Source organism: Sorex fumeus, unplaced genomic scaffold, assembly GCF_029834395.1.
Source record: "Sorex fumeus unplaced genomic scaffold, SorFum_2.1 ptg000009l, whole genome shotgun sequence".
In the NCBI taxonomy this organism is placed as follows: Eukaryota; Metazoa; Chordata; class Mammalia; order Eulipotyphla; family Soricidae; genus Sorex; species Sorex fumeus.
The window spans coordinates 7,406,329-7,478,417 of NW_026606066.1; positions in this window are offsets into that span (position 1 = coordinate 7,406,329).

The following is a 72,089-nucleotide window of genomic DNA, read 5'->3' on the forward strand; positions in this document are numbered from 1 at the left end:
GTGGCAGGGCATTTCCTTTTGTTCTCTTTATCCACTTGGGTGTTGTGGTATGCAATAGAGGTATTGAGTGACCATTGTTTTAGATCCATAGTCTACTTTCAGCACGCATCTCCCATCCCGAGCAGGTCCTCCAACCACCCTTTACTTGGTGTTCCCTTCCTCTGTCTGAGCTGTCCTTTCCCCCAGCATGTGGGGCCAGCTTCCAAGCCATGGAGTAAATCTCCTGATACTTATCTCTGCTATTCTTGGGTATTAGTCTTCCATTCTGTTACTTTATATTCCACAGATGAGTGCAATCTTTCTATGTCTTTCTCTGTCTTTCTGACGCATTTCACTTAGCATGATACTTTCCATGATGATCCACTTATATGTGAAGTTCATGACTTCACCTTTTCTAACAGCTGCATTGTATTCCATTGTGTAGATGTACGAGAGTTTCTTTAACTAGTCATCTGTTCTCAGGCATTCGAATTTTTTTCCAGATTCTGGCTATTGTAAACAGTGCTGCAATGAACATACAAGTGCAGATGTCATTTCAGTTATACTTTTTTGCCTCTCCAGGATATATTCCCAGAAGTCGTATTGCTGGGTCAAATGGGAGCTCAATTTCTAATTTTTTGAGAATCGTCCATACTGTTTTCCAAAAGGGCTGAACCAGTCGTCATCCCCACTAGCAGTGAAGTAGTGTCCCTTTCTCACCACATCCACGCCAGCATTGGTTGCTTTTGTTCTTTTGGATGTGGGCCAGTCTCTGAGGTGTGAGATGGTATCTTATTGTGGTTTTGATCTGCATCTCCCTGATGATTAATGATGTAGAGCATTTTCTCCTGTGCCTTTTAGCCATTTGGACTTCTTCTTTGAGAAAGTTTCTGTTCACTTCTTCGCCCCATTTTCTGATGGGATAAGTGGTTGATACAAGGATATATAAAGCATTGGTTAAACTCTACATGAAAAGAATTCTTAATAGAAGTTTTAAATTATTATATTTTAGATTGTATATGTTTATACTACTGTTGATATTTATGGTTTTAGTGTCTGCAGTTACCACAGCTCACTATCACCAAAGTTCCCATACTATCTACCAATGTCCTTGTATAGTTACCAAAAGGTCACGAAATCACAATCACGATCATCCTGTTGTTCATCGATTGCCTTGAGTAGGCACCAGTAACATCTCCTTCTTCCTAGCCCTGAGATTTTAAAAGAGCCATATTCAATGCTCTTTCAGGGCTAGGAGAATGAGACCTATCATTGTTACTGGTATTTGGCATATTGAGTATGACACGGGAAGTTTGCCGGACTCTGCCATGTGGGAAGGATAGTTTTGGTAGCCTGCCGGGTTCTCCAAAGTAAAAATAAGATAATAAGATGTCACTCGGGTACAAATGCGGCTGGGTGCTTCCAGGAGCTGGGTTTTATAGTCTCTGGGTTTTGGCCGTTGATGGGACCATCTGGCGCCGGCAGCAGCTGGTGGATATAACACCTACCTACTGGAAGATGGGGGATCTGGGTGGAGAAGGCCCAGTCCCTATCCAAGCAGGCTTGGAGATCTCCACCCTGGGACCCGCATGCCTGTGTTCCTCTGCCGGTTCCTTCATGCATGAGGCAACTCAGGATGTGTGGAGAGTGGTCTCGTCATGGCTGTGGCTGGTTCTGGAGGTCTTCGGCTGCTCAGGGCGGGGAGGAAAACTCAACCCGCCTCCCCCCCCCCCCCCGGGGGGGCCCCAGTGAGGACAGCCAGGCACGGGGGCAGGAGACTCTGTACATTGTACAGTTCACCATATTGGTCACTGCCCATCCCCCCACCCCCCAGCATGCCTTTTCTTCCAACTTAGCATTCTCAGTTCCATAACTCAGTAGCTAGGGCTTATTATCAGGTAATATTTTCTATACCAGATGAAGGAGTAACATCTGATACTTTGGCAGTATTCATAACTTTATCCACAATTATAATGCCCACAATATATATAATAAACCATACAGTATAATGAATAATACCAGTTATTTATATCTACAGTTAGTGTGTACAAGTCTTCCCATGTTATTACAATTTTTATATCTAATTAAATGAAAACCATACCAGCTATTTCAAAATGACTTGATCCTAAGAACTTGCTCCAAATATGAAAAAAATGCAGCTAATAATTCTAACTACTTGACAATATTCTTATATCTGAAAAATGTATACATCATGGTTATGATGAATTTGTTATGTCATCAATTCTGTCTTTCATTAGTAAGAACCTTCTTCTAGTGTGTACATCAAGTATACCCTAACTGTGGATATAAAGAATTGAAAATACAAATTATTAGATGGTAACACAGATTGCACCTCAAATTTTGCTACACACAGGAAAGCATGCATATTAATTTCATTTAACCTCAAATTGGATGCAATAAGTACTTAAAAAGAATAAATTATTGAATTAAATTGAATTCTTTTTGTTAAATAAAAACGAGATACAAAAATGGATTGAAATGTAGTGGAAAATAGTTTCAGCAAAACTTTTTAATTTTAGAACTTTGTCATTGTAGTTAGAAAATAATCCTCACATGACGGTAATTGCTTAGAAATTATAGTGCAATAATGGAATTATATCAAGTAAATATTTTAAACTTGTGTTATGTAATTATAAAGGGTTTTAATTTTGATTTTTTAAATTTAAATTTTACTAAAATATCTTTATTTACTCATTTGTCTGAAATTGTAGACTCCTTTATATACTAGTAATAATATTTTACATAAAATATTCAAATATATATACATATGACACATGAAATATATGCTATGTGTATGTATACAAATTTTTGTCTTCATGACACCACTAGTCATCTAATTTTTCTCTCTATATCACACAGTTTTATCTCTAGATATAGTATAAAAAGTATATATTGAATGTATCTCGTATATCACAATTTGTCCTTAAAACACATCTTTTTTTATATACAAGTGGTACAATATGGAAAGTATCATGCTAAGCGAAATGAGTCAGAAAGAGAGGGATAGACATAGAAAGATTGCATTCATCTGGGGGATATAAAGTGACAAAGTATGAGATTAATACCCAAGAATAGCTGAGATCAGCACCAGGAGGATTACTCCATAGCTTAGTGGCCATTTGGGCATTCTAGAGGAAAGGGCAGCTCAGATAGAGAAGGGAGCACCAAATAAAGGATGTTTGGAGGATCCTCCCAGGAGGGGAGATGCATGTCGAAAGTAGACTATGGACTGAACATGTTTGCCACTCAATGCCTCTTTTGCAGACCACAACACCCAAAAGGAGAGAGAGAACACAGGGGATTGCCCTGCCACAGAGACAAGGGGGATGGGGGATGGGGGTGGGAGGGATATTATCCATGGTGGTGGAAAATGGGCACTGGTGGAGGGATGGGGATCTGATCATTGTATAATTGAAACCAAAGCACAAAAAATTGTAAATCTACAACTGTAAAAAAAAATAAAATAAAATAAAGGGAAAAAAAAACACATCTTTTATGAGTACCTGTAACTTATGTGGACAGTATTTGATTGTTTAAATTGCCTTTTGTTTAAATCTATAGATATCACTAAGCAATTGGAAAAAATAGCTTCTCACAAACCTAGTCATGTAGTGTAAGATGTCCTCACCACTTACTTTTTTACTAAGGCATGGGATTACATGATGCAGAATTCATATAGACGGCCAGGGCATAAGTCTAACATTAAAAACGTCGTAAGAATCAAGAGGTGAAGAAAACATGCAAAAAAGATTTTGGATACTTAGAAAAGTGTTGATAATGATCTTGAATTGTAGAAAGAATTTAAGGCATAACAAGATAATTTTTAGCTTCATACAATCACTTGATCACTTGACATCTCATTACTCACTGACTTGCTCAAGTGGGCGCCAATAACATCTCCATTTGTTCCTGTCATGTGCTAGTGTACCCCATTGGCATCTGCTAGTTCTAGGAACATGAAGAGCCTCAAACCAATCGTTCAGGGTCTTAATGAAGAAGTCTGACCATCTCATAGGTGGGTGCCCATGCCATCTTTTGACGTCTCATGGAATCCAGTCAGTAATGGCTCTAGTCCAGCAGTTGTCTCCAAATCTCATTATGTGTTCAGCCCATGTGATCTTCGATGCCTTGGCAAATGGGACAGCGTCCCTGATTCTCGATCGTTGACAGAGGTCGGGACTCCGGATTCTTTCTCTCATTTGAGTAAAGCGTGATACTCCAAGCATAGCTCTTTTGATTCCTCTGTGGGAGACCTGAATAGCGTTCTCATACTGTTTTCATAGGGCCCAGGTCTCTGAGGCGTATGCTAATGCAGGAAGAACAGTGGGCTTGAAGAGATGTGCCTGGAGCCAGAGGTTCTTCATTCTCTTAGTTATTTCTTCGAAGCTCTTGAAGGCGTTCCAAGCTGCTCTCTTCCTCCTGCACAACTCAGGTGCCAGGTCATTTGTCATGTTGACTTCTCAACTTAGGCACACATAACTGTTGCATTTGGAGATGTTTGTTCCGTTAAGAGTGAATGGAATATCAGGAAAGAGACTGTTTCTCAGAAACTTTGTCTTCATGAGATTTAGCTGTAGTCTGACCTTCCTACACTCACTGTCTAAATTGGCCAGCATTTGTGCTGCTGGGCTGATGTTTGGTGTTATTAGAACAATGTCATCAGCAAAGTGGAGGTGGTGTAATTGCTGACCACCTTGCTTCACTCCCATTTCTTCCCATTTTCGTCTTTGCATTGTGTTCTCGAGGGTGGCACTGAAGAGTTTCGGTGAAATGGTATCACCCTGCCGAACCCCTCCGTTGACGTCAATGATCACCTCCCTGTAGAATGGTGAGATCCTAGTATTGCATCTGCAGTACAGCTCACAAAGGATCCTGATGTATTGAGTTTGAATGCCCTGTTTGGCTAGGACTTTGATGACCGCTTTCGTCTCAACAGAATCAAAGGCCTTCTTTAAATCAATGAATGTTAGACAGAGTGGCATCTTGAAATCCTGAGAAACCTCAATGAGCTTGTTTATCGTGTGGATATGGTCAATTGTGCTGAATTCTTTTCAGAACCAGGCTTGCTCGCATGGTTGTCCTTCATCTAGTGTTCTGCCAATCCTATTTAGGATGACTCGAGTGAACAGCTTGTAGACGACAGACAACAGGCAGATGGGGTGATAATTGCCAATGTTGTGGATATCTCCCTTTTTGTACAGTAGTACAGTCCTGCTGGTTTTCCATTGGGATGGGACTTGCATTCAGATAGGCAGCATGTGAAGAGCCGAGCCAGTATATCGATGAGTACTGACGGTAGGGTCTTCAGGTGTTCGGGTCTGACCTTTTCTGGGCCGGGTGTTGTTCGCTTCATTACTGATGAAATGGCGTGTCGGATTTTGAAAGGGAGGACATTGGGAATGACATATCCGTCCTCCGGAATTTGGTATGTGGGCAGGTGGATGTGGCTATCGAAGAGATCCGAATAGAAGTCGTGGATAATCTTCTCCATTGCCCTTCTAGAACATGATAGATCCATCAGGATGTCGAAGGGTAGTCATCTTGTTCTTGTAGTTGGTGAAGAACAGGCTAGTTTTGTAAATACTTTTCCCAGCTTCTGCCACATCGGTCAACACTGCTGCTCTTCTCTCTTTGAAATCTCCCTTTATCGCTTCTCTGCACTGCTTTGCGAGCTCGGACGTAAGTTTGTGATTGCCTGAGGCTGTGCCAAACTACATTGGTGAATGAGCTCTAGAGTTTTCGAAAACAGGGATTTGTTTGTGGGTTTCCCACTCTCTGTATTCCTCATGCAGTCATGGAAGTGCTGAACTAGTTGCTTGTATTCCACGTCGATGTTGTCAAGGATGCCATCTTCCCACTTTGCTGCAATAGTGCCAAAGAGCTCCCAGTTGGTGGTCATTCTGGGAGTTCTCTTCTTAAACCTTGCAGTCCTTTCTCCCTGCTCCTTGAAGTAGAATTTTGCACAAAGGAGATGGTGGTCTGATCCCGTTTGGAATTTTGGGACAACAGCAACATTGGTCAGGCGAAACCGTTGATTGAATATGATGTGGTCAATTTCATCATGGAACCATCCACCGGGAGACTCCCATTTCCAACTTTTAGATAGAAGATTATTCTGGAATTGTGAGTTACCATGGATGGTCTTGGTCAACATGATGAATTCACACAGTCTCTCACCCTGTTTGTTCCATTCTAGGCCACTGATCCCAATGTGTATTTCTTTGGGTGACCTTCTCAGTCCTATCTTGGCATTAAAATCACCTACAATGATCTTGTAGATGGTGTGGTCTTCTTTATAGAAATTCTCCAGCTCCATGTAGAGCTTCTCAGTTTCTTCTTCATTGTAGTTGGACGTTGGTGCGTAGACAACGAAGATAGAAACTTCTGGAAGTGAGCCATATCTATTCAAATGTAATCATCTGATTCGTGTTGTTAGGCATTCAAATGAATCAGTGTTCATGGCCAAGTTCGTATTGACAAGGACATGGACACCACTAACGCCTCTATTGTTGCAGGTCGAAGTCCTTTACATCTAAGTAATTAAAAAATTCTGCTAACTGAAATAATTCTGCAAAATAAATGTGATTTTATGACCCCTGAGGATCTTTTACTTAGATGTCTTAGGATAGAGCACAATTCCATTTAAAACTGCTGTAAAGATTACAGTTCAGGGTGAGGTTATTACTAAAGCTGCTGTGTGTGACCATGTTCCTCTTATACCTTTAAAGTTTAATCAACTCATGAGAAACAACCCTGCCAAAGCTGTCACAGCTGAATATTACCACCATCACAGAACTGTTTGAACTTAAGAAAAAAAATCAAACAGTCAAGGATTTTGGTACTAGAGCATTGAAGTAGATAGTATGAAAGGACTTCCCACGTTCCTCATATTTAAAATGTCATGTCATTGCTATAGTGTCAATCCCGCTAAATTGTCAGAAAAGAAAAATTTAAGCTCAGAAAATAATATCGTCTTGTCTAAGGTCACCAAGGTGGTGTTAGAGTTGAGACTTCGACCTGTTTTTAGTGTTTCCAAATTTCACTAACTATGCATCATAAGTGCATTCTCGTATATCACAATCTGTCCAACATAATTGGTTTGACTGAGATGAGAAGGCATTGATCACATCACGCCATTTTCGACACTGGAGAAGAACTGTTCCTTGGAACATGCTCTGATGATTCTAATGTTGTTCCTCTTGGAATCATCCCCTAGTTCTCTGATTCACCTTAGAGCTATTTTGAGGCCTTTTCCCATTGTTTGTTGTTGCTTGTATGATTTCTATTGCTCTTCTTCAAGGCCACTAATTCTGTCTTCAGCTGTAGTCATTCTACTTGAGGACACCCACTGAGTTTTTAATTTCATCTACCGAGACCTTTATTGGTGACACTTCTTTTTGTAGCTTTCTTATTTCTGCTCTCATTTCTTCCTGTATTTTCTCAACTATCTGTTCCACTGTTTCCTTCATTTCTTCCTTTAATTTTCTGGATGTTTGCTCCATTGATTCTTTGAGTAGTTTCTTGAACAACCTCAGAATTTCATCTCGGAATTCTCATTCGGAGAGATTGTATTTGTGGGTAAGCCCTGTTGAGGATTGGGAACTCTTTTCTTCGTCCTCTCCTCGAAGTGGAGATTTGTGCTGTTTCCTCATGCTGTTGTGGTTATGTAGAGGTAAAACCTTCAAGTTCACTAGCACTGTAACCTCTTATTGTAGGAAAGGATTCTGAATAAGGTAGGTCGATGGTGGTCACCCTTCTCCACTTTTAGTATATGTCCTTCCTCCCAGACATTATTCTGTGGCTTATGATAGGCATCTAGTTAAGAGTTAAAGGAGGTCATCTTTTATATTGGACTTGTACAGCTTCTGGAATTGAAGTAGGCCAGTGGTTTTTGTTGTATTGTGTTTGAGGCAGCTAAGACTTTTTCCACAGAATTACGTGATAAAGGTAGGGATGTGAGTCGAGATTGATGAGAGTGGGAAATATAACTGTGGCTGCCTGCCTTACAGAAGACCATGCACCTTAAAGTGGAGGCCACATCTTTAGCCTGTCCAGATGCTATTCTACAGACCTGGGCCCAAGGGCCTGTGTAGAGGAAGGGCAGGAGCTGGGTGGGTGCGTGTGCGTAAATAGTGCTTTTGAAGAAAAGTTCTGTTTTATTTTGGGCCACATCTGGCTGACTCCTGGCTTTGTGCTTATGGGTCAGTCACAGTGGTGCTGGATAACCATATGTGTTGCTAGGAATAGAATCATATTTGATATTTTCTAGGCAAAAACCTTAACCCACTGTACTATCACTCCGGCCCCCAAATAAGAAATTTTGTGTAATAGCTTTCATTCTAATATGGTACAAAAGACATGTTGAAGCTGTGTTGAAAGATATTCAGACAGGAAAAGAGGAAACATCCTAGGGGTTTGAGTACAGTGGGCAGGGAGTTTGCCCTGCATGCAGCTGAGCCGGGTATGATCCCTAGAACCATATACGAAGTTCTGAGCCCCAATAGCAGTTATCTCTGCGTACAGAAGACATGCTCCTTATTTCAAACATAGGGGAATTTGGTATAAGGAATTGATCCTGTGCATTGTGGGGGAGTTGAAAAACTAGGGGAATTACATATAGAATTTGTAAATAGAAGGTGGGTACTAGGCCTATAGAGACTAGCGGGTGGAAACGATATTACAAGACTCTAGAAGCCAAGGTTATTCTGTAAATTTTACAACCATGCTGGTGACTGCCAGGTTTGTTCAGTGTACATGGGGAAAGAAACTGTTAAGAGCTGGGGGGTCACTGAAGAGAATGGGCATGTGTGATATTACTGGCAGCATAAGAAAGAAGATGCTCCTTGTTTTATTTTTTTTCCTCCTTTGCCTTAATATTTTGTCAAAATATTAAGAGATGAAGTCTGCATAGCCCTTGCAATACAGTTCAGAACAAATCAAAGACTAAAAATGATGTGAAATCAGTAGGTAAAGGGTTGACCCAGTCGTTGGAAAAGTTACTAAGGAACATGTCAGAAACGTCTCCAATTTTATATTGACTGATTTCAACTCATAACCACAGCTATTAACAAAGTGTCGTATTCTTCTGTCACTTTGAATATGATAAAACGCCAAGAGATTAAATCCAGTGATAGGTTTTAAATACCAATAATTCTGGGGAGAGTTTTTTCCTTGTAGAATTATTTACAAACACATTGTATGTATATTTACCTATGTATTGATAATTGCATATGTACATACAGGTGAACTGCTTACAGATACTTTAAGATTCTTCTTGTATTTTTAAAATCAGGCCAAAACACACCAAAGAAATGCTAAATGCTAGAGTTCTTGTAAAACAATGCGACCATAGAGAATTTAAACTTTCAGGGAAATCAATTAGGCTTGTTATTAAATATGAGACCTCATTTAGACAGCTAAGTTGGAGACAAAGAAGTGTGATTAAATTCAAGTGAAAAAGTCAATGTAAGATTCTCAAAAGAGTTAATACTTGAATTGAGATATAAGTTATAAGTGAGGTAAAATGAATATTTTTAGAGACCTCACAATGCAATTTTCACCTAGCATTTTATAGTTTTATTCATTTTTGCTTTACTTCTTATATAGAATTAATACTTATGATAAATATTTATATAAAACACATTAAAAGAGGGTGAAGGAGAAGTACCAATAACCGAAAACAAACATCACTAACATTTCAATGTATTTCTTTCAGATAGTTTATTCACATACAATTTTATAGAAAGATACAGAATAATTTGTTCAAACAAAAAGTTAATTATGCATTTATTATTGTGTATAGTTTCAAGAAAAATTGTTATAAATGCCTAAGTATGTTATAAATGTATCTGTCTAGCTTTACTGTAAGCTTTGTATTAGTTAAATTACATGCACAATTTTTCACAACACATTTTCTAAAGCCAACCATTTTTGTTAGCTATTTTTGTCACTTTTATGTATACACTATTATGAACAATGCTGAAATAAATTTTCTAATTTCTTTTAAGAGTGTATAATTAGCCACATATTTAGGCTAAATTTCTAGAAGGATAAAATATGTAATCACATTAAAAGTATTTCTTTCCTCTTATCTGAAATATTAAATTATCTAGCATTACAGAAAAGAGTAGCCATTAATATATGAAACCATGAAACTTAGATATGTTTTCTTATGCAAAAGTAATTTTCAATTTTTTAAATCAAATACTGTTACTTTTTTCTTTGTTTGGAACCAGTCAGTGCTCAAGAATCACTTTCAGTGGTGCTCCAGGGCGCCATGCAGTGCGAGGGATTTAATTCAGGGTTCCCACAAGCAAAGTACAAGCTCAGCACTTTTGGTGATCTTCTGGCTATCAAATTTCATTTCTAAAAGGGACCTTTGGTTGAAAACTGAAGTGATTTCTATTTATGGGCCATACCTGGCAGTACTTGGGGTTACTTCGTGCTCAGGGGTCACTCATGGTGGTACTTGGGGAACCACATGGAATTAGGGATGGAAACTCTCCCAATCTCTTTGGGCTATCTCCCCAGCCTGGGAACAAAATGACCTTATAAAATCTGCAGTATTCATGATCATTTAGACCTTCATTGAACCAAATCTGAATATATAATTGCAAAAGCCTTTTTAAAAAAATATTTGAATAAAAGATTTGAAAGACTTCCTGAAGTAGCTTTTTATAGAAAAAGGGCATTGTAAGATCATTAACTTCATGGTGAGAAATCACTCTAAGATTAAGCAAGTTTACATGAAATTATGGGAAGGGATAAAGAAAATTGAGGACAATGGTTCTATCCTATAGTAGATTAGTGAAGGCTACCAGTTACTTGGAAAATCTAAATTGCATTTGCCTCCACAGTTCTGTCCAGTACACACCAGATTAGGAAAAAATATCTTCATTTTCTTTGAAAGCATGCTTCTGTTTCTTCTTTCCTTTCTCTTTCCTCTTTTCCTCCTAGTTTTCTCACTTCTTGCTTGCCCCCTGCCTTGTTTTCTTTTTCAGTTAGAAATTTAATGTATATTTAAGTACAGAGAAGAACATTAAAATGGCCTATAATCTCACACCTAGATAATCTCAATGATTAACTGTAAGATTAAGACAATCATATGCCAAGAATGTCAATTGGTAAAAAATTGTATAAAATGACCAATGAGTATTTCTTTCCATTTCCTTGAGAGTAGTTTTGATTGTATGTTATCCACCATCACTTTTTATATTTCCAGAAAAGTAATATTTTTATAATAGCATATGTGTAAAAATAAGTTCTGTGTCTATACTTGCATATCACTTGATATGCAAATCCTTAGAAATGCATAATGAATTATATATGTTATATGAACTTCTCTGTGCATTAGAGAATACTGTATAAAACAGATCTATAATTTTGGGGAGGGCCACACTCAGGGTTTGTTTGTGGCTCTGCTCTCAGGGATCAGTCCTAGAGGGGTTCAGGGGATTATGTGACATGTTAGGGATAGGTCCTGCGAAAGGCAAGCACCCTATTTCCTGTACTCTCACTTTGGCCCCAGATTTACAATTTTATTCGATTTCTTCTCCCCTCTCAGAGAGCCCAGCAAGCTACTGAGAGTATCTTGCCAGCAAGGCAAAGCCTGGCAAGCTACCTATGACGTATTCAATATGCCAAACACAGTAAAAACAAGTTTCACAATGGAGATGTTACTGGGGCCACTCGAGCAAATCGATGAACAACTGGAGGACAGTGCTACAGTTCAGTGCAGACAAATTATTCTATTTTAAATATTTACCATAATTTATTCAATGATATCAAAGACTAAGGATGAATTCTGTTTTTTTTTTCCTTTTTGGGTCACACCTGGCGATGCACGGGGGGGTTACTCCTGGCTTAGCACTCAGGAATTACTTCTGGCGGTGCTCAGGGGACCATATGGGATTCTGGGAATCAAACCCAGTCGGCCTCGTGCAAGGCAAATGCCCTACCTGCTGTACTATCACTTCAACACTTAATTCTGTTTTACCTAACGATTAGTTAAGAACAACTTGCGTCTAGGGACTGGAGCAATAGTACAGAGGGTAGGGTGCTTGCTTTGCACATGACTAACCTGGGTTCTATCCCGGGCACCAAATATGGTCCCCTGAGCCTGCCAAGAATGATACCTGGGCACAGAGACAGGCATAAACCCTGAGCACCAGTGAGCACCCAAAACAAACCAAATTAAACCAAACCAAACCAAACCAAACCAAACCAAACCAAATAAAACCAAACCGAAAAAAACCCTTTATTCTAGTTAAGAAAATAAAAGCACATTTAAGGCAGTAAATGATGTAATTCTATGTTCTTCGAGAGTCACATTATTTTATTTAGGGATGGTAAGTCGAAGCTTTTTATCTCAAATTTCTCACTGATATGTTTATGCCTCAGATTCTGATGAATGATTTTCTTTGCATCATCTGGAACTCTAAATGATGATGGTAAAATATATCTTCAATGAATCTACAAACACCAAATCCCTCCCTCCCTCCCTCCCTCCCTCCCTCCCTCCCTCCCTCCCTCCCTCCCTCCCTCCCTTTCTTCCTTCCTTCCTTCCTTCCTTCCTTCCTTCCTTCCTTCCTTCCTTCCTTCCTTCCTTCCTTCCTTCCTTCCTTCCTTCCTTCCTTCCTTCCTTTTTGGACCACACCTGCCAATGCTCAAGTCTTATTCCTGGCTCTGTGCTTAAAGATCAGTCCCAGTGGCCTCTGGGGATGTTTTGGGATGCTCAGGATTGAATCTGTTTGGCTACGTGCAAGGCAAACACCCTGCCCAATGATGTACTATCTCTCCGGCCCCTAAACTTCTAATTTCTATGACTTAGATAGAACATAATTATTTCTATTATGTACAATATTGAGTACCGGAAGCTTTAATAGGACTCACTTTGTGGTATTAATAAATATTGTCTTCAAATAAAGTGAACTCCTTCCTCAGAGGGTTGTCTGAACAAGTAAGAAAGTAATAATTTTGAAAGTTGATCTAAAGTGGATATTTTTAATTATTTGGAACTGACATTAGACTCGGTTTTAGTATGGTGCCCAGGTAAATTTTTACCTTTTTCTCCAATGTTCCAAGATTAAAATTTAAATGCAATTCAGATTATGTACAGTGGAACTCTCTCTTTTCTAGCACTGTAAGTACCCTATACTTTGATTTTTTTTTTAAGATCAACTTCATTTGCTATTTCTTGGCATTAAGAGATACAGTAAAACAGCACCCCCAATCACATTACTTGTTCTGTTATGAATTCTGTTTGCTATTCCACTATTGCATTCAATATGTGCATTTACATTTAAGTTAACATCTAGAGTTGGATAAGATAATTTGGAACATTTTACATTTAGTGCTGAAGAGAAGACATTTGATATTTATTCGCACCCTGCTAACCACCAGAGATTTCCAGATTTAAAATCACTTTACATTCTGTTTCACATATAGTGGCATTTTCTAAGTGTCCTGCTATCATACTTTACTATTATTAAACCAATAGCACTGGGTTATAATCTTTCTAGGAGTTCAGAAGGGAGAATCTAAAAGAAATAAAAGACAGAATCTTAAAATATACATGGGAATTAAATTATTATTAATAACTTTGTATGGTTATTCCATGGTTTTTGAAAATTTGGAAGATTTGATCTTTAATACAAGGTTAGTGTCTTGACACAAACACACAAAATAAAATTCCATTTTTTTCTACATGACAACTTATATGCCTAAGGCCTATATTGTTCTGGAGCAGATGAAGTGGAATGAAGCATTTTCAGTGCATTTTTGTAGAGTTGATTAAAGGATTAGAACATGTTTTAAGGGTTCAAACCTTTCAAATAAGGTTATGAGAATAATGAAACAATGAATATCTAGTCCTAAGAACTGATTGTTAGTCCTTAAAAATGTCTTCTATACAAGATCAAATAAGAGGAAGGGAAAGTTATAAACAACAACAACAAAAAAGCAACTCTTCTACCTTAGTAGTAAAATCAAACTTGAGAGAAAGCAATAGTAGCTATCAGATAGACACTAGAATGTTCCAAGAATTGCATCTGCTTATCTTGTAATTATTTGCTTTAGAACACTATAACTTCCCAGTGCTCTGATTTAATTAGCACACTAGTTAATGCTTTAGTGTTGAAGTAAATTCTTATTATCTCCTTTTAAACGAGATTATTTTTTAATCCCCTTTATCTTCACCCTCTAAACACTTACACTTATCTTTCACAAAAGTCCTTTAATATGTAACCACCCATGTACATACACACTTCTTCATGTTTTGCTTTATTTTTTAGGAAAGTTGATTTTACTTTAGTTCTTTCAGTTTTCAATCTTATCTTGAACTTTCATTGAGGTAACAGTTCACAAGAACATATATTGGCGTACAATTTCAAAGCTCTTCAAAATGTATGTTACCACTCCACAGCAAACACTGAAGTATCAGTATCTTCTCCAAAGTTCATGGGTTCTCTCCCTTCCTCATTCCTTCTTCTTTGGTTTTCCTCTGTAATCACAATTATTTTATTTGATCTCACTCAACTGGAATATGGAGAAACAAGGCAATGACACAAAACTTCTTCATATTTTACACTTATATAAGTAAATTTCACTCATTCACTTTATGTATAGAGTTCTGTTTTTGAGGATCTAGCAACATTGCTTAATTTTTATCAGATGTATTCTAATAATTGCAGTTATTTTTTTGTGTAATTATGGCATGTATTTCTTTAATGATGAATGACCAAATTCCACAACTCTCCACTAACACACAACTTGATGAGTGTATTTATCAATATTCCCTTTTGGACATATGTCGAAATTTTTCTGGTTTATACACCAAAAAAGGTAGGGACCAAGAGTACATGGATACCGTATTATTAATTTTATTAATCAGGACTAGAAATATTCAAGACATAGAGCATATATTTGCTTTTTTAGTACATAGTACGTGTTCACTTAATTTTAAATTACCTACCACTAATTTTTGTTTTTCTAGCACAATTGTCGGTAGTCAGTGCTTACTCCTGGCTCTTCAGTGATCATTCCTGCAGTGCTTGGGGGCCCTTCTGGTGTGCTAGAGATTGGAACCTTAGTCAACTTGTTCAATATATGTATGCATATATATATTTACATATACATACATTTACAATAGGGAGGCACATACCTGGCTGTGCTCAGAGCTTACTCCTGATTCTATATTCAAGGATCACTTCTTGCAGTGCTGGAACAGTCAAATGGGGTACAAAGATTAAACCCAGACGGGCCACATTTATCCACTGTTCCATCACTCTGGCCCCAATATTTTACCATTAATTTTTAAACCTAAAGATTATTGTAGTAAATACATTATTAAAATTTTCTTTTGTTTGAAACATTTAAGAATTATTCTTTTTAGGGACCCATACTCTTCACATCCCCCCTTTTAAATCTGGTTTTGTGAGTGCTTTATTTTATAATTTTTTTGTAAAGTTGTTCATGATGATTTATTACATTCAATATTTTACACCAAACCCACCATCAGTGCACTTTCCTACTATCATTTCTAATTTATCCTCCCACCACCCATGCCTGCTCTAAATATATCCCCCTTTTGAGTTAATAATTAATGTGACTATATGTCTTTTATGGGTATAATTTCACTTCTTCATAGTTTCAGTCCCATGCCACAAAAAACACCGAAGTATCACAATCCAGAGCACACCTTTCTACCACAATCTGCTGAAATCCTTCCTTCTCTCAATCTTTGTTCCTCCTCCCAGTTCTTGTAACCTAAATTCTGTGAAATCCACATTGATCCAGGTTGTAGGAAAAAGGCAAAATTTATAGCATATAAGAAACTATATATTTCTAAATATGTATTCTCATTCCATTGTGTATATAGATACGTCTTATTCATCCATTTACCTGTCACTTGTCAATGTTAATGAAATGAACATTAGTGTATATTATTTATTTATATTGCACTAGTGTTATTGTGAGCTGGAGCAATAGCACAGCGGTAGGGTGTTTGCCTTGCATGCGGCCGACCTGGGCGACCTGGGTTCGATTCTTCCACCCCTTTCGGAGAGCCCGGCAAGCTACCGAGAGTATCTCACCCACATGGCAAAGCCTGGCAAGCTACCTGTGGCATATTCGATATGCCAAACACAGTAACAACAAGTCTCACAATGGAAACTTTACTGGGCCCACTCAAGCAAATTGATGAACAACAGGAGGACAGTGCAGTGCAGTGTTATTGTGTTCTTAGAAAAGATACTTAAGAGACGATTGCTGGCTCAGATTTTAAATATGTTTAAAGAATCCTCCATATTGTTTTTCACAAACGCTGAACCAATTTGCATTCCCAATGACAGTGCATGAGGGTTTCATATTTTTTCAAATGCCTAACAATGCCTTGCCATGATCTTTCTTGATGTAAGCCATTCTTCCAGGTGTGAGATGGTATCTCATTGTTGTTTTGACTCAAGCTTTTATGATAACAAATGATAATGGATAATTTTTCATGTGTCTGTTGGCCATCTCCATGACTGCATTAGTAAAAATTCTGTGTCCCAGTTAAATTTATTTATTTTATTTATTTATTTATAAGTTTATTTTATTTTATTTTATTTTATAAGTTTTATAAGTTAGTTCACAATATTTGATTACATTTAATATTCAAACACCAATCCCACCACCGTTAAACCTTCCCATCACCAAGTTTGGGATGTTTCCATCCTAAGCCCCATCCCTGTTCCAAAACACAACTGAAATAATATATTTTGTATTGTCTGTTATGAAGAACTGCTGAACATGCTTACAAAAAAGTTTTCATATAGGAAATAGTGTGAAGATCGTTCTATTTGGCAGGAGCCATTAAGACATTCTTGAGGATATCACTAACATGTTGTTAAAGTTTAAGTGATGTGAGCTTTGGTATATATGTCTGAAAATATGTATTATGCACATACATATTTCCCTCTATGATTTGTTGCCTACTGTCTGAACCCCATCAAATTTGGTGTGGTACTTATGGAGAATGGGTAGGGAGTGCACGGTCCAGGAATACCTTCACTCATATGTCAGGCTGTGCCCGAATGTGTGGGGAGCAGCCTTGAGCATGGTGGCAGTTGGGTTGTGGAGGTTTTTGGCTGCTGGGGCTGGGTTCCTTGGAGAGGGGAGGGCTCTCACCCGACTCCCCTTTGGGGCGCCCCGAGCGAAACAGCCTGGCGCAGAGTGCAGTGGCATGGCTATGGGGGCCTCATGTTATGCTCCCTTCTGAGAGAAGTAGCCATGTGATCTGGATGGTGGCTGATGATGAGACTATCTGGTACGGATAGGAGGTGGTTTATGGGTGTGACCCCTGGGTTTCTGGAGACTGGGAGAAACAGGCAGAGGATCTCCGTTCCTGGGTCCTGTTGAGCCCAGAGTCCAAGGTCACAAAGTTCTGCATTACCTTGGTTCCCTGACTCTTTGCATCATTTTCTGAGGGAATTGTTTGTTATCTTGTTGAGTTTTATGAGTTCTATATATCTTAGCTCTTGGGTTTTTGTCAGATGTGCAGTGTACCTACATCTTATCTTTTTTTAATTTTAGTGGTATAGTATATTTCATTATGTATATCTTTTTTGTTAATACAAACCCATTTGTTCAATTTTTGTTTTTTCTTCCCTTGCCTTTGGAGTTGAATTCCCAAATTTATCATGAAACCTGTATCTTGGATCTTGGAGTATTTTGCCTAACATTCTATAATGTATTTCATAGCTTCTTGTATAGTATCTTAATACTATACAAGTATCTTAATTATTAATTCATTTTCAGCTGACTCTTTTTTAATTTGACATAAAATGGTGATCACATTTTTTCTATTTTGTCCTTTGTTTTGTTTTTGGGCCACACCCAGAAGTCTTTAGGTCTACTCTTGGCTCTGAGCTCAGGTCTCACTTTTGGCAAACTTGGGGAACCACATAAGGTCCTGGGAATAGAATTTAGGTTGGTTTGCTGTATGGCAAACCAAGGCAAGGACATTGGCCACTGTACTCTGTCGAGTCCCCTAATTTTAGTATTTATTTTTCATGTAACATGTATTGAAAAAGTTTTTTTTTTCATTTTATGCTGTGGTTTTTCTCAATCTTAAATTAACTCCCATATATGAGAAAGTTAATTCCTGACTCATATTTCAATCCTTAAGTCTGTGTGTATATTTTGATTCAGCATCTAATATTGCTTTCATTGTCATAACTTTGTAGCACATTTTGAAATTGAAGAGTTTGATGCATTCATTTGTTTTATATCAGGATTGCTTTTATTATTTGGGGTCTGTTATGATTCCATATTGATCTCAGTAATGTTTGTTCTATCTCTTGAACAATATCACTTGGATTTTGAAAGGAAATATGTAGAATCTATGTAATTTTTGTATTGGGAAGGATGATAATTCAAAAATTGTTAAACCTTCCAATCCATGAACATATAGTACCTTTCCAGGTCCTTGTGTATTCTGCTATTTATTTTAACAGTAACTTATAGTATTCAACACAAGTTTTCCACTTTTTAAATTAAATTTATTTCTGTTTGTATGATTATTTCATATGTGATTGTAAGCAGAATTCAAAAAATATTTCTTCTGGGATGTAAAGTAGAAGGAAACTAATCTTGATTAAAAAATATGAGCACACAATGCTCAACCTGCAGCAATATGTTAGTAATACCTTATACAAAGGAGTAATGCATCAGGGTGGGATACAACAATCTTCACACACTTTCTTCTAAGGAAACTTTTTGGGATCATTTTTAATGAGTTATACATAACAAGTAGTACATAATAAATTATTTATAACCTGCTACTGGGGCCGATAGTTGGTAGTTGGAAAATTTGAAATAGTGGTGGTGGGAAGGTGTAATGGTGTTGGGATTGGTGTCGGAATATTGAATGTAAAAAGTTATTGTGAGCAACTTTTTAAAAATAAAATTAAATTAAAAAGTATTTCTTTCTTACTCTCATGTATGACCTAAAAATCTCATTTTTTTGGTGTTTGTTCAAAGGAGTTAAAATTCTTTATCTGTGCAAAAAAAAAATCTACTAACAGATGTTTACAGTAACTTAATTCAAATTGATAAATTTTAAAGTAACCATGATGCCTTTAGGTAAGTTAATGAATGAATAAACTGTTACAGATAAATAATAGAATATTTTTCAATACAAAAATAAATGAACTAACATCATGAAAAGACATGGAGAAAGCATAAATGCACATTAATATATAAAGATTGTGTAGACTATATGATTCAAATAAGGCAAAACTATAGCGACAGTATAAAGATCAGTGATTTCTGGGTATGGTTCTGGGAAAATATATGAGTAAATAAATGGTGGTGGTTAAATTGCAATCGGTAGCTTTGCATTTGTAGGGTTAGGGATTGCATAGGAAATCTGTGTGCCTTCTAAATTATGCAGTGAACCTTCAAGTGTTCTAAAAATAGTTTTAATGAACTGTTTGTCTGTCAGTCCCATTGTTCATTGATTTACTCAAGTGGTGCCAGTAACATCTCCATTGTGAGTCTTCTTGTTACTGTGTTTAGCATATCAAATATGTCACAGGGAGCTTGCCAGACTTTGGCATGTGGGAGAGGTACTCTCGGTAGTTTGCCGGGCTCTCTGAAAGGGGTGGAGGAATAGAACCTGGGTCGGCCAGATCTCCTGCAAGGCAAACGCCCTACCTGCTGTGCTATCACAAAACGAAAAAAGCTACTATGAAAAGCCCAGGTTTCTCCTTTATTACATTCAATGACATGATGAAGCAAACTAACAAAATTTCTAATATTCAGTCTTATTTATATTTTTAGAACAAAGCATTAGTTCATGGTTTATATATCAAGATGGCATGTTATTTTCATCAGATTTATCAAAACATAATTGACATAAAGAAACAGTGGGCCTATGGGATTCTTAGATTTGACCAAAAACCCCCAAACTTTTATAACTATCATATCAATAAACACATACAAAATTTCTGATGTAAACAATTTCCTTATGTATTGTATAAATTGTCCTCATTTTATACAGGTCTCAGGTCCTGCAGTCAGTAAGTTTTGTGTCCATTTGATTTTTGCCTTTTCAGGAAGGTAATAAAAATGGAATCAAAGTATGTAGCATTTTGAATTGGACTTCTTTCACTGAGCATGATGCATTTGCAATTCAGCCATGTTTCCATAGCTGTACAATTTTATTAATGAGTTGGGGTTCCATTGTATTGATGCAATAAATTTTGTTTATGCACTCACCAGTATATTGACATGTATTCAGTGTGTTGAGTTGTTTTCAGTTTGAGGTCATTATAAATAAAGCAACTATTAATGCTCACATAAAGATTTTCTTTCTTTTTTCTTTTTTTTGCTGCTCAGGTTTTCTTTTTTTTGTTAATAAAGTAGTTATAAAAATGATATGCATAGAATATGTTCATATATATTCAACTGATAATGTTGAATATCTTTGCATGATCTAATTTGTTATATATACATATGTTTATCTTTTGTAATTTTTTTATTTTATAAAGTAGTTCACAATATTTGATTACATTTAATATTCAAACACCAATTCCACCACCATGACTCCTTCCCACCACCATATTTCAGGTGTTTCCATCCCGAACTCCAATCCCTGCCCCAAAGCAGAACTGAAATAATATAGTATTTCCCTCTAAGGTTGGTTGCCTCCTACTTTGAATCGCATCAAATGTGGTGCAATACTCTTGGAGTATGGATAGAGTGTGTTCTTTGAAGTGTCACATGGCTGTAAATGTGGCTACGTGGTCCAGGGAAAGATTCACTCGTGGGTGAGGCTTGGCGGTTGAGGTATGGAGGTTTTCAGCTGCCAGGACTGGGTCCCTTGGGGTCGGGAGGGGTCTCATCCACCCCCCTCTGGGGCGCTCTGAGTGAAACAGACTAGTTTGGGGCCTGGCGGCTTCACATAAAGATTTTTATGTTGAACATGTTTCCTTTATTTTAGCTAATTACCGAAGAGTGTGATTACCATACTAAATGTTTTAATTTATAATACTGCCACAGTGTTTTATATATCAACTGTACCATTTTCTTAATTCCCACCAACAATGTTCAGAGTTTGATTTACTCTATCTTTCCAGTCACATCTGGTAATACTAGACTTAATTTTAATGTGTATGTAGTGATAACATTAGATTTATTTAGCATTTCAGTAAAAATCAATAATGTTGAAAATCTTTTCATGGCATTATTTTTTTTTGCTCTTTGAGTCACACCCCGTGTTGCACAGGGGTTACTCCTGGCTCATGCACTCAGGAATTACTCCTGGTGGTGCTCGAGGGACCAGATGGGATGTTGGAAATCGAACCCAGGTTGACTGAGTGCAAGGCAAATGCCCTACCCTCTGTGCTATTGCTCCAGCCCCATTATAATTTTTTATATTATACATGTATATGGATATAATAAATTAGATACACATATGTATATATAACAAATTAGATCATGAAAAGATGTTCAACATTATCAGTTGAATACATATAACAATATATATGAACATATTTTATGTATATAATTTGTTATACATAACAAATTTGATTATAAAAACATGTTTAATGTATACATAACAAAAAAGATTATGAAAAGATTTTCAATATATTCAACATATACACATTCCTTGGTAAGGCATACGCTCAACATTTATAAACATACTGGTTATTTTTATTAGTGAGCTTGAGCATTTTTGAATATATTCTAGATTTAAGACCTGTATAAAGGTAAAGGTAAAGGCCCTCCCGTTGATCGTCGATTTGCTCGAGCGGGCCCAGTAACGTCTCCATTGGAGACTTTGTTGTTACTGTGTCTGGCATATCGAATACTCTCGGTAGCTTGCCGGGCTCTCCGAGAGGGGCGGAGGAATCGAACTCGGGTCGGCCATGTTGGCCGCTTGTAAGGCGAACGCCCTACCACTGTGCTATCGCTCCAGCCCCCTGTGCTATCGCTCCAGCCCCTGTATAAAAAACTTTGAAAATATTTTTTATTACAAGTGTTCTGTCTTTAAAAGAGCAGATGCTTCTAGGTTTTTAAAAGTTCTATTATCACTTTTATTGTTATAATTTTTATGCACTGTTATATCTAAGAAATTCAGGTATAAGCGATTAGCGATATTTTCTGAGATTAAAAAAAATTAGCAAATATTTATGTCTTTTGAGCAAAGTAGCCTCTATAGTAACTATGCTGCAACTATGCTGTTACTGTATAAAAGTAGTCAATATAAGAAGTAGATGAATGTATGTGGCTGTGTTCCAATGAAATCTTATTGACAAAGCAGATGGTAGGTCTTATTTGTCTATAATGTCATTTCTTGTTCTAAGTCACTATTATTAAGAATTTCCTGTGCTATTTTTTTCCAGGCTTAAAAAATATCTTCAGGATTTTCACGTAAATCTTTGATACATTTGTAGATTAGTTTTGTAGTTAGTATAAAATATATCTTAAAATTTCCTTTTTTAAGATAATCTCCTCTCAACCCTTTCCCTTCCACCACCTTGTCCCCATACTTACTCAATTGCTCTAATACTATCAGCTGGGAAGACTTTCTTATCTTTTCTGAAGTTATTTTGCACCTTTGTTGAAATCATTTGCACCTTTGTTGAAATCAATTGACCATCTATGTGTCAATTTATTCTCCTGTTATGGCATGGAATGTTTTTAAAATGTCAATTAGATTAAGTTGCTTTATGTAGTTGTTCAGGTCTTCTATTTCCTAACTGATTTTCTGTCAAGTTGTTCAATTGATTAATGAAAGAAAGTTGTTGATGCCTTCAGCTCGAATTGTGGATGTTTCTATGGGTTCTATAGTTCTATCACTTAGACACTATGTATTTTGAATCTCTTGTCACTGAGTTTGCAAACATTTAGAATTTTTGTGTCTTTTTGGTAATTGATCTCTTTATTATTATGTAATGACTTCTTTACTCTTGATAAAATTCCTTGTTCTGAAGTCATTTTGTTTGTAATAATATAGTGTCATTTTAGGTTTCTTATGATATGAGTTCTCATGGTATATCTTTTTTTAGTTGTTTTCTTACAGGCAGTCTATACAAACATCATTTAAAAAAATCTAGTCTGATAATCTATGTATCTTAATGACCATGTTCAGACATTTGGGCTGGAGCGATAGCACAGCGGGTAGGGTGTTTGCCTTGCAAACAGCCAACATGGCCGACCCGAGTTCGATTCCTCTGCCCCTCTTGGAGAGCCCGGCAAGCTACTGAGAGTATCTCACTGGCACGGCAAAGCCTGGCAAGCTCCCCATGATGTATTCAATATGCCAAACACAGTAACAACAAAGTCTCACAATGGAGATGTTACTGGGCCCGCTCCAGCAAATTGATGAACAACGGGAGGACAGTGACAGTGACAGTTGAGACATTTAACATTTAGTGTGATTATTGATATGTTTAGATACCTTATGTTTTTTACTCTGCCATTTATTCTATTTACTTTTTTATAATTTTTACATTAATAATTTTAAAAATCCATTACATCTTAATAGTATATTCAACCTTGATTTGGCCATTATCTGTTTTGGTGTGACCCTAAATAAAAATGTATTTTTAAAGTTTAATAGTTTTTAGATTTTAAATCAAAGTGAATAAAAATATAAGTAAAGCAGAATATAAGATGGAGATCTTAAATTGGATACAAAGTGTAAAAGGTAAAGGTAAAGGCCCTCTCATTGATCGTCGATTTGCTCGAGCAGGCCCAGTAACGGCTCCATTGGAGACTTTGTTGTTACTGTGTCTGGCATATCGAATACTCTCGGTAGCTTGCCGGGCTCTCCAAGAGGGCTGGAGGAATTGAACTCGGGTCGGCCATGTTGGCCGCTTGTAAGGCGAACGCCCTACCCGCTGTGCTATCGCTCCAGCATAAAGTGTAAGCCAATTATTATTTTACCCTATATGGAACATACTTTTTGGCTCTTGGTTTAGAATATCCATCTTCAATTAGTCACAATATGTCTTCAAAAATTATGAGATCACTACCTGTATAATTAAAAAAACTTAGATAATTTATACCTGATTTCCTCTTGAACAGTTTTTGTATGTATGTGCCATTCATTATATTTTTAAAATACTAAACATAAAATTAATCATTACTAGTTTGCTTTGTTCAGTTAAAAGTTTTTTTAATAGCAAGCAAAAATGTGTTCAGATATCTTTTTATTTATTTTTATTTTGGGTCACACCCAACGAATCACAGGGGTTACTTCTGGCTCTGTACTCCAGAATAACTCCTGGCGGTGCACAGGGGACTATATGGGATGCTAGGAATTGAACCCGGGTTGGCTGTGTGCAAATATCTTTTTAGTGTAATATTCTTTATCTGTTTGTAGGTGTCTTCATTTCTTTGTGTCAATGAAATTTTTTGTCTGGTCTTCTGCTCCTCTGACCAGAGAACTTTAATAGTTTTCATATCATCAGATATTCTAAGAAGTTCTTTGAGTTTTTTTATGTCTTTAAAATTAAAATGAAAAAAATCCAAATAATTAAGATTCTTTAAAAAACATTTTGGTTGGGTTTTAAATTCTGGATAAATAGATTTCAATGAGACCCTGCAGGTTGGGAGGTGGTCTTATATGTGACTGACAGGATTTCAGTCACCAGCGCTGTATAAGCCTCCTCGAGCACCACTACGAGTAAACTCTCAGCACAATGGATGTGTCTGCGATAAATTTAGATAAAATTTGAGGCCAATCTATTTTTTAAATTTTATGAGAATTATGTGGCAATAGCAAACAGGGACATTATTCAAAAGGTAGAGAATAAGTAATCACATCTCACTATGCCAGCTTTAAGTCAGAAGCTCAGATTTAGCAATGTTCTTGAGCAGTCTTTGATGAAATTTTATTTCATAGTCAGGAGTTCTTCTAGTTATTCTGCACATAGTTAAAAGCATAAAATAATTCAAATGGGGCTCTGAGAAAAAGCAAGAAGTAAAATTCTTGCTTAGTGCCATTAGATAATTTCAATCAGTCCTCTTATGATCCAATCAAGCAGGTGGTGCTGAAAATGTTAAAACAGAATATGTAAGATTTAAGTGTATTTGCCAGAAATCAAATAAGATTACTGTAGAGCGTTGGACTGTAGTTTTTTTCCTTCTAACTTAAATGCCCATGTTATAGAAGAGGTACAACTTGCAATTGTGCAATGGTCAACAATTCCCACATTATATGTAGTTCAGCTTATCCTGAAGCTAGAAATAGTGATCAGTTCCTGGGAAACTTCAGAAAAACACTTTTAAGCATAGATCACTCATAAAGAATGAGTAGAAAAATTTCGAGTTAATGCATCAGATACAGAAACAAACTGTGGCTTCACTGCTATAGATTTCAATACCCATTCCAATCTAGGATTTAGTTTGGTTTGGTTTTCTTCCAGCTGATGCAAAGAAAACTTCAGGGTTCCATGGTCAGAGTTCATGAAATGAAGGATAGGTTGCTCTTTGGAAATCTATTATATCACTCTCCTCAGAAAATTTGGTAGGAGAAGTTATCAGCAGTAAGCAGAACTTAGCTATCATGATTTAGCATAAGAGAAGTTGTGCTTGTATCTATAGAATAATGTTTGGTATTTGTAGGCTCTTGAATTGCACACTCAGAGGCCCCACGGTATACACAGGTAAGTGGGTCATTTAAAAATAGACATTTATATGGAATAGTTATGTGCAACAATCTCTGTGGGATTTTGATGACTAATTTTGATGTGTCACAAAGATGCCAAGAAAAAAAAATCCTGATTGCTACTTCAGATGTCAGATGAAATGCTAAGGCAGAAATAGTCAAATCCCCAGAGCTTAGAAGCAGGTGTTAAGTCCTTGCATGAGTGGACTGAAATGTATGTTCATCTTACACCTCACGAATCCACTAATGTCTGAAATCGCACCTATTGCCAATAATAAAGGATTTGTTAAAAAATGTCTTAGTAAAATTGCCCTCAAAAAAAGGTGTATAGGTAAGTATAGATATAGAACACATACTGGGAAGATTATTCTTTGATGTTAAGTGTGGTTGATGTTTTATACACTGATATTTTTTCTGCCTACTGTTATATTAAATACTAAACTTTGGGGGTAAGAGACACTGTTAATGGGAACAAGTCTCTGCCAATATGGTATACTTGGATGTCTTTCTTATAATCAAGAATCAAAGCCCTATGATTGAGGTAAAATTCTAAGCATTTGCATAAATTAACAATGAATCCTAAAGAAAGTCTATGAGGAATTTACAATTACTACCCAGCATAAGAGATAAAAAGGTGAATAAAAGAGTTATTTTTTACTGTCATGCAGAAAGTAAACAAAATACAGTCATTAAGGCTGTCTTGGATTCTCTGCTCTAAAGCAACATGCTCTGATGCCTTTATACAGACAAGCATTGAGCTGACTTAAAAAAAATAGCAGTTTAGAAATGATGAAGTCATGAAATATACAAACAAGTTGTTCTACGTGGAAAGTATCATGCTAAGTGAAATGAGTCAGAAAGAGAGGGACAGACATAGAAAGACTGCACTAATCTGGGGAATATAAAATAACAGAAGGGGAGATGAACACCCAAGAATAGTTGAGATAAGTACCAGGAGGTCTGCTCCAGGGCTTGGAAGCCGGCAGCATATGCTGGTAGAAAAGGCAGCTCATATAGAAAAGGGAACACCAAGTAAAGGGTGTTTGGAGGACTCACTTGGGATGTGAGACGCGTGTTGAAAGTAGACTATAGACTGAACACGACGGCCACTCAATACCTCTATTGCAAACCACAACACCCTAAAGGAAAGAGAGAGCAAAAGGGAATGCCCTGCCCAGAGGTGGGGTGGGGTGGGGTGGTGGGATGAGGGAGTGGGATGGCTACTGGGCTCATTGGTGGTGGAGAGTGTATAATTGAAACCCAAGCATGAAAGTTTGTAAGTCTACAACTGTACCCCATGGTATTTCACTAATAAAAAAAGTAGCAGTTTAGCAATACACACTGAGAATCTTGAAACCATCATTTTGGATCACAGAGATAGTAACAGTGATGCTTGGCATGTGTCTGACGCCCATTTGAACCCCAGCACCGCATATGGTCTCCTGAGGACATCATGAATGGTACCTTACCACAGAGTGAGCCCTGAGCATACCTGATGTGTGCCTCACCCCCCAAGAAACCATTTAATCATTTTCCTAAAACTTTTTGTTGTCATACTTTTTATAACATAGGAAAAAGAGATCCAAACTAATTATTGGTTTTATAGAAAGAGAAAAATTATAACAGATAGCAAATTAATAAACCAAATAAATTGCTATATGGGGTATTAAAATAATAGTTCTAGAAATTATTTCATTTTTCATTGGTTTATGATATAATTAAATGAATTATGTATTCTAATTTCCAGTAGTTTTAGAGTGTTATGGTTTTATTTACATTTATTTAGACCCTCTGTTACTTTCTTCCATGAGATTAAGTTCCTTTAAGTTAGTTAAGCTACAAAAAAAATATAAAACACTTACAGCTTGCTGCAATAAGGAAGGAACTGGAGAGTATGACATATTTTGGGGAGGTGGTAGTACCTCACCCGGTGATGCTTTGGGGATTTGCCTTACTCTATGCTCAAGAATGACCTCAGCAGAGGACAGTATGTGATGCCAGTATGTGAACTAGGAGGGCTGGATACATGCAAGGTAAGTACCCTACCTCTACATTATTTTTTCGCCCCCTGAATGGCATCTTATTAAGCAAAAATAAGTCAGAGGAAAAAGGACAAATAAAGAATTATTTCGCTCATCTTTGGTGTACAGAGCAACAAAATAAGGGAGCAGGCAGAATCAGACAATGACAAACTCTTGGTCTTGAAATGAAAAATCTGTTACCCAGCACTGTGGGGAAAGAAAGGAAAAAAGAGGTGAGATAGAGGTGACATAGTGACAATGATAGAGATTCTTGAGCACTTCTGTGGCTCAGAGCAGAAATTTTGTACATTTATACCATATATGTTAGCACTATTTTATTCAGGTTTCTAAAACTAATAGACTATCAAAAAAGTAGAAATATTTTCAGGTGGATTATGATTTATAATTTTGTATATTTGAAATTTAAATTTAAAACTAGAAGTATGTGGTGAAAACTTTTGATAATGAATGTATTTTGTTATTATATTATGAATATTTGTCTTTTAATTTCTTTACATTCATAAAATGCAGACTAGTAAACAGACTTTAAAATGGAAAATAGCTTAAAAATACTTGTTTTTTTACTTCCATTTGCCTGATTTATCAACATGATTTGTAATATATTTTCTCACATGTTGTGAAAAAATGAATCAGACCAACAACATATGTTCATACCGGTCTCTTTCTTTTATTAAAGTAACATTGCCATTTGCGCAAAATTATTGTAGTTCTGTAAAAGTCATGTGCCGATTGGTTGCTTTTTCTTTAAAAGTAGCCTATGTTGTATTCAACTCTAATTTTCTCTTTTTCTAATATGGAGATGAAAGAAAAATTTACTGATCCCAATAAAGTGCAACAGTCTAAAGATTCCAGGAAATGGTAATATCCTTGCATGCAGATAAAATTTGCGGAAATAAAGAAAGTAGATTCCCTGTATGATGCAGAGTAATTAATATTATTTTTTTCTTAAAAGGGCTTGGTAGACTAAATAATTTTGAGAACCTCTGAAATGGACCTTTTCTTCCTTTAAGTTTAGAAGTTCAATGGGAACTAAAAGTTGTTTATAATATCTTTCATTACTGAAAATGCATCTTTAAATTTCTTCATAAATTTTTAGGAAGTATCACAACTAGATTTGGTAAACAATAGATATGGTAAACAATAGATAACTTTCATATGAAGAAAGAGCATAAAGTTTATCTTGAGGGAATATATGCTAATGTCATCCCTTAAAGTGAAGTAAGCACAATAATTACTTGATATTTACATATCTAAAAACAAAGCTGAATTAATTTCATTGGGCTAGCATATCAAGTTAACATAAGCAGTAGCAAGAAGAAAATGTCTTTAAAATTTCAAGGAATAATCTCCTTTTATTAAATGCATCTTAATACAGATTAGAATGTTTTTGAGAAGTGGTAGAAACATTCGATAGATATACTGTGCATGTTTTAATGAGTCTGTACATATTCATAAGTAATATTGCTTGTTGTGTGATTCAAAAGAAAATTTTGACATATGCATTGACTGGCAAAAATGTCTGTCTTATAGAGGATGTTTCATAGTAAAGTTTTATTTATTAAGCTAATTCTAAATATTTCAAGCAAGTAAAGTGCTGAAGATCTTTTTATTATAAACTCTAGGTGTGGTTTAAAAATAAGGAAAGTAATTTATTTTTGTGTACTTTTGGATTTTGTCACCAATAGAAGCAAAAATATTTATCATGTTTCCTGTTTTTATTACTAAAGCAAGAGAGTCTTGGAATATTGCTTATTTATATTATGCATTCTTCAAATAATGCTATTTCAGTATTATTTAAGAGTTTGGCCTTTGATTTTATTATTTCACAAATTTTAAAAGGAAAAATAGTTGATTTTACTTTACCTGAATGAATACATATGCATCAGAAGCATAACACTGAATATTCTGGCATATTTATTTTATACTATTTAATTTCTCCTTTTCGAACATACGTAAGATTAAATAATACATAAAATGAAGATTAGGTAAATCTTCACTATGTCAATTCTTACTTGCAGAAGATGTTCTGTGAGATTTAAAATATGTTTTTCTTATCTCAACATGACAAGTGTTACCACTATTGGTAACCTTGAATAATTATTTTGTTATCTTAAAGGTTTTGTATTCAAATAAGACATTTAAAAAATTGCCACTGACTTGCTGTGTGACCTATACCCATTCACTTAACCTCTCTGTTTCTCAATATATATCAGATTATGTTTAATTATACATGTATGATTTTATGGCATAGAGAGAAAACAAAAGTAGATACTTATTAAATTAGCTGTTAAACTATTTTGCACAAATAATTATTTAAATATATAATCATGTACAGCATTATTTTTCAGCATCTGAATGTCATAAATTTAGATATTTTAGTTTCATACAAAATTCAATAATGTCAGAATTTTCTCCAGTTTATGATCTATATTAAAAGGTAAGGGGTGAAGAAGGGAACTAGAGATAAGTCCTTATTCAAAGTCAAATGCAATTCTATTACATTGAAAGTCCTTAGTTTTCCTATAATGACATTTTTTGGGGGGAAAGAGGAGGATTTTTTATGCCCAAAAGGTGTGATTTGTCAAGCAATTACTATTAATAGTTTACCACCATTGACAAATCAAGATTTCTAATTTCGTACCTTAGATATGTGCTGATTAATTAGTTCTGCCTTGAGGAATTCAACAGTACAATCTGGACTTCATTTTTAATCTGAAAAATGAACGTGGAATTTAGAGAAAAGGATTTCTAGGAGTAATTTCAAAGTGAACATTTATGAATTGTAGTCATTCAAACTTCCTGGTCCTTGAATTGTACCTGAATAATAATATTTGTAAAATAATGCACATAAAGTTGTTTTAAAAATAAGGTATAGATTAATAATTGAACCAGTTATGAAGTTATTATGTTTTACATTTAATAAAATTTTGAGAACTAAAGAAGGAAGATTAAAAACATATAGCAATTAATCATCACAATTTGATTTTTATTATTTTTTGATAATTCTATTTGCTGTTCCTTTAAGTTTTGTTGGACCAATTAATATGAAATAAATTTTGTTATATATCTGCCTGGAGCGATAGCACAGCGGGTAGGACGTTCGCCTTACACACAGCCAACATGGCCGACCCGAGTTCGATTCCTCCGCCCCTCTCGGAGAGCCTGGCAAGCTACCGAGAGTATTCGATATGCCAGACACAGTAACAACAAAGTCTCCAATGGAGACGTTAGTGGGCCCGCTCGAGCAAATCGACGATCAACGGGAGGGCCTTTACCTTTACCTTTATATCTGCCAAGGGAGGCAAGCTGTGGGGTGGAAAGGAACTTGGGGATATTAGTGGAGGGTAGGGGACATTGATGGTGGCATTGGTGTTGAAAATTGTATGCCTGAAACAATTCTGTTATGAACAACTTTGTAAATCATAGTATCTCAATAAACAGTCCTAAGAGGAAAAAGGAATTGATTAGGAAACAGTTCAATGAGTTGTATTCAAGATCGTGCAAAATTCTTTATGTTTTATAAGTCTTTTTTAGAGATAGAGGAATAAACAAAACCTGTAAAACATCTCTATAGACAAAATTTTACCATGATATTCCAAAAAGGAACATTTAAGATCTAGTTTCTTAATTCTTTGAATTTGATTTTTATGAAGAATGACTTCTCATGTTCTCTGTGAATTCTAGTATCACATGCTAAGGTCTGAGGGGAGGGTGTTATTTAATTGTCTAATTGAGCACTTTAATATTATTATATCTGTGACTTTTACTATTTAACTTTAGAACTAAAGGATAGTTTTTGGATTAACTGGAGTTTTAAACTACGTGCTCCAATTCCAAAGATATTTTTCTGCTTATTGTATCACAAATGCCTGCATGATTTGTATTTCTTCTCTGTCATCGTTTCCTTCAAACTTCCTGTTTCCAGTAGACTTTTCCATTGAATATAGGCTATTTTATAATCAGTAGTACTCATCTGCTGGAGTATGACTGCAAGATATTTTTTCATCATATGTGGATTCTTAATAAGTTGCTTGTGGCCAGTCAATCATGAACCATTTATAATTTAAGCCATTTATAATTTAAGACTTACCCATATACCAAAGATTTCACTGTTATTCATGTGCTCCTTTATCTGCTTTTACTTGCAAAATAACCATCATTCACACCACCAGAAGCAATCATCTACCATCTGTCAATCTGGGACTCAGTTGTCTTAGAAACCGAAGCCTGGTGCTTATATACTTGCAGGTATTAGGTGCTCGTCTCACTTGACACTCTTCTATCTCTTCTTCATTCGTTTTTTTCTATTGTTAACAAGTATCTTTCATGATGTTTTTTATGCTTCGTGACTTGTCTCCGATGTTGATATTTTCAGCATGACTACATCTTTGAAAGAAAACTGGTATCATCATATTCACCTTGTCATTTAAAAGTACCAAAAAAAAGTATCTTTGCAAGCACTGGGGACTTGGTTAGAATGAAAATAGAGTAATTATTCATGGCATAGAGTTTTTTCCAATTACTAGAAAAAGTCAGGTGCTACTTATTTTATGAAATAATTAACATTACATGCACTAATAAATTGTCAAAGTTAATTTTTATCTTGAAAAATAAATCTGTTTTTCTACCAAGAATTTTGTTGTGTTGAGGTCACATGTGTCTTTTAGGGAGAAAAACCAACAAAAACGTGAATCTTAATGTGAAATCTAAAACTGTTTTCTGTGATAATATGGTACACATAGGTGCAAATAATTGTCAAATAAAGCTAATGAGGGGTAAGTGTGAGGCGAGTCTTCTTAAAAGAATGGGGTATTTTAATTTGGCCTAGATCTGAAAAAATAGTAATATCCTCATCTGAAATGGGACACATATTTATTTAGAATGTATCTTTATCCTCTTTAAATAAAAGCAATTAATATGACAGTATCATCTTGCCTTACCACACACAGTGAGTTAATAAAAACTTTCACTGAGATACTTTTTTTGGTACTATAATTTTCACATAAACTACTTCTCTATTTTTCATTTTCAAGACCACTACCAAGTTCCCAGAAAGAACTGTGAAATACTTAATGAGACATTTATCTGGTCTATGTATTTTATATTTAGCTGATAATATAATGAGACCAAGGTACTGGAATGAAACATCCCTAACATTTCTTATAATTTCCCACTTCCTCTTCACCATTTTTGGTATTTCAGCAGGAGATTTTAACTTTCAATGTTTTGAACTTTTCCTACACTATCAGCAATCACTCTGTCAGATGGCACCATCCTGCTAAACCTTTTCTGAAAGATACATTTTCATTTATCTTTGAGTATATTATTAAAATTACTGTAGTCTAATAAACAAAGAAATAGTTTTACATTTAATTTTTTTATAATGCCACATGAAATTTTTTATGACTAATGTTTCTTCATGCACACTGTAAAACTATATTATAAAACGTAGATTTTCTTATGACTTTCCAAGTCATTTGTGATTTTATATGCTTGTGTCTCTATCTCTGCCCTCTTTTCCAGAAATATTGTTATCCAATAATACCTTGAAGAACTATAAAATACACCTATATGATGTTATATATTTAAAAAATATATGAAAGTATTTGTTACATGTTGGTAGGAATTAAAAATCAACACGTCAGACAAGAAGTTAAAGAAATCCTCAGTAATTTAAAATTCATCCTTTGTTTTAATATTACCTTAAATTTTAAAATATTCTACAAAAATATATTTTAATTCTCTTAAATATGTATATTTAGATAAAAATATACACATATTAAGATATAAATACCATTCAAAAATTTTTCACATAACAAATTAGTTTCTCACTAGGGATTGCCATAGGTTCTAATCTATAGGAAAAATGTTTTCTCTTTTTGATTTTTTACCATAATATGAATTAGAATTTATGTGAAATTTTTTTTTGTTCTTTTTCTTTTTTGTTTGGGCCACATTTAGTGAAGCTCAAGGATTACCCCTGGCTCTGTCCTCAGGAATCATTACTGAGTGGTGCTTGGGGGATTGTATGGGGTGTCCTCACGTAAGAATAAAGGGAAAAATTGATGATAAAACTTTGTTTCCCAAAACAACTGTCTCTTTCAACTTCAGTATCCAAGTCAATAAAATTTGGAACAATAGTTAATAATCACAAGATTTTTCCAAAGGATTGTGAGTTTGAGATGCCAGTAAGTATGGCAGTAAGTACCTGGTAAGTACATGGTAAATCACTTTGAAAGGATTATTATTTTGCTTTATTTTTAGAGTTATTTATGTACTCAATAGAAGTTTTTAGAATGAATAAGTTCTACGTGTAAAAGGAATTATACAAAGTACAATTGTCATTTTAAAATTTTCTATTTTTCAGAATTCAATAGACAGAAAATTAAAGTTTAGAAAGCTGGATGAAGAACAGGAGAGAATACAGAAGATAAGGCACTTGCCTTGAGTTTGATAAACACAATTTTGATGCAAGGCACCATATATGGCTCCTTGATCACTGTGAGAAATGATCCCTGACACAAGTAAATCCTGAACACTGCCAAGTGAGGCCCAAATGCTTCTCTTCCATCAAAACAATTAGATTAACACATTTTCTAAGAGTAAAGGAAATATAATAGCATTCGTGAACTATGTCCAGTAAAATAAGCAAAATACAGCAAGTAAAATTTCATCTAATTTAAAAAGTATCAGAGGAAAATATTACAATCATATTTACTATTAACATTTCATAGTTCCTAAGTTGAAGCACTCTGGTTTCCTGATTCAGACTGGTTGATTCTGAGATGTAGTTGAGTGCACATAATGCAGTAGAATACATTTACAGCTTAATTCAAGGGTTTCTTTTTTAAAGTCTAAAGTCACAGATAGGAATAAAAAGGTAAAACTAAAGCTTTCATTAAATAGTATAGAAAAAATAATACTTTGAATAATTATGGGGTATTGTGTGATTTTGGGTTATTTAGAGCAAATAAGATATAGCATAGAAGAGCTAAGAATGAGGAATTATTAGAAGTTGGGTCTACAGTTAAGAATAGAGAGAAATAATTATATATCTGCAACAGAATTTATTCTTATGGACAAAAGACCAGCCTAAGACAGCTGAGAGAGAAAATTCTTCATTGTGTTCATGAAACAGAGTACAGGTCTCCAGGGTAAAGAGAAAACTCCATAGAGGTTGCCAACATTGAGTTGGCTCAAAATGACAGAGGACACAGAATGTGGATAAAATAATGTTAAAAATGTGCTCAGGTAAATTCCCCTCTGATAAAATAAAATTCAAGTGTAAAGAATCAATTCCCCAATGGAAAATGCTACAAATTGATTTTTGGGACCCCTTCCAACTGTACATAAATAGAAAAGTGCATGTAAGTAGCTGAAGATGGATTTTTCCAATTGTATTTGGTACTTCCCTTTGTCAGTGAATAAACTATGTGGTAATATTCTAGACAGACATTAAAAGGTCATATAAAACCTTGGTAAAGTTCTGACAAGTTTTTGGCAAACTATTGCCTGTAGATGGCTTAAGAAAATATTTAACAAAACCTATTTCAATTGTAGTTGTTACTGCTAAATCATCTTATCCAAAAAGCTGGAACTTTCACAATGAAACAATGGAGCAATTAAGATAAATGAATTTGAAATTCCTCTAGTACTAAATTATTTATTTTTTTAGCTCAACCTCCTGGCATTACATTAAAAAATTAGCAAAATAATTTAGTTAATGCAAAATAACTTGAAGTCTACATTTCATGCTTTTTGGTATTATACTTTTTAAAACACTTCTTTAAATTCTTCTTTTGGATGACAACTGTGAAGTGGTCAAAAGGCAAAGATGAGGAGGAAAGTGAAGGGGAAGAATCCACAGGGTGGAGATAATCCACAAACAGACTAATTGGTCCCTCGATAATTGCTAACTCCTTTCAGCATCAATACAATTGAGATTTCCAGAAAAATGAAACTATGTTTTATCTGTTTAAATTTTGATTTCAAGAGTAAAACTACAAATCAAATGGGTTTGAGTATTGTATCAGCAGCTTGAATTTAGATTTAGTTTCTAATTTTTTTATATTATTATAACCTGCTTTGCTCGAGCGGGTCCAGTAACGTCTCCATTGGAGACTTTGTTGTTACTGTGTCTGGCATATCGAATACTCTCGGTAGCTTGCCGGGCTCTCCGAGAGGGGCGGAGGAATCGAACTCGGGTCGGCCATCTTGGCCGCTTGTAAGGCGAACGCCCTACCGCTGTGCTAACCTGCTTTATCACATAGTCTTATTTCCATTCACTTGTAACTGAACAAAATCCTTACACAGCTTTAAGTATAGAGGGAATATACCAATTTTTCTGTTTCAGTTCTATTAGAGACCTTCTTCCATTACTTAATTATTATTATATAAATTTTAAATTTCTTAAATAGGAAGTCTATAACATTTATAAATTTATGTATTTACAAAGCCTGGCGAGCTACCCGTGACGTTTTCGATATGCCAAAAACAGTAACAACATATTTCACAATGGAGACGTTACTGGTTCCCATTCGAGCAAATCAATGACCAAGAGGAGGACCGTGCAGACTTAAAAAAAACCTGGGGGCCACATCTATCTGTATTCAGGGCTTACCTGTGTTCTGTGCATGCGACTGATCCAAGTTCAATTCCTCCGCCCCTCTTGGAGAGCCCAGCAGCTACCAAGAGTATACCGTCCGCATGGCAGAGCCTGGCAAGTTACCCGTGATGTATTTGATATGCCCAAAACAGTAACAATAAGCTTCACAATTTGTTGTGAGATGTCACTTGTGCCCGCTCAAGCAAATTGATGAACAACAGGAGGACAGTGCTATAGTGCTATTTATTTTTGCTTTTTTTGGTCACATCTGGCAATGCTCATGGATTACTCTTGGCTCTGCACTCAGGAATTACTTATGGCTGTGCATGTAGGGACCATAAAGGATGCCCAGGATTGAACCTGGTTTAGCTGCGTGTGAAACAAATGTCCTTCCCACTGTACTGTCACTTTGGACCCCCGTTGTAATGAAATTCTTAATTGAAGTAGAATGGTAGTAATAAAGAATGTGAAAAGAGAGATCCAAGGGTGAGGAAATATACAACTGTTAGGTGATTGTCAACCACCTCAGGGCCCAAGTATTATCACAACCTTGACACCTGTGTTTTGAACTGCTGGCCCGGTTGGTTAAGAATCATCAATGAGGCCCCACAGGGTTTTTGAGTTAATGGGGATAATCTCCCTACCCCTGACAAAGGAATATCTACATTAGGTGCATTCCAACTGTAAAATTTATAAATCTTGAAGCATAGACAAGTGTCTTAGATAGAGACATAATAAAGAGACTCAATATTTCAGGTTGCTGAGTGAAGAAATAACATTCCTGAATGAGGTAAAGGATGCCAAAAAGGAGTGATGTATGTAGTCAACATGTCTGTTATTGTATATTGACACTGAAGTAGTACTAGTTTTCCACTTGGTTACTGACTGATGTACAAAATAATGTTTATGGAGAGAATTTGGGGTTGAGGCTGATGAGATAGCTCAAGAATTAGAACACATGCTTAGCATATAAGAGACTCTGGGTTTGATCCCTAGCACCTCATGGCCTCCACAGCACCACCTGATGCTGCCCAGTCATCCATAAACACTGCTAGACCCCAGTGCAGAACTATCAGGTCCATACTGCATGGCTAAGCACCACTAGGTAGCCCCCGATTTTTCCTTTGCTCCCTTTACCAATAGGTGTGTCCCCTATCTTTAAAAAATGAGAAAATTTGAGGTTGTGTTTACTACTTTTGGTCAAATAATCAAAGTGATAAATTAGTCAAAGAAAATAGGTAAAGAGGGGCCAGAGATAGTATAGCAGGTAGGGTACTTGCGTGCATGAGTTAAGACCCAGATTTTGGTCCCCAGTACTCCATAGGGCTCATGAGCCCACCAGAAGTGATCCCTGATTGCAGAGCCAGTGTGGCCTCTCACAGAAAATGATGTAGAGAAAGCTATGGTCTTAAAATAATGCTATATTTTTCAAGTTGATGTAATTTAATAAAGTATTCAATACAAAACAGATGGTAGGGCATCAAAAATCAAAGTAGTAGATGGCCCTTGAAACAGATTATTTAAGAGATGTTTTAAATATGTATGATAGGCAGCTGAAGGAATAAAAAAATTAACACTAGAAAATTTCCATGGAAGTAAAGTAAACAAAGCTGAAGTTAACCTTTAATTTTATTCTAGGCTTTTATGATAAACATTGTTTTAAGTGTCACTGTCACTGTCACTATCCTCCCATTGTTCATCAATTTGCTCGAGTGGGCCCAGTAACGTCTCCACTGTGACACGTGTTACGGTGTTACTGTGTTTGACATATCGAATATGCTATGGGTAGCTTGCTAGGCTTTGCCATGCCAGTGAGATACTGTTGGTAGCTTGCCAGGCTCTCTAAGAGGGGCGGAGGAATCTAACTCAGGTCGGCTGTGTGCATTGCAAACGCCCTACCCGCTGTGCTATTTTATTTTATTTAATTAATTTATTTTTAAAAATTTTTATTAGTAAAACACCATGAGGTACAGTTGTAGACTTACAAATTTTTGTGCTTGAGTTTCAGTTATACAATGATTGAGTACCCATCCCTCCACCAGTGCCCATTCACCACCTCCAATGCTCCCAGTTTCCCTCCCCCCCCCCCCACCCCCATCCCATCCCACCTCTGTGGCAGGGCATTCCCTTTTGTTCTCTCTCTCCTTTTAGTTGCTGTGGTTTGCAAAAGAGGCATTGAGTGGCATTCATGTTCAGCCTATAGTCTACTTTCAGCATGCGTCTCTCATCCTGGGAGGATCCTCCCAATACCCTCTACTTGGCGCTCCTCTCTATATCTGAGCTGCCGCCTCCCCCAGAATGTGCGTCTGGCCTCCAAGCCCTGGAGTGAACCTACTGGTACTTGTCTCTGCTATTCTTGGGTGTTAGTCTCCCATTTTGTTACTTTATATTCCCCAGATGAATGAAATCTTTCTATGTCTGTCCCTCTCTTTCTGACTCATTTCACTTAGCATGATACTTTCCATGTAGTACCACTTGTAAGTAAATTTCATGACTTAATCTTTTCTAACAGCTGCATAGTACTCCATTGTGTAGATGTACCAAAGTTTCTTTAGCCAGTCATCTGTTCTCTGGCACTCGGGTTTTTTCCCAGATTTTGGTTATTGTGAATAGTGCAGCAATGAACATAAAAGTACAGATGTCATTTCGACTGTACTTTTTTGCCTCTCCGGGATATATTCCCAGGAGTGGTATTGCTGGGTCAAATGGGAGCTCAATTTCTAATTTTCTGAGAATAGTCCATACTGTTTTCCAAAAGGGCTGAACCAGTCGGCATTCCTACCAGCAGTGAAGGAGAGTCCCTTTCTCGCCACATCCATGCCAACACCGGTTGCTTTTGTTCTTTAGGATGTAGGCCAGTCTCTGTCGTGTGACATGATATCTCATTGTTGTTTTGATCTGCATCTCCCTAATGATTAGTGATGTAGAGCATTTTCTCATGTGCTTTTTAGCCATTCGGATTTCTTCTTTGGGAAAGTTTCTGTTCATTTCATCACCCCATTTTTTTTGTGAATGTAAAAAGTTTTATTCTGATTGATTTTTCAATGTAGAGTTCAATATAATGCCGGCTTTTAGTGGCAAAAATTCGGTTCCACTGAAACTCCATGATGCTACAGAGAGCTCTTACTTTTTTCCAGGAAGTAGGTAAAGAGCTGGAAATAAAAGCACAACTTTCTAGCAGCACGGCAACTTATTTAACTGCAGACCTAACGAGTCTGCAACTTTTATACTAAAAATGGCATGAACATTAGCTGGTGACAAAAGTGAGAAGTGGGGAACAAGATGTGAATACCAAGAAGAGCAATACATGTACTGTAAATACAAGAAAAACTCAAATAGAGCTCTATGAATTTTAAAGAATAATTATAGAAAAGGGAACCAAATATTTTACTCAAATTTTTTAGAGACTTTCTGTAGATACAAATATATATATATATATATTTATCCAATTTATATTATTTTTTCTTCTTGTAGAGTTCAAGCAGTGCTTTGTATATCCTTGATATCAACCCTTTATCAGATGAGTATTGGGGTATTGGGTGAAATATCCTTTCCCATTCTGTATATTGTCTTTGTATTCTGGTTATTGTATTTTTTGAGTTGCAGAAGATTCTTAAGATCTTAGAAAAAGACCAAAAAAAGGAACCCAAAATTGGCCGAAGGAAAGAAATAATAAAACTTAGAGCAGAAATTAACAATATGGAAACAAACAAAAAAAATCCGAAAGGTCAATGAAACCAAGAGCTGGTTCTTTGAGAAAATAAATAAGATTGATAAACAACTAACACTCACTAAGAAAGAGAGAGAGAACCCTAATAAACCGAATCAGAAATGAAAAAGGGGACATCACAACTGAAACCAATGAAATTCAAAAGATCATCAGAGACTACTTTGAGAGACTGTATGCCACAAAAAAGAGAACCTAGAAGAAATGGATAAATTCCTGGATTCCTATAATCTCCCAAGATTGAACCAGGAAGACCTTGGATACCTGAATAGACCCACTAATATCAAGGAAATTGAAGTGGTAATCAAAAGTCTTCCCAAGAACAAAAGCCCAGGACCAGACGAATTCACTAGTGAGTTCTTCCAAACATTTAAAGAACTTTTGCCAGTTCTCCTCAAGCTTTTCCAGGAAATTGAAAAAACAGGAACTCTCCCAAACAGCTTCTATGAGGCACATATCTCCCTAATACCGCTGTGCTATTTTAAACTAACAATGGGAAGGCATTGATCTTGTTATTGAAAACATGGAAGGGAATAGGTGCTAACTATTCACACACAATCTCCTTGTTTTTATGAAATAAAATCTCAATTGTCAATAATGATTGATACGAGCACTGCTGAGTCACCAGAACTCCTAAATATCATCTGTATACATAAGAGGTAATGTATATTGATACGAGCACTGTTGAGTCACCAGAACTCCTAAATATCATCTGTATACATAAGAGGTAATGTATATTTACTATATAATGAGATAAAAATTGTTACATCACTTTACATTGCATTTGAATTCCTAAACACTGACCCAAATGATTTTGGGATTTAATTTCGGGCTAGATCTTTGCATAACTATCACATGTAAAGGTAAAGGTAAAGGTAAAGGCCCTCCCGTTGATTGTTGATTTGCTCGAGCGGGCCCAGTAACGTCTCCATTGGAGACTTTGTTGTTACTGTGTTTGGCATATCAAATACTCTCGGTAGCTTGCCGGGCTCACATGTAGACTTAAAATTTTTGAGTTCTCTACAACTTGAAGTAGAACCAGGGGTTTAAGATTGTAATGTAACACATGGGAATGATCTATAAGTAGGTTTTGAGACCGGAAGTCTAGAGATCATATATTTTAGAAGCATTCTAGATTAATATTGACTAAATCATAGCTTCTCTGATTTAGAAATTTCAGGCAATTGATTTCAATAGATAAAGCTTTAGAAACAGGAGTGCAACAGATTGTTACTTTTTGCATTCTTATATTCAAATAATGAAAGAGAAGAAAGCAAAATTAAGAAAGTAAACCCTTGGGGCTGGAGCAATAGCACAGCGGGTAGGGTATTTGCCTTGCACGCGGCAGACCCAGGTTCGATTTCCAGCATCCCATATGGTCCCCTGAGCACTGCCAGGAGAGATTTCTGAGTGCATGAACCAGGAGTAACTCCTGTGCATCGCTGGGTGTGACCCAAAAAAGAAAAAAAAAGAAAGTAAACCCTTTTATAGTTGTATACAAAAGAATAAAATACCTAGAAAAAAATTTTTCATTATTTTTAAAAGTAAAGCAAAATAGTTTTATTTAAAGAAATTTACTTAAAAGTAATATGTTATGAGAGAGAGGAGAGTTAGAGAGAGACAGAGAGTGAGTGAGAGAGAAAAAGTGAGAGAGAGAGAGAAAGGGAGAGAGATAGAGAGAGGACAGAAAGAGAGAGGGCTGTTCAAGAGAAAACACATACTTTTCCAGAGTGGAAGAGCAGTGTAAATTTTTAAAAGGAGCCAAAATACCTGTATAATGAAAATTATATAGCACTTTTAAAAGATACAAAACAAGACCTTAACAGATGAAAACACATTCCACGTAGATGGATGGGGATAATTAATATAGTCAAAAGATCTGTTCCTCCAAACACATTATACTTACTTAAAAAAATCCCAATAAAATTCCAACAGTATATATTTTAAATTTAAATTAAAAATTGAATTAAAAATTGTGATTTAGAAAGTTATTAAAGGTTGAGTTTTACACATGTAATGTTCAAACACCAATCCCACTACCAGTGTCAACTTCTATCCACCACTGAGCCCAAGTTCCCTACTGTCATTGCCTTCTGCCCCTTCCTCAGCCTGCCAACACAACAGCACATTTTAAAGTTTGGGGGTTGTAGTTTGAATCTCATGATTTTGACATTGTTGAGTCTGTGGTTTGAATATATAACTCTATCACTTCCCCACATTACCAATGTATCCGAGGCCCCTGACATCTTTGGTGAGATATAATAGCTAAGATTAACCGAACATTTTACAAGTGTCAGGCACTGTTGTGAGCATTAAATAAAACTCATTTAATTTTCAAGACAACTCAGTGCAATGAAATGTGACTGTTTTTGATGTATTTAATGGATGAAAGATTTCAAACCCTGACACTTTCCTCCTCTTAAACTCCACATCTGGGTAAGCTGATAAGAAAGCTCAGATATTTCTTTCTTTGTGTTTACTCAAGTTGTTCAAGGATTCCAAACTAAGAACAGACAGGATCTGTATTTAAACTCAGACTGGTTTCAAATCCTAGGCCTTAACTTTTACACTAATCTCTTCTGTAATTTATTCCAGTTGAAAAATGATCATATGGACATCAATAATCATGGTATTACTAATGAATATATTAAAATACATTAGGAAAATAAAGTGAATAAAATGAGCTTATATGTAGGTTCAATAATACTGTATTCCATGACCAAAGTTATTCTTTGTGTTCAAATGTTTGTTTTATGTATTAGTTTTTATTTATGAGATACTTGTGGATAATTTAGTTCTCAATAATTAAAAATAAATAAAAAGATTCTAGAGGCTCAGATGAGTTTCGCATTTTAAGATTTGCTATTAATTTATATTTATTAGGTTATATTAATTTATTAGGCTGGATTACCTGTAATGGTCCAACTATTGGTGCTTAATTTATTTTAATAATCTAAATTTTTAAATCACCCAATAAAAAATTTAATGATATAGGATTCTAGCCTAGATGATCTATTTTTTTTTTACCTTCTGCTTAACCGCTCATCTTCAACAGTCAACACAATCCAATCTTTACTAGCACTGTTAGAATTGACATTGGAATCTGCAGCAGTATTTGTCTTAATCCAATATTTGTCTCATTCCCAGTTCTTATTCTCAGTATTTACCTTATTCCCGAGTGTTTTAATTTTTGTATTTGTCATATGCCTTTTCTTCTCCCCAAGATTCATCTTATCAGGTTTTCTCTCATTGCATCTGTAAATTACGGTTCAGTGTATGCATGTGTAATGTGGGACATTGCAACGTTCCAAATAATGACTAGATGAGCTCAGCAGGTGAATTTTGAATTACCAAGTCACCGCTCTCAACTTTCATGAGTTTAAACAGCCGTGATGAATAGTCATGGCGCATGGACTTGGCTAGATTTCAAGCCTTGGAAAAAGGTACCTATTTAAAGATAGTTGATTAAAAAAAACATTCAAATTCAATCTTCTTCCCTCCTTTTTTTAACCTTCTTTCCATCACTGCAAACTATCTTTCTTCCTTTTCGTCCTCTTCTCGCTCCTTCCATCTCTCTACTTTCATTTTTTTTTCAAATTTGAACACTTCCAGGAAAAATTATACATTGTATTTAAAAAAACTATCCTAATATAGTTCAATAGAAGGGAAATATTTCAAATATCACACATTATAGAATAAAAATCAGTTCATTCAATGACAAGATAAAAGAAGGTATTTATTTAATATATAAGAAAAGCAAAGGCATTAGATACATTATACAAGAAACCAAAGAACTGTATACATATTACAGTACCTTTGATCATGATTTATAGTAAGAAACTGAGTAATTTTAATAAATATACTATGATAAATACTAAATCCTTTAAATTGTTTTGTTAATTAAACAGAATTTAAGCTTTCTTCTCAACAAAAAGAGTGTAAAAATCACTTTTAATTATAGAAATAAATGCCCTCCTATGTATATATAAATAACTTTTTTAATCTGAGAAGATAGTACAATTGAGTAGAAAAAATAATGAAGGGTGATTAAGAAAATAGAATTGCTGAAGGAAGCCTACTTTTTCAGGATCAGAGAATCTATATAGTAAAATATAAAGATAAAATCTGTGAAAATGTAATTGGACCTATGGTCTTTAATTAAAAATAAGACTGACTCATGACATAAAGCATGGTACAAATCCTATTTGCTATAAAGAATTGCATATTGTTTTGTAGTTTGCCCTAAAGTCAACAAAAAATAGAGTAGGTCCTGGTAAACCAAGTTTAAATAGTGTTTCTGATTATATGATTTTAAAAATAAAGGAGCTATTTACCTTGCACTAATGATAATACTAATGATAATGATGAAAGGAACAGAATCAATAGACCCCAAACTCACATATTCACTTATGAAGAAGGAGGACATTTACCCTGGAATGTTCTGCTACAAGTCCATGAATTACTCAGATGTAAGAATGACAGATTTGTTTCTCATTTTTTGTGCAATTTCATGAACAAAAAGATAACCACAAATAAAGAAAGTTAGTTTTTGGTAAAGAACCTGTGGCACTGTTGACATGGTCCTCCCATTGTTCATCGATTTGCTTGAGCAGGCAAGGAGCATAAATTCGAGAAAGGAAAATCTCTTTAATAAATGATGTTGGGAAAACTGAACAGCTCCATGCAAAAGAAAGAAACCAGATAACTATCTCACATTATTTACAAATGTTATCTCAAAGAGAAATAAGGACTTGGATGTCAGACCTGAAGCTATAAAATAAGAGAAAACAGTAAAACACTGTGATGTTTGTTTCAGTGAAGTATTCTACAGTACTGTTCCATAGAAAGAGAAACAAAAGCATAAATATACAAATGGACTTATATCAAACAAAAAAACTTTACACAGCAACAGAAAGTACTGAATCATATTTGCTTTAGTTTAATTATTTGAGAATAACTTCTGCTGAGAGATAATTAAAATGAGAAGACATTCTACAGAACAGGAGAAATATTTGCATTTCATGCATTTGACAAAGGGCTAATTTCCAAGATGTATATGGGAAATATACAATAATGAGAAACTCAGCAAAATAAGAAAATACAAAGCTGGATTCTAAAAGTGGGGAGGACATGGTTCAAACAGATTCTTCATGAAAGAACATATATGTATATATATGTATAGAACATATAGATGTATACATATGTATACATATATATGATTATGATCAACAGATATGTGAAAAATGTTCACTGTAACTTTTGTCAGAAAAATAAAAATAAAAGTGATGAGACACCACCATCACTGTCATCATCTCATAGACATTACCTGTGAGATGTGAGATGGTCAGTAAAAACAGTGTTGGAGGGATGTGGGAAAAAGGAATGTTCGTACAATATTGTTGTAAATTGATCTGGTTGTTATAAGGAACCATATTTAGAGTTCTAAAAACATTTAAATATTTACCTATCACATGATCCAAAAATTCCACTCCTAGGTAATTGAAAGAACACAAAACCATGAATAGAAAAAAATAAGGACATTTACGTTTGTTACAGCACTATTTCAATGAGCAGAGACACTGAAACAGTTCAAGTACCCAATGGTGGTTGAGAGGATAAAGTGTGGCACATATTTTACAACAGAATTTTTCTCAGTTAAGGAAAGATGAAATCTTGCCTGTTGCAACAACATGAGTAGAACTAGAAAGAGAACTAACAACATAAGAGAACTAAGTCAGAAGGAAAAGAGACGAACGGCAGATGATTTCACTCACATGTTAGGTATAGAAAAACAAAGCAAAGGAACAGATGAGAACAAAAAAGTGAGTCTTGGACTCAGATCACGGAACTGAGATTATCAGAGGGAGAGGAACAAGAGAGAATTCAGGAAGAAATGCATGAAATAGACAGTGGTGGGGGTTGCATAGTAATTTTTATTTAGAAGAGAAATAAAATCGTACCATTAAAACACAAAGAGCCTTATAAATAAGCTGCCTTTTAATAGAATATTTTATTTTATTTTTTTTATGTAGGAGTACTGCTATTTATTCAGCCACTGATTAGGCTGATTGAATTTTGCATGAACTCCACCTTACTTCCCCCCCCCCCCCAATTTTTTATAATTTTATGTATTGAATCACTGTGAGAGCAGTTACAAAGCTTTTGGGTTTAAGTCTTGGTCATACAATGAAACACCCCTACCTTCACTAGTGCCCATTCTCCACCACCCAAAACCCCAGTATACCCTCATCCCTCACCCTCCCCCTACTTGTGGGGCAGATGATTTCCAAATCACTCTCTCTATACTTTGATCACATTCAACATTTCGACACCACACCCACCATTATTATTTGGGATTTTACCTCAACACTCAGATCTGCCTAAAAGGCAACAATAGACAATTTGTTTTCTATTGCTGGTCATGAATAATATATGATGTCGCGCGGTTGCAGTAGTGGTTGTGCAATTTTGAAATTCTGAAATTTTAACAATTAAATCTGGAGAGATTTCCTGCCAAAACGTGCTAAGTTCTGAGATCTGTTCCTGAGTCTCTGGGATCATGGCCATTAAGCAGCTTGATCAGGAGCCAGAGAGGCCGTTTGTGGGCAGCGACTCGTGGTCTTGTTGGGATTCGGAGGAAAGGGCCAGCTCCACCCCCATCCCATAAGGCCCTGCGTGTCTTGTCACTGTGGGCCCAACCCTGACTGTCCAATGGTCTCTGGTGGATGGCGGCCACCAAGCCACCAAGGGGGAGCAGGCCAAGGCATAAAACCTATTCCCACCTGGGGTGGCCCAGAGCCGGTAACCCACTACATGGCCCACACACATTTCTTCCAAAAGCCATTTGGTTTCGAGATTTGTTTCTGAGACTCTGGGATCATGGCCTTTAAATAGCTTGATCAGGAGCCAGAGAGGCCATTTGTGGGCGGGGACTCAGGGTTTTGTTGGGACGTTGGGACGGGGAGGAAAGGGCCGGCTTCAGCCCCATCCCATGAGACCCCACGTGTCTCGCCACTGCAGGACCAAACCTCACTGTCCAATGGCCTCTGGAAGATGGCGGCCACCAGGCTGCCAAGGGGGAGCAGGCAGAAGGATAGCACCCTTTCCCCCCTGGGGTGGCCTGATGACAGTAACCTACTGTGTGGTCCAGACGCATTTCTGCCAAAAGTCGTTGGGTTTCGAGATTTGTTTCTGAGACTCAGAAACAAATTTGTTTTTGATCATGGCCATTAAGCAGTTCAATCAGGAACCAGAGAGGCCATGCCTCCAATTATATAGCTGAGCCAGAGGTGGTTTGTGGGTGTGTCTCCCACATACCTAACTTTTGGCTGTTTACTTTCTTGGCAAACTTTGTCCCAAGGCTTTGGGGTCTGGCCAAAGGCACAGCAGCAATTTTGGGTATCTAGAAGTCTGAAGGCACCATGAGGCTGCTGATGCACTCGCCTCACAGGTACAGATTGACCTGCTGGAGGCATAATAAAATATTTTAATATAAAAATTTTGCAAAAACCCAAAGGAATAAATGATATATATGATGAAATTTATAGAATATAAAACTATTAGATTGAACAGCACAGTAATGTTCATTTACTTATTGTCTTTGCTTTAGTACTACAATGGTAAAATAAATAATTATGACAGACTATAGAGCAAAGCCTTTAATGTTTGTTATTTAAGTCTTTAACAAAAAATGTTTGCTGACTTTTGCTTAAGAGATAACATGATATAAATTACTTTTCTTCAGATCATACAGGGTATCTTCACATTCGAGACCTCTATCATTATCAAATTAATGCATTTTATTCTCTACTTTCTATATCCTGGGATGGAGGAATTGATAGCACAGTGGGTAGGGCATTTGCCTTGCATGCGGCTGACCCTGGTTTGATTCCTCCGTCCCTCTCAGAGAGACCGGCAAGCTATAGAGAGTATCCTGCTCTCACGACACAACCTGGCAAGCTACCCGTCGTGTACTCGATATGCCAAACACAGTAACAACAAGTCTAATGATGGAGACGTTACTGGGCCTGCTCGAGCAAATCGATAAACAACGGGAGGACTGACCGTGATGTATTTTAATATAAAATCTACAAATACATGATTAAATTTTATACCAGATTTATTTTTAGTGTTGTGCTGGTGAAGTTATTTTTTGTAATGAAAATTTGTCTTTGGTTATTAGGGCCTGGACTGGAGGAAGAACAGGAGTCCGTGTGCTTTTTTTCCTTTCTGCTTTGTTTTGCTTAATGGTACCAGGTATATAATCCAGGGTTTATGCCTTAAAGACTTTAGGCAAAAGTTTTTCACTGAATAACATCCCAACCCTGCACCAAAGTCACTTTTTTATGGAGTGTGTATTGTAGCAAAGGCTTTTAATTTTCTTTTTGTTTGAAACTAATGAGCTAATTCTTATGCCTAGCCTCCAAAATGTGGAAAATCATAAGCATTATCATTTAATTTGTTTTTCTTTATAATGAATAAAATGCAAATTTTTTTTTAAAATCTTCTGTGACTCCCTGGTCCCATTTAAAACTAGTGAACACTTGTCTCTATAACCAAAATCAATTTACGGGAAATATTAGATCTTATTTTATATGGGTGTGTTTTAAATTGTATTTGCATATTAGTATCCCATGACTTCCCATGAGTGGGAATATCTTACTAACTAATTATGTAGTAGATCCATGAGTGTCTTGAGAAAAAGCTCAAACTAAGATCTGTGTATCACATGTCACTATATAGAATAGAAATTTTCTTGGATAAAAGTTTTTCTTGAATTGGCTAAAAAAGTCATACTCTCTATGCAGCCGTCTGCAGTACCATCTGGGAAGGGAATTAACAGTCTGGAAAAATAGTCTGTGGTGGAATCCTCTGCTTTTCACCATGGTGGACGGCACAGACCAGTCGCATTTTAACAGATGTGTAAAATCTTTTGCAATTTGCCTATTATGCTTCCATAAACTCAAATAAAATAAGGTACCAGATTTATTCTATAAAACAAATGAAGAAAAATCTAAAATGTTGAACTGCAGCTTTTACCCGTCTTTTATAGGAGCTAATGTACCCATGACAGATTGCTAAAGTATATTCACTTTAATGGAGGCACTGACATATTGATAGGTTAATTAATGTTTATTGAATGTACAAAAATATCTCCAACATAATTTCATCAACTAAAATATGGGACTAATTAAAAATTAAAATTAGTGAATAGCCTAAAGTTACCTTTTAAATTAATTTACTTTTTCTTTTGCTTTTGGGGGCACGTCCTGTGGTGCTCAGTATTTACTCCTAACTATACTCTCAGAAGTCACTCCTGGAGGGGGTTGTCAGGGGACTATGGGACCAAATGGGCTGCCAGGGATCAAAGCTGGGTTGACCTTGTACAAGGTAAGCTTTTCTTATCCACTGTTCTAGACTTCCTTCCCTCCTAAAGTTAACTTTGTATTTATTTGTTTTTAATGGAATCACTGTGAATAACAAAATTACAAAGTTTTTCTTGATTAAGTTTCAGACATACAGTGTTCAAGCACCAATAACTTCACCAGTGTCACTTGCCTCAACCAATATCCCCAGTTCCCTCTGCCCCAAAGCCTGCTTCTATGGCAGGCACATTTTGCTTTTTCTTACCGTGGTAAGAAAATTTACAATACCGTTACCAATAGAGTGTTACACACATCACTTTACGTTCTTTCAGCACCTACTTCTCCTTCAGAGAGACCACTTTCTTCTATTATGGTCCTGGTGGTCCCTTCTCTGTCCTATCCCTCCTCCCCACATAAAGTTATCTTTTTTAAGGGACCAAGCATAATAGAAGAAAATCAATCCATTTGATACAATCATTTCAAGTATTTTTTTCAACTGGAGTTCTGTAGCTAAATTATTTTTAGTGTGTGAAATACACTAGTTTTTTTCCAGATATTTCTTTTTATTACATAGAAACATTTTTGTTCCATGAATAATAAATACTCGAATAGTAAAATGATAACACAATCTCAAGGTCTGCATGATTCCTGAAAAAATAGCATAAGTTTCGAATTTAAATGGGCTTCAAAAGTGTGCCTAGAAAACAATAGGACAGACTACAGGGCAAGCAAAAATGCTCCCAGAAAAGAATAGAATAAAACAGTTCTGGGTCCTCTAGATGTAGAGAGCAATGTGGGAAAGATAGAATAGAAGATTGTCAGTACTTTTTACATTAAGGCTGCCTGATGATTGGCTATGTGAAATATCCCAGTCTCTGCTCTTAAGGTACTCATTGAATTTTGATATCCTTTCTAAGGGTTCTTAAGGTCTCTGTAAACTTGAACAGCAATTTGCATGCTGGGAACCCAGGTGGGAGAGTGATATTATAATGAGTAAGTAGCCAGCATGTGTGTTCACTTATGGCTGCCTAGGACTGCCTAAAGCTTGGACAGTGTGGTGTGTTTGTCTCCTTATGTGTTTGTCTCATTCTCTGCCACCAATAATCTGGGTGGAAGTTGAAGGTGTCAATCAGATTGGCTTTAGACACTCTAGTAGCAGTCTTTAAGGGCCTATGTAGCCCATTAATTTGCCTTTCTTAGGAAACTGTCTCTAATGAATGCGGCTTAAAAAGTAAAGTATTTTTTGTTTCCTCTTCATAATTGGATCATAACATTTTTGTGAGATTGAGCTATCTAAACTCTAGAGCCTGGGACATGGCTCAATTGATAAGGTACATCCTTGCATGGGGGAGGCCTTTAATTAGAGCCCTAATCTTCTATGCCACATGACCCACTTGCTCACGTCATCTCTGGGTGTGGTCCTGGTGATTATCCTCTGCCCTCAGCAGCACTGCAGTGGCACCCAGAATTAGGAATCTCCCCCAAAATACACAAAACAAAACAAAAACAATCCCAAAAGAGAATAAAATCCCCCACCAAACTACAGAAATATACTAAATATAGAATATTAGATTATAAACACTGAGTCAAGAAAATTTGACTTAACATATATGTTTTATCTAAAAGATTTACTCCATTAGTACAGTAATTTTATTTCTATGAATCAATTTCATAGTTAAATATAAACATATATAAAACACAGGCATTATTCAGAGTTTAACTTTAAAAAATGGATCAAATTATTTTATAATCGTTGTGGAATATAATCCAGTAGAGAATCATGAAAAAGCATTGCAAAATTATCTCTAACAGACAATCATAGTTATTTTTGAAATTTTTTTCTTTCCATAATTGAATTCAAACTGCATGCATAATGATACGAGTTACAGAAATCATCTGTAAACATAATTTTATGTGGTTGCAAACTATCTCAATGTGAGAATCTTTATCACTTAAAGTGCTGTTTGGACTTGGCGGCTCTGAAGGGTCACTGGTCACACTTGGGAGTACACAGGGACCTATAGGGCTATACCCTACGGTACTGGGCGGTCATGTGGTGCTACAGTTCAAAACTATGGCCTCTGCACATGTGAGCATGAATCCCTGGCTGACGAGAAACCAGAACCTACAATATCCTTTTATAATATATTTTATTATTGGTAAGTATATAGTGATGCCCACCTTTCTTCATGATATTTGTAATTTATCTTATTTTTCTTTGCTATTATGTCTCTATTTGTAATATAGCTTAGTTTCTGAAAGTAAGTTTTGAGTATATCAGTTTCTAATTGATAGCTTTTAGATATAAATTTACTCTTTATTATATTTTAAATATTTCATGTTCTTAACTTTTGCCCTTGACGTCATATGCTTGTTTTAATTACTTACACTTACTCTTACTTGGGTCTTCAGTCTTTCTCACTAGCTTTCCTACATCATGTGCTTCTCATATTGACTCATTTATAATACACTTACTATAAATCTTGACTGTTGTAAACTTTGCTTGGAACACTCTTTTTTTTCCTTAAATTTTTATTAGTGAAACACCATGAGGTACAGTTGTAGACCTACAAATTTTTGTGCTTGGGTTTCAGTTATACAATAATCGAATACCCATCCCTCCACCAGTGCCCATTCTCCACCACCACCAGTCCCAGTATCCCTCCCACCCCCTTTCCCCCCATCCCACCCTATCTCTGTGGCAGGGCATTCCCTTTTGTTATCTCTCTCCTTTTGAGTACTGTGGTTTGCAAAAGAGACATTGAGTGGCAATCTTGTTCAGAACACTCGTTTACTGTGTTCCGTGAATACCATTAGATTGTTTTTACTATTTTTGTTTCTCAAAATTCTCAAGATTTTCACTTTTCTTATAGACTTTTCATGTAATTATAAACTGATTAGTGATACGTGTTTCATAAGGAACAGGAACCACTTCCAGCTATGCATAACCTGGCAGTGTGGATCTGACAGTATGTGCTTAGGGCTGGCAGTGTGTGCTTGGGGCCCACAAAAGTTTATACTGTGTGTTGTGTATGTGTCTGTGTGTGTGTCTGTGTGTGTGTGGGGGGGGGAGGGTGTAGGGGGACGAGGGAATGTAGCATCAGGGGTAGAGCTCGGGTCTTGCACAAGCTGGACCCAATCTGGCTACTCTCCTGTCCTGATTATATACTTTTGAATTAGCATGACAAAGGATTTATTTGTTATTAATATTGTCTTATTTGGTTTGTTTATTTACACTGTTATTAGATAAGATTTCTTGTATCATTTACTTTTTCAAAAATAAACAACTCATATGGAAAAAGGTAATTATTAAATGTCAGCTTTAAATAAATTAATCTCTTTAAGGTTCGAGTCCTTCATCCCTCTCAGAGAGCCCGGCAAGCTACCAAGAGTATCCTGCCCGCATGACAGAGTCTGATAAGCTCCCTGTGACTGTGGCATATTTGATATGCCAAAAACAATAACAAGTCTCACAATGGAGACGTTACTGGTGCCCGCTCAAGCAAATCAATGAACAATAGGAGGACAGTGCATTAAGATTATGATTCTTATTTTGTTTTCATTTGTGTTTCCTTAGTACATCTTTGTACATCACTTCATTTTTTATTTATTTTTTATTTTTTTTATTTAAAAAAAATTTAGTCACTGTGAACTTAAAAGTTATTTATGATTGAGTTTCAGGCATACAGTGTTTCAACTCTTTCCCTTCCACCAATCCCTCCGCCACAATTTGCCTTCAAACCACAAGTCTGCTTCTATGAGAGGTGCTTTATATATATGTGTGTGTGTGTTTGTGTGTGTGTGTGCACGTGTGTGTTTTGCACTGTAGTTTATAGTATTGTTGCTGATAGGCCTTCAGACATAACGCTTTTCTATCTTTCTTTCTGTGAATTTCTCATATTTCACCAAGTTAGGTTTTCTTGTGTTACCCAATCTGAATGTTGTTTTCTTTTTATTGTGGGTAGAAGTCATGAAATTATTGAAATAGCATATAATTTATCTTTAATTGGTCAAATTAAATATATAATAGTTAAATAATGTAATGTACAATCTGTATGCTATAAGAGTTTTATAAACTGCCTTTTAATTACTTAATATTTAATATAAAATATTTCTAAAATATCTTGTGTTTTAGAAACTTTACATTCTTCTGTTACTTTTATATAATTTTAGTGCCATTAATTAAAATATATTATATATTAGTAATTTATAATGTATGTTATAAACAGATGTTGAATAAATAATAAAATAGAACTTGAAACTATTATCATATAAAATGATATTCTATTATCTGTGTGATAAAATGCTGTTTTATATTAGAGGTAAAAATTGCATTAACTAATAGCTTTTATATTTTGTTCTCTTCTTTTGACAAAATTGGTTCTAATTAATAACTATAAGTATAATCATAAAGATTAGTCCATATATTTAATACTCTTTCCATTTATTCTTTATTTTTATTTGTCATAGATACATATTTTTCATTATGTACATTGTATACTATGTATCATGTTATGGCATTTTCATAGTGCTCTATCATTTTCTCTATCTCCTTAATGTTAAATATTAAATGTATTAAATTTATAGAACAAATAATGATTTTATATTACATCAATAGAATCATGGGCTGGAGCGATAGCACAGTGGGTAGGGCGTTTGCCTTGCAAACAACCAACATGGCCGACCCAAGTTCGATTTCTCCGCCCCTCTCGGAGAGCCCGGCAAGCTATTGAGAGTACCTCGCCTGCACGGCAAAGCCTGGCAAGCTCCCTGTAACGTATTCGATATGCCAAACACAGTAACAAGTCTCACAATGTTACTGGGCCCACTTGAGCAAAATCGATGAACAACGGGAGGACAGTGACAGTGACAATAGAACCATGAAATATTCATCACCAAAATATTATGCTGTTATAGGCACTTTTTTAAAAAAGTAACTTTCTTTTTTTTTATTAAATGTACTTTAAATTTTTTTTAAAATTTTATTGAATCACCATGAGATAGTTACAAGTTTTCATGTTTGGGTTACAATCACACAGTGATCAAACACCCATCCTTTCACCAGTGCACATCCCTACAACCAATATCCCTGGTATACTGCCCCTTTCTCACCCACCCCCTGCCTCAATGACAGACATTATTCCCCCAAATCTCTCTCTAGTTTGGGCATTATGGTTTGCAATACAGACATCGAGAGGTCATCATGTTTGGTTCTTTATCTACTTTCTGCACACATCTCCCATCCCGACCGATTCCTCCAGCCATCATTTTTTTAGTGATCCCTTCTCTATTCCAGATACCTTCTCCACTTTGCTCATGAGGCAGGCTTCCAGCTATGGAGCAATCTTCCTGTCCTGTGTATCTAATATACTTAGGTGTCAGCTTCATGTTATATTGTTTTATACTCCACAAATGAGTGCAGTCCTTCTATATTTGTCCCTCTCTGACTCATTTCACTTAGCATGATACTCTCCATTCTATCCATTTATAAGCAAAGTTCATGACTTCACAGATTCATTCTGTCACTGTCACTGTCCTCCCATTGTTCATTGATTAGCTCGAGTGGGCCCAGTAACGTCTTCATTGTGACAATTGTTACTGTGTTTGGCATATCGATTACGTAACGGGTAGTTTGCCAGGCATTGCCAGCAGCAGGTAGGGCATTTGCCTTGCGCACAGCCAGCTCGGCCGAGCCGGGTTTGATTCCTCTACCCCTCATGGAGAGCCCGGCAAGCTACTGAGAGTACCTTGCCTGCACCGCAAAGACTGGCAAGCTACCCGTGATGTATTCAATATGCCAAACACAGTAACAACTAGTCTCACGATGGAGACGTTATTGGTCCCGCTCGAGCAAATTGATGAACAACAGGAGGACAGTGACAGTGACAGTGACATGACTTCATCTCTTCTAACAGCTGCACAGTATTCCATTGTGTAGATGTACCAAAGTTTCTTTAACCAGTCATCTTTTCTAGGGCACTTGGATTGTTTCCAGATTTTGGCTATCGTGAACAGTACAGCAATGAATATATTGGTACAGATGTCATTTCTACTGTGCTTTTTTGAATCCTCGGGATATATCCCAGAAGTGATATTGTGGGGTCATATGGAAGCTCAATTTCTAGTTTTTGAAGGACTGTCCAGATTGTTTTCCAGAAAGGCTGGACTAGTGGACATTCCCAGCAACAGTGAAAGAGTGTCCCTTTTCCCCCACATCCATGCTAGCACTGGTTGCTTTCGTTCTTTTGAATGTGTTCCAGTCTCTGTAGTGTGAGATGATATCTCATTGCTTTGATTTGCATGTCCCTGATGGCTAACGATGTGGAGCATTTTTTCATGTGCTTTTTGGCCATTTTTACTTCATTTTTGAGGAAACTTCTTTTTATTTCTTCTCCCCATTTTTTGATGGGGTTGGAGGTTTTTTTCTTGTACAATTCTACTAGTGTCTTGTATATCCTTGATATTAATCCCTTATCAGATGGGTATTGGGTAAATATTCTTTCCCATTCTGTGGGCTCTTTCTGTATTTTGGTCACTGTTTCTTTTGAAGTGCAGAAGCTTCTTAGTTTGATGTAGTCCCATTTGTTTATGTTTGCTTCCACTTGCATGGTCAGTGCTGTTTCATCCTTAAAGATGCTTTTAGCTTCAACATCGTGGAGAGTTCTGCCTACATTTTCCTCCATGTACCTTATGGATTCAGGTCTGATATTGAGGTCTTTAATACACTTTGATCTGACTTTTTTGTCTGGTATTAGACAGGGGTCAGAGTTCATTATTTTGCAAGTAGCTATCCAGTTAATCTAGCACCACTTGTTGAAGAGGCTTTCCTTGTTCCACTTCACATTTCTTGCTCCTTTGTCAAAGATTAAGTGGTCATATATTTGGGGGTCTGTACCAGAATATTCAACTTTGTTCTGTTGGTCTGCAGGTCTGTTTCTAGCCAAGTACCAGGCTGTCTTAATTACTACTGTTTTGTAATACAGTTTGAAGTTGGGGAGGGTGATGCCACCCATTTTCTTTTTCCCAAGGATTTCTTTAGCTATTCGTGGGGGTTTATTGCTCCATATGAATTTCAGGGGTGTTTTGTCTATTTCTTTGAAAAATGTCATGGATATCCTGATAGGGACCACATTGAATCTGTATAGTGCTTTGGGCAGTATTGCCATTTTGATAATGATAATCCTCCCTATCCATGAGCAGGGGACATGTCTCCATTTCCTAGTGTCCTCTTTTATTTCTTGAAGTAGTGCTTTGTAATTTTCCTTGTACAGGTCCTTCACCTCTTTGGTTAAGCTGATTCCAAGGTACTTGATTTTCTGAGGTACTATTGTGAATGGGATTGTTTTTTTTAATGTCTCTTTCTTCTCTTTCGTTATTTGTATATAAGAAAGCCATGGACTTTAGGGTGTTGATTTTGTAGCCTGCAAGTTTACTAAAGTAACCTATTGTTTCTAGGAGCTTTTCTTTAGAGTCTATAGGATTTTCTAAGTATAGTGTCATATCATCTGCAAACAGTGATAGCTTGACCTCATCCTTTCCTATCTGTATCCCCTTGATACCTTTCTCTTGCCTAACTGCAAAGGCCAGGACTTCCAGTACACTATTGAATAGGAGTGGCAAAAGTGGGCAACCTTGTCTTGTGCCTGATCTTAGAGGGAAGGCTTTTAGTTTTTCCCCACTGAGAATGATACTTGCCATGGGCTTGTGGTAGATGGTTTTGACTATAAAGTAGCTTTCTGAAAGATTTTAAAGGTAATGCTTTTAGAAAAATACTATATAGACTTATACTTTTATATAAAAGGTATATATAAAAGATATATCCTTTTTTTTCAAGGCTTACTTCTGGCTCTGTGCTCAAGGATAACTTCTTGCAAGACTCAGGGTACCATAGGGCACCAGGGATCAAACCCAGGTTGCCTGTGTGCAAGGTAAACATCCTACCTACTGTAGTATCTTTCCAGCCTGCAATAGTCACACACGCGCACACACACACACACACATATATATACATATATATGTATGTATATATAATGTATTTCTGTTACCAACATATTTTCTTTTTATTTTTTTGCTTATTTGGGCCATAGTGACAGTGCTTAGGTCTATTCCTGATTTGTGCTCTGGGGTATCTGTGAGATTGGGAATCCAACTTTTTCCTCCCACGAGGAAAGCCAAAGCTTGACCCTTTGACTATTTCTTTGACTCCCCAGTGTACTTTCTGAAATATGGGAAGTTCTTTGAACTGGCACATTACAAATATTGTTTGTAATGTTTTTGTAAGTTTTATTGACTTAATTTTGAGAATATGCTGTATACTGTTCTTGGGTTTCCTTCTTATATAATTTACTATGGATTCTTCTTTGTCTTCTGTCTTCATATTTCTTCAATCAATATATTTTTTCAAATATCAATATTTATTCTCACTAGTTCACCACTACTTATTTCTATTTTATTTCTCTTGTGTATATTGCAATTTAATGGTTAGTTCTTTTTCCCTCATCTTTTTTCTTCATAACTTTTCTCACCACTTATTACTACTTGTGTTTTAATCTCTGGTAGCTTAAGTTTTCTTCCTAATATTTATTATAGTCTAGCCTTCATGATGGGCTAGAATGATAGCACAGCAGGTAAGGTGTTTGCCTTGCACATGGCCGTCCTGGGTTTGATTCTTTCACCCCTCTCGGAGATCCCGGCAAGCTACTGAGAGTATCTCACCCTCATGGCAAAGCCTGGCAAGCTACCTGTGACGTATTTGATATGACAAAAACAGTAACAACAAGTCTCACGATTTGTTTTGAGACGTTACTGGGCCCGCTCAAGCAAATTGATGAACAATGGGAGGACAGTGCTATAGTGCTAGTCTTCATGATAAAATTTTCCCTTATCTGTTTCTGAGCATATCATCTTTGCCCACTTGCTGCTTTATTATTTCATTTCTAAATCTATTCTCCTTTGACTTTTGCCTTTTTTATTCCTTTTGTTGTTTGTTTGTTTTTGGCCCCACCTGGTGGTACTCAGGACTTCTCCTGGTTCTGAGCTCAGGATCACTCCTGGTGGTGCTCAAGGGACCAGATACATTATTGGGAATTAAGCTCTAATCTAATACATGCAAGAAGTGTTTTAACTGCTGTACTATTACTCTTGGCCCTGGGCAGGGCGTTTGCCTTACATGTGGCCAACCTGGCTGACCTGAGTTTGTTTCCTTCACCCCTCTCAGAGAGCCTGACAAGCTACTGAGAGTATCTCACCTGCACAGCAGAGCCTGGCAAGCTCCTCGTGGTGTATTTGATATGCCAAACACAGTAACAACAAGTCTCACAATGTCATTGGGCCAGCTGGACCTAATCATGAACAATAGGAGGACAGTGACAGTGACAGTGACATATATAGATGTATATATATATGCATATATATATATATATTTGTAAAAGTTCATTTTCAAAACACAGGAAAAAATTTATCCATGTAACCATACTATGTTTTCTCTTTATCTTGTATTATCATATGCATTTCAGTTTGCTTTCTTCTTTTTCTCAACACTATTTTTAGGGAACATGGAAAAATTTATTTTTGTTGCCTAAGTTTACATGAGAATTATCATAACAAAACTTTTAATATAAGTTTGTTCTTCCGCCTTTTTACCCACAGGCAGCACGGCAGTCACCACCTCAGAGCTTATTGGAAAGTCAGGTATGAGCCAGTGGTGATGAGCCAACTGCAGCCTCATGGGATCAGGGGTGGAACCAGCTTGTCCTTCATGCCCTACCGAGGCCACGAGTTTCCCCCCCCCCCCCCCCAAGAGCGGCTCTCTGGCATGGCCATGGCACCAGATGCACACGGACCTAATCCAGAGCCCGACAGCTTGCGGCAGAAATGTGAATGGACTATGCATTAAATTATGGTGCCATGCCCTCCCGGGAGGGAAAGGGTGTCTGTCTCTTCCATCTTTTTTCCCCCCATCAGCATGGCGGCTGCCGCCTCAGAGCTTATTGAAAAGCCAGGTATGAGCCAGCAGTGACGGGGCAACTGCAGCCTCATGGGATGGGGGACGGAACTGGCTTGTCCTTCGTGCCCTACCGAGGCCACGAGTTTCCCCCCACGAGCGGCTCTCCCACGCAGCCATCGCACCAGATGCACAGAAATTAATCTTGTAATTATCCGGCTCTTGGCAGAAATCCCTCCCGACTTAATTAGTAAAATATCAGAAATCCACGCAGCCACGCAACATCATATGGTTTTCATAACCAGCAATAGAAAACAAATTATTTCAAAATGCCTTTTCAGCAGTTCTGATTGTTGTGGGGAAATTACAAACAACAGTGGTACATCTTTTGTGGACATAATGAATGTAACCAAAGTAGAGAGAGAGAGTTAAGTAGAAAACATCTGCCTCACAGGCATCAGGAGGGGTGGGAGGGAGGTATATTGGGGTTCTTGGTGGTGAAAAATAATTACTGGTAAAGGGAAGGGTGTTTGATTATTATATGACCGAGACTTAAACCTGAAAGCTTGTGACTTTTCTTAGGGTGATTCAATAAACAAATTCAACAAACAAACAAAAAAACCCTTTTAATATAAGTTTGCTGAATAAGATGATGAAATAGTGTATTTTCTAGCTCCCTTCGTCAAGAAATAGTTATTCTGCTATTGACATGCCTGACTCTTAAAAGTTCTCTCCTAGTAACATTCATACTTCTGAGACATTCATACTTCTGAGACCTATTTCTCGTGAAGCCTATCAGCATTTTTGTCTACATCTTTTCTTCAAATCCTGAGTTTTGTCCTCTCATTCTTAGGTATCTGATCCTCTGAGCGATTTTTGGAGTATTTTTGATGCCTGTAATGCAATGAACCACCATGATCTTCCTGGGATTATATTAGTGCTCTGAGTCCTATATTCAGAAAAGCATTTGAGATCTGGAAAAGGAGAGAAGATTGAACACGTACTTTAGTGTCTATTCTACTTCAATAGAAAATTTTTTTGCTCTCCTTTTAGAGATGGCTATTTATTGGCCAGATCTATGTTCCATGATTCTTAGACTTCTCAACTCAAATTGAGCTTATCTCTTCAGAAGGAAAAGTTATTTGGGACTCTAACTTGTAACTTGCCCTCTCATCCTATTTTATAATATTTAAAAATGTATTATCATTTTTATCATTTTTCATCTCAAACTTTTAAAATATATTTTTGTTATTTGATTTATTTAGATTAAGAAATATTATTTAAATAATCTTAGCTTGATGTAAAATTATTGGAAGTCTAAATATTATTTGTAATGAATAGCTTTTTAATGTGCCCTCTACTTTAGTGTAGTATAGAATTCTGTCATTATTTTGATAATCAGTTATAGAATAAATTGAGATGACTTTGCTGTTAAAGATTTGCATCAATAGGTTATTTAATTTTCTCACTCTCCCCCTCTCCCTGCATTTCATCTTTCATCAGCACTCTTTCCTAAGTGGACACCAGGAGAAAATGGAAGGTTAATTTACCAGATACATTTCTAGTAGATTTTGGACTATTTGCATAAGCCTACTTAAGATTCATTACAGATTCTTTGCCCTGAATAATACAATAGTCTTGAGACACACAAAACTGGCCCTCCCCTGCTAACATCCATTAATCCCTGGACAAGAAGACTTACTTTAGCAGAATAAAATTATTCAAAATAAAGAGCTTATTTGAAATGAGAGAAACTATGAAGCCTGGTGTTAATGAAATAAAATCGTTAGAGTAAAAGTTATCAGTATTTAAAAAAATGTTCCCAAGGGATATTTTTACTATCATAAGTGCTTATAAAATGAATATTTTCTTAAACAATTAAGTCTCATAAATAAGTGATTCTTCTCCCCTTTCTGTTTCCTTCTAATACTGGTCTTGAATAGTTAATCCTTTCTTGGGTATGTCCTTTGTATTATATACATGTTTTACTTCTTTGTTTTATTATTCCTCATTCTGTCATCTTTTCTGTTGTTCTGAAGTCTGGGGTGGAGTCACACACCTAGCTTCAATGTTCCCACACAGTTGATTGTGGTGTGCCATCGATTGCACCCTTTGATGTGATGCTGGCCTCATGCTTGGTGCATATAGGGTAATCCCAGAGCTTGAACTTATGAACTCACACTTGAAAAGCATTCACCCTGCTACTGAGCTATTCCCAGGGGTATCAAATACTATTAAAAAGCATGAATATTATGAAAGAACCCTCAAGAACCCAAGACTTTCACTGTGACAACATCCAGATTAATTTTGATGTTTGCAGAGAACTCCAGACCAAGGCAATTTGGAGAAATTGTATACAGCCTTCTACCAATAGCCATCTGTAGCTTTTTCTACTATGGAGAAGCCCATTTTCTCTCTTGAACATGTATCTCTCTTCCTCTTTCTCTCCTCTTGCAACTCTCTAAATTTATCTAAATTTATTTTTAATTAATTAATTCACTTTGAATTACAAAGTTACATATGAGGGCTTCCGGCATTCAACGTTCCAACAATAATACCTTTACCAGTGTCATTTCCCTGCACTAATGCTGCATGTGTGCCCCCACCCATTTCCATCCTGCCTGCAGGCCTGCTTCTGTGAGAGGCATTTTTAAAACTTTTTTTGGCATTATGGTTTGCAGTACTATTGTTGATAAGGTTTCATGCATAACACTACCTTTGAGCTCCCCTATCCTCCTTTGAACACTTTTCTCTACCTTTGTTGCAGTGTTCCCTTCCCTGACGTACCCTTCCATCTCCCCCCAATACCGAAGGGCATGCTTCCTAGTGAAGACCAGTTCTATTGTACTTTGTTTCAGTTGCCTTTGGGCAATTGTTGTTCCACTATTATATCTTTATCCCCTACAAAGAGAGAGATTCTTCAATGTCTGGTTCTCTCCCTCTAAGTAAGTTAAACCAAAGTTAATTTACCATGATGCACTCCAAATCCATCCACATAGCATCAAATTGCATGATTTTATCTTTCTTATGGCAAGTAGAACTCCATTCTGTATGTGTAACATTGTTTATCCAGATCTGCTGTTGGGCACTTTTTTTTTTAACAGATTTTGGTTATTCTGGATAGTGCTGCAAGAAACATAGGCACACAGATGTCTTTTCTCCATTGTGTTTTTGGGCCCTAGGGATATAATCAAGAAGTACAAATGCTGGGTCAAGTGGGAGCTCAATTTTAGTTTTAAGGAATTTAAGGAATATTGTTTTCCAGAAAGGCTGGACCAGTAGACATTCCTACCACAGTGAATTGAGGATCTGTTTCCTCACTCCCACATTCACATCAACACTGGTTGTTGTTCCTTTATATGTCTGCCAGTCTCTGGTGTGAGGTGATATCTCACTCTAGTTTTGATTTGCAATGCCCTGATGATTAGTGATGAACATTTTTTTCATATTCTTTTCACCATTTTTATGTCTTTTTTTGAGAAAGTTTCTGTTTATCTCTTCTCCTCAGTTTTTGTCCATTTTGATTAGCCTCCTTCCTATAGTTTTATCAGGTGCAGTCTCCTGCCTCTGCACCTGGCTGTCCTCGCTGGGGCCCCTTGGAGAAGGGTGGGTTGAGTTTCCCTCCCCACCCCGAGCAGAGACCCAGCAGTCGAAGACATCTTATTATCTAGTTCTTACTCTGGAAAACCTGGCAGGCTACCAAAGGTATCCTGCCCACATGGCAGAGTCTGGCAAACTCCAAGTGGTGTATTGAATATATCAAAAACCAGTAACAATGATGGGTCTCATTCTCCTGACCCTGAAAGAGCCTCGAATATGGTACTTTCTAAAACTCAAGGCTAGGACAAAGGAGACGTTACTGGTGCCTGCTAGAAGAAATTGATGAACAACAGGCTGACAGTGATACAGTGACAGTGATATATCTTTGATGTTAACCCTTTGCTGGATGAGTGGTGTCAGATAATGTCTTTCATTCTGGGAAGTGTCTTTGCATTTTGGCCACCATTTCCTTTGAGGTGCAGAATATTAATTTAATGAAGTCCCATTTTTTTATATTTGTCTCTGTCTGCATTGACTCCTTAAAGAAGCCTCTAGTTTTAATATGAAAAGTTATGCATATATTTTCCTCAGTCTAATTTATGGATTCAGCAATATTGAAGGCATTAATCCATTTTGATTTTATTTTTGTGCACGGTGTTAGAAAGGGGTCTGAGTTCTTTATTTTTATTTTTTAGTGTGGTCAACCAGTTTTCCGAGCACTATTTGTTGAACAGGATTTACTTGCTCCACTTCCTATATTTTGCTCCCTCCTTAAATCTCCTTCGATAAAAACTATTTTTTGCTTCACTTAACAATAAAAATGTGGAAACTTGATTATAATAGGATTTTATATCTCTTGGTAATTATGTAGATTATAAATCAGCATTTATTTATTTATTTTAATTTTTAAATGGATTTATTGCATTTTATGAAAGGAATATTTTTTCCCTAAAACTAAGCTAAATTGTCTGACAACAAAGTTTAACAGAAAATAATGCAGTATTCAGTTAGAAACTGTTAATTGGAAAGACCAAAAGGAACAGAAAAATTAAACCATAAAACTGCAAATTCATAGAACTGAGCCATGTTATTAATGATAGAAAAAATCTTACAATTCAAGGTATAAAACAAAAGTTATGACTGTCAGCTTCAGGAGTTAGAAAGCATGTAAAATATTTTATCTTCTGTTCCCTGGTCTTTTTCTTAACTTTCATCACCTTCCATTGAAACTTTTCTAAATCATCCCCCACTTCGTTTTGATCATTCTGCCTGCTTAGGAATGGCCCAGCAAAACTGGGACAAGGTGCCTAACACGCCCAGTTTTCCTTCAGACTTCTGATTTTAAACCTTTTCCCAAATTCCCCCTTCTTCAGTACAGGAGATCCTTTGCCCCCCCCCTTTTTTTTTTTTATAGGATTGGCATTTTCTTGTTTAGATTTTTCCATCATTTATTTCTTTGGACACCACTGCTCCAGGGCCTAACCTGCTATCTTCACCTTCGCCTTCTTGCTGCTTGTGCTTCTCAGAGACTCTAGGACTCTCAAGTCACTCTGCCTATTGCTTTTCTCAGCCAGGGATGGTAGCATCTAACTTGAGTCAGTATTTTAAATATGCTGTCTTCGATAAAAAATAAGCTGTAAGATTTTTTATAATCAAATAATGGACATAGAGAATATGTGACCTAAGAACGTGGTAGATATTCATGTACATTTGTGTGTGATTGTGTATGTGTATATATATACATATACGCATAAATATGCATACACACATGATCAAACTTTTTAAGAAATGAGAGCTAAAAAGACTGAGGTTACCCAAGTCTAGAAAATTGGGCAATTTAAGATCATCAGCTGATGATTTCCTTGGAATATATAAATGTAAAAGAGTAAGAGAGGTGCTTGACAATTTTCTGAGCAAGGCAAATAGAGTAAGACAGAACCGTTCTACAAAGAAGTGATCATCCATGTCAAGAGAGGGGTTTTGCAGGGTGACACCATTTCACCAAAACTCTTCAGTACCACCCTCGAGAATGTCATGTGATGACTGGAATGGGAAGGAATGGGAGTGAAAAGACGGTTGGCAACTACACCACCTCCGCTTTGCTGATGACATTGTTCTAGTAACACCAAACACTAGCCAAGCAGCACAAATACTGGCCAGCTTCGACGGTGAGTGTGGAAAGGTCAGACTACAGTGAATCTCATGAAGACAATGTTTCTGAGAAACGGTCTCATTCCTGACATTCCATTCTCTCTCAAAGGAATGAACATCTCCAAATGCAACAGCTATGTGTACGTAGGTCGAGAAGTCCTCAGAATGACCTGGCACCTGAGGTGCGCAGGAGGAAAAGAGTGGCTTGGAACGCCTTCAAAAGCCTTGAAGAAATAGCTAAGAGGACAAGGAACCTATGGCTCCAAGCACATTTCTTTGATTCCACTGTTCTTCCTGCATTAACATACACCTCAGAGACCTGGGCCCTACGAAAACAGGATGAGAACGCTATTCGGGTCTCCCAAAGAGGAATCGAAAGAGCGATGCTTGGAGTATCACACCACTCAAATGAGAGAAAGAATCGGAGTTCTGACTTCTGTCTATGGTCAAGAATCAGGGATGCTGTCTCGTTTGTCAAGGTGTTGAAAGTCAGATGGGCTGGATACGTAATGCAATTTGGAGACGACTGCTGGACTAGAGCCATTACCGACTGGATTCCACAGGATGTTAAAAGATTGTGCAGCCGCCCACCTACGAGATGGTCAGACTTCTTCATCAAGACCCTGAATGATCGGTTTGAGGCTTTTGTGATCCTAGACTGAATAGACGCCATTGGGCTACACTAGCATGTGATAGGGACGAATGGAGACGTTACTGGAGCCCACTGGAGCAAATCGATGAATAACGTGATGTCAAGTGATCAAATGATTTATAAGTAAAGAACCTGCATGGCAGAGTCTGGCAAGCTCCATGTGGCATATTTGATATGTTAAAAACAGTAACAACAAGTCTCACAATGGAGAAGTTACTGGTGCCCGCTCTAGCAAATTGATGAACAATGGGAGGACAGTGATACAGTGCTACAGTGCTATAAGCAAACAAAACTTTTTAAAATTTAAATTTTAAGGCGGATATATATATATGTATATATTTATGTAGGAGTACTACTATTTATTCAGCCACCGATTAGCTGATTGAATTGGGCATGAACTCCACCATACTTTTGTTTTCCATTTTTTATAATTTTATTTATTAGATCACTGTGAGAGGAGTTACAAAGCTTCCAGGTTTAAGTCTCAGTCATACAATGAAACACCCATACCTTCACTAGTTCCCATTCTCCACCCCCCAAAACCCCAGTATACCCCCATCCTACACCCTCTCCCTACCTGTGGGGCAGATGATTTCCACGTTACTCTCTCTCTCTCTCTACTTTGATTACATTCAATATTTTGACACCAGACCCACCATATTATTTGGGATTTTACCCCAACACTCAGATCTGCTGAAAATGTAACAATTTGTTTTCTATTGCTGGTTATGAATAACATATGATGTCTCATGGCTGCAGTAGTGGCTGTGTGATTTTGAAATTCCAAAATTTTAACAATTAAATCTGGAGGGATTTCTGCCATAACCTGCTGGGTTTTGAGATTTGATCATGGCCATTAAGCAACTTGATCAGGAGTCAGAAAGGCCATTAATGGGTGGCGACTCAGAGTCTCGTTGGGACAGGAAGGAAAGAGCCAGCTCCACCCCAATCCTGTGAGGCCCCACGTGTCTCATCACTGAGGGCCCAAACCTGACTGTCCAATGGCCTCTGGAGGATGGTGGCCACCGAGCTGCCAGGGGAAACAGGCCAAGGCATGAAACCTATTCCCACCTGGGTTGCCCAGTGCCTGCAACCCACTGCAGGGACTGGACATATTTCTGCCAAAAGCAGTTGGGTTTCGAGATTTGTTTCTGAGTCTCTGGGATCATGGCCGTTAAGCAGTTTGATCAGGAACAAGAGAGTACATGCCTCCAATTATATAGCTGTGCTGGAGGTGGTTTGTGGGTATGTCTCCCACATACCTAACTTTTGGCCGTTTACTTTCTTGGTAAACTTTGCTCCAAGTTTTGGGTTTTGGCCAAAGGCACAGCAGCAATTTTGGGGTATCTGGAAGTCTGAAGGTGCCATCAGGCTCCAGATGCACTTGCCTCACAGGTACAGAGTGACCTGCTGGCACCACCATACCTCCCAAAGGCGGATATATTTTTAAGACAAGAACCAAAAATATAGGATTGTATTATTGTATTCAGTGAGTTTGTAGAAAAGGTAAACATATAGATATATGTATATATTAAACCCGTTCTTAATAAAAATGGTATTGAATAACATTTAAAATTTTAGATATTATAAACTTCTTGTATGCTTTTGTAGTAACTATCTTATACTTATATACAGTTTATTTAATATAGTATTAATAGGTTCATAAATATATCTTCTAAGAAAACATCATACTGAGAAAATAAAAAGCAGTTTCCTTTATCATAAGGAGAAAACAAAATGGCAATAGAATTCTCAGCTCACACTTGTGAGAATGGCAAATAATCAGGAAGGAGAGGAACAACTTGTGCTGGAGGATGTGGTCAAAAAGGTGGGAATGTTTCTAGTTTTGTGATTATGAAAAACTTTATGGAAAGACTTAAAAAAACTAAAAATAGAAATTAGAATAGACTCTGCAATGCCATTGCATGGTGGTATCTACCCATAAGACACAAAACATTAAGCTTGAAAATATATATTAATAACTATGTTCATTATATCACTTATTACAATGGTTATGGAAAAAACCCAGGTTTCCAATTACAGAAGAGTGGGTATTGACACAATTTTTAATTTAAAATGTGTGTGTTTGTGTACGTGTTGTGTCATATACATGGCTTATATGTCATTGTGTCAGTTATATGTATATTGCATATATTAATATATATTTGAAATTTTATACATATACTAAGTAGTGGGCTGGAGCGATAGCACAGCGGTAGGGCGTTCGCCTTACAAGCGGCCAACATGGCCGACCCGAGTTCGATTCCTCCGCCCCTCTCGGAGAGCCCGGCAAGTTACTGAGAGTATCTCGCCCGCACGGCAAAGCCTGGCAAGCTACCCATGATGTATTTGATATGCCAAACACAGTAACAAGTTTTACAATGTTACTGGGCCCGCTCGAGCAAACCAATCAACAACGGGAGGATAGTGATAGTGATAGTGATAGTGATAGTGATAGTGATAATAAGTAGTACACACACCACACCATATACATATGTGTATATATATATATATATTTGCTATATATATATATGCTTCTTAACCACAAGGAATGAGGAGCTACTACTTGGTCACAAGGAATGATGAAATAATGCAATTTTAGACAATTTGGATGGAACTGAAGGACCTTAATTGAAGTCAGGATTAAGTTAAACGCTGAATGTTCTCACTAATCTGTGGTCTATAGAATAGCATTCTACAGAGTGGCAGGCAGCGAAGGTGACGAAACACTGGCTATAGATTATAGAAAAAGGAAAGAGACAAATGGGGTAGTAAGAAGAGGAGATCTGTATGCAACATAGGGGTGAGGACATGGACTTGGGCCCCTGTATGGTTGAGGTGAAGTATCTATATGTGTCTATGGTTGGGGTGAAGTACCTATATGTGTCTATCCAGTAGTGTTATAAGCATGGGAGCAAAACTACAAATTAAACTTAAAAATAAAAACTCTGAAGGAATCAGGCTGAATGGTGAAAGAGACTCTTGTGTAGGCAGAGGGTAGACGGTAATTGGAGTGGTAGATTAGGAGGGGTGAGTATTTAGGGTTGCCTACAAACCCATTGTAAATACTTGATAGATCATATGTCTAATTTTTTTTAGAATATAAAGAAGCGTATAATGCAATATAGAATAACATTGATTCATACTTTCTCCTATGTCTTTTCTCCCTTGTCACAGGGAGCATAGATTGATTGAGTTACACCCATCACAGTGCTCCTGAAGCATTCCCACTCCTCTGTGTTTACCTTTAATCTCTCCTCTGTGTTCTGCTGCCCCTATCTGTTAATCACCTATGGCCCCAAATCAGAACATGTAACTTGTAAGGTCAGGTCCTTCAAAGGACTCTAGATTTGTATTTGTAAGTGAAATATTGCTTTTCTCTTTCCTTTATGTCCTTTGCATAGTTTACTTTAGAGCAATGTCCTTTTGGTATAAACACAGGAAGACAGTTAATGCTAGGCTTTTGTAATTTGGGAGTTAATTGACTCCAAATAATATTTATTCCTGGGCATTTGTCATATTTACTTCACGTAAGCCTCAGTTGCCCTTAGTTTCTAGCACCCCCAGAGCAGGATCCCGACAAAGGGACTCGGATGGACCCAGAGCAACCTGTGAGCCTCCCTGGTATCAAAATGGGACAGGTCAAGTGCCATAAACCTTATAATTCGTTAAGAACATGGCAAAGCACAAATTCTGTAATGATCCAAAGAAAAGTTACTAGACAACAACCCTGCTGGGGTTAGGAAGAAGTTATCTGACCTGAGGATTGTAGTCTCGGATATACAGTGAGATGTCCCCAGGAGAGCCACCCTATAAGCTTAATACATCTCTTACTGTGTCCACAAAAAATGACTAGAAAGATTATAAAGGAATAAATTTAAGATGACTGTTTGAATGGATATGAACTATGGAAAGGAGAAACATACCCTTAGATAAAATTCTGCCCTTGAACAGATCTCCTACCAGGATGAGATCTTCGTCTTAGAAGAGCTTCTCTAGAAGGAAGGGCTTTTATATGTTGGTTTATATGGACCTAGATGTATTTGGTCAGGTACATCAACACCGAACTTGGGGGATTGGCTGTGATAGTGGGCACGGGGAGGAGGAATACAAGTGGGTGAGACTGGAAGGAGGCAGAGGGAGACTAGATTAGAATAAACTGAAACTGACACTTGGCTTCTCTGTTCCCTCCTTTATTCATCTGCTGGTGGTGGTGGTGGCGACAGGCCAGGGTGGAGAAGTAGCTCATGACCACCGAATGCACTTGGCAAAAGAGCCCACACACATTTTGAACACACACAATGAAAGACACTCACTTCTGTTGGCTTAATTTGAGCTTAAGTTAGTTTATAAAAAATGAAAGGGACATATGCTTTCATATAATACAATTTTAACAGAAGGAAATCATTTTTGTAGAAACTATTATTTAAAAAGGTAATTCTAGAGAATAAAAGCTTAATAAAAATATTCTCACATTATTTTATACATATGGGCTTTTAGAGCAGATAAATAAAAGTAGTTAAAGATTCATTATAAAACTCATGCATTTCATATACAAAATATGTAAAATGTTTTATTTTTGTCACACAGAATATCAGTGTTGCACACCTTCCCATACCATAAGGTTTTGGTTTCGTTTAAATGTGTCATTTATTGGCATGGTAAGACATTTATAATCTGAATTGAAATTTTAAAATACTACTCAATTAATGTCACCAACATAGTTGTGATATCTGGACAAAATATTCACCAGAGAACGCCACCGTGGTAGTTCTAATATCTCTCCGAGACAGAACACACAATTTTAAAAATTCAGACCTTCATTTGAGTGATATATAACATGGAATGATAATCCATGCAGAAGAAAATGGAAGAAGTTAAAATGAATACTCTTCATCTACCATTGTTCTAATGTGGTACCATTTAACTTCTGCACAGACAGTAATGCCTATCATTGACATTTCAGAAGAGAACTGAAAACATTGTAAACCATTTTCCCCTGTAAGAAATTATGGTGTCCAAACAATGTATCAGTCTAAGAGAGGAAGGCTGATGATTCCAGCATAACACAATGGTCATCGAATAAGACATGCTGTTCCTCTCCTGTTACAGCACACATGTGAAAGTTCTCTAATATGTAATCCAGTTTGCTTTTCTGAAGCTCTCATATTTATTTAAGCATCTTTTTAGCCTCAAAAGGGAATGAAACCCAAGACAAAAGTTTAGAAGTGACAGTGATTGTCTAGTGACCAAAGATAATAGGCAGTAACTTAAACAAAATCACCAATATTTCAAATCATATGCAATAATAATAATTTTACTCTATTTTAATAGTTTAAATAGATGACTATAACAATTTCAGCTTTAATGTTTATATTCTTAGGTATATTTTAAACATGTATCTAATTCCATCTATGGTGATACTGAGGAATATTTTGAGGATGTTTGGAAATTAAAAAATATTACAAGTGGAAAATAGAAAAAATTCCTAATTATTGATAATTAAGTGAAATTGTTAAAAATGCACCAGGAATTGGATTTATATTCCAAGTGCACGTAGATGTGTATTTTGTGTTTGTGTTGCTATTCTGAAGATGGCAAATCTACACTTACAGGCAACTGTCGGGATTTCTATCAAATAGAGTTGTTGGAAAATACATTTTCATAGTTCAATTTGCTATCCCCGACCAAAATAATGTGACACTTAAAGAGTGATACAATAAATTAATTGATTTCTCCACATCACCGGACACAAAGATGTTTCTTTTATGTCTATGGAAGCAACACGAGGTTCTGGCAACTGACAGTATTGTAAAAATATTCACCAAGCTTTTTTCAGCAATAAGTTTAGACAGAGAACAAATATTCTTGAGTATTACATGCACAAAATTTTACTAATTATTTAGCTTTCAAAGAAAGTATCCAGAATATCTTAGGTCTTTAGATATGGAAAAATGTGGAATTTATCACATATAGGAAACCTTAAGGCAATACGATCTCACACGAAGTGCTTTCAAAATGCATAATAAAATACTCAGCACATGAGCTTAAATGAAAATTATACTTTTAAAAGAATTATTCTCAATGAGTATTTTATGTTCAAAATAGCAGCCTAAATGACATCTCTAATTATTTAGCTACAGATGAATATGCTCTAAGAAACTTTAGAAAATATTGTGACTAATCTTTCGAATGAGTAACTAGAATTTTTTTGCAATTTATCAACATAGAGGTTATATTTTTATTTATTTATAATAACTCAACATTAAAAAAGAGGAGTCAAACCCCCCTTAAGCTGACAGGCTGCTAAGCTATAACTGGCAGAGTGAGTACAGAGAGATTCAATGTGAAAAGTGGAAGATAATGTGCTCACACACTAATGGGCACTGAACTAGACATAGGCT